General features: G+C 41.2%; 1 long non-coding RNA gene across 2 annotated transcripts; it reads right to left on the bottom strand.

Annotated features, from left to right (window-relative positions):
• Positions 1-18372: 18372 nt before the first annotated feature.
• On the bottom strand, positions 18373-33204 carry LOC147444745 (uncharacterized). Of its 2 annotated transcripts, none has more exons than XR_015190065.1 (3): positions 32926-33204; positions 31925-32046; positions 18373-19015 (listed from the first exon to the last, which is right to left on the bottom strand). It is a non-coding gene; the product is annotated as an uncharacterized LOC147444745 (long non-coding RNA). The 2 variants fall into 2 exon arrangements; XR_015190064.1 differs by lacking the exon at positions 18373-19015 and adding an exon at positions 27936-28407.
• Between the last annotated feature and the right edge of the window lie 38885 nt (positions 33205-72089).

Genomic DNA, 72089 nt, shown 5'->3' with positions numbered 1-72089 from the left:
CCCCAACAAGCATGATCAACCATAGGCTGAATAGTTCTAATAGCAGTAGTCCTACCACCAAAACTTGTAGCATTTGTAGCATTGCCTGTATCCATAGAACCAAGATGTACATCAATGCCCTGTACAATATTCCAAATGCCCTTTGACACAAGGACATGTTGTATCATGTAAGCCCATATAAGGTAATTGTCCCCATCCAATCTATCCTCAACAGCATCAAATATCTTGAACACTTTTGTGTTGTTGTCAGCCATGGAAAATATCTGTATGTGATGTGAAAACTACCTGAAAAGAGGAGAAAATAAGCACAAAAAACACGTGCTCTATAGCACAAATTGTAGAAGACTATAAGGGACCTGTTATGCAAAAAACAACACTGACAAAAATTTTGCACAAAATGATGAAATTGCCTGCACATCACTGCCTGTAGTGAAATCAAACATTAAAATGAGCTTGAAGTATTTGTCGACTTGCTAATGCTTACCAAAGTTGACTAAAATTTGAGAAAGTGAGCATGTGTGTGCTAGCAATGCTAGAAACTATGCTTGGGAGGATGCAAGTTGCTCTGATACCAATTGTTGGAAATAGGGTAGAGGGAAGTGCACACGGCTTGGAGAAGACAAAAAAAGCTCAAGACACACAACAACATAGAGTGTTTACTTAGTGTGCAATGGAGAGATTAAATAGCCCAAGAGTGATGGGTGTATATACAATGCACGGGGGTAAAACCTCCTAGTGAGGGAAAAAATGCCCCGGCGGTCCTAAGTATGTTCACACACATCACTACCACATGTATATGGTATCAAGGATCATATTTTCCAATGTATGATGGGCACTAGACATAATTAATGATGCTCTATGTGTCAACAATACCTTTTGCACCAATGACAATGAAAATCGAGTTGACTTCTAGCTTTTGAGACTCAAAGGAGAAAAATAAAACAACAAGACCCTTGAGGGATTCCTGAGGAAACATAAATTTTCCAAATTCCTATTTGGTTGAGAGGTACTACTATGAGCTAGTGGAAGGTGTTTAGGAGGTCTATTACATATTTTGTAGTCAACCAAAAGTGCTTCTAGCATTACACTTAGTTAGATCGATTAAGACACCCTTGAAACCCTTAGAATGAGAGCCACATAAGTTCAAACTAGTTGCAAAGGTATACAAAAATGTGTACAATAGCATGCTAATAGTGATGTAGATTGTAGCCAATTCTTGTAGTTGAGGAAATTTTGTAGCCCAGTATACTTATCTTCTATGCTATATCTGACTAGTACTCCAGTTGTGTGTCTCCTCCAAAGGCACCATTTTTCACACTTGGACTGCATGACTACTCGAGTCACAAAACAATAGCATTTCAATGTTGGAACACAAAATGTTGCTAGCATTTTCAAAGGACGCACTTTTCTTTGATCAAACACAAAGACAATGTATCCAACAAAAAGGAATGTCTGCATGTAGTGAGAGGGAAAAAACATGACTCGGGCATACAACCCCATGATCACATTTCTCATGGGAATCTCTATCTCCAAATTCCAGCACAAGCCTTTGGTACCTTCCAAGAATACCTGCCATGGATGTTCCATTGCTTCCATATCTTCCAATGGGGTGATGCATGTGATTAGCATCTTGGCAATCTTCCTCAACATTTGGCATGTTGATCCGGAACACCATTCATTTGATTGATGAATCCTTGTAGAATGTTTACCGTTTATTTTTTTGATGGAGGGAAGTTACTTGCTGGCTTTATGAGAACTGGGTAGTTCAACACTATTGGTCTTTTGTTTTGCCAAGTATAGAAGTTATCCTAGGACCTCTATCTATTTATAGGGCAGAAGGTAAAGTCAATCCTGAGATGTTGTGGTGCATTTTTGTAGTGGGTTTCATCTGTTGGGTGCTTCTCAAACCACTTTTTTCTCCATAATGGTGGGTTCTAGAGAATTGTTAGGACTTGGTCAGTACTTATAGGTACATCTCTGTAATCCCCTCAGGCAACATCTTCTTCTTCCAAAGAAGGGCCTCTTGTCTCATCCATTGGTAGAGATATCATTTCATGTCCATGATCTTTTACTACTTCATGAGGGATGATCATTAGAAGTGCCACCGATTTAAGTACTTTGAGTTTATATTTCATGTATTCTTTGTGGGACAGGTCGCACGCTTCTGAGATCAATCTTTGCATCTCCTCCCTGGCATTTTTCATGTCTTTTGTGTCATCAAAGTCATGTAACCCTGCCTCTGTAGACGTGCTGGGAAGATCTACAAGGAAAACATCCATGCTCATAGACTCCTTTCTAGTTTCTTGTGTGATTTCCACTACTATTGGTTGAGCCCTTATGGCATTAGTGGCCATATCTTTCTATTGGAGTGCAAGGACATGTGCTGTATTTTGAGCTTCTAGCTCCTCTTGAGCTTTAGCCAAGTGCTCTTTTAGAAACTGGATCTCATCATCTTTTTGATACTGAATTGACTTGTGTCCAACAGTTATGAATTGGGGGTCTTATCTTTCTTGAGCTAAGGCATCCTTAAGATCCTTGAGCTCTTGTAAAGTTGAGGCCAAAGTTGATGAGGTAGAGGGAGGAACAGGGGTGTCTTGCATTGCCAAGAACTGTGTGAGTGTTGTCTTGACGACCCCATAAGACTCCTCTAGCTTGACATTCTTGTGCAGCTCTTTCTCAAGCTCTTCTTTTAGCCATTGTTTCTCAACTTGTAAGTTGCCGTTTGCCTCATTAAAATCTTCGGCTCATTTGTAATAATGAGGAGCATTTGCTTGCTCTCTTTGTAGATCAGCTTGGAACTCTATTCCCATCCTTTGTAGTTCTTCAATTTTGTTTTGTAGTTGTTGATTTGATTCAACTGCCTTTACAACTTTTACTTTGGTTTCTTTTAAATCCAATTCTTTGAGGTTGTTGAGAGCTCTTTAACATTGGAATTGTAATTTGATATGCTCAAGGTACTCATCAATATCAAATGAGTGCACCATTTCCCCCCCCTTTTATAACAATGCTTGAGAGTGGGGGGGGGGGGGGGGGGGGGGGGGGGGGGGGGGGGGGGGACAACGGTTCCTTATGTGATGTGTGTGGCCTAATGGAGGTGCCCGCTTCTTCCTTTTTGCTTTTTGTCTCAACCTTGATCTTTTCCTGTTCTTTTTCAACTTTTTTCGGTGGGGCCAACTTCTTTTCTTCGTAGTATTTTGTCCTTGTCGTATCTTCAACTTGTGGTAGAATCCCTAGCACTTGCTTCAATGTTTCCTCTGGCACTTGTTGCTTTTGCTTGTCGGTTTCTTGGTTTACCACTTTGTCTGTGAATTCTTTTTCCAGAGGAGGGGTAGCTGGTTGATTTGAGTTTGGTGGCATGTTATCTATATGGATTTCTAAGGGTTCCACACCGCCCTCCTCTCCGATCTTTTCCTCTTTCCTGTCGTCCTTGTGCTCTTGTTGAGATTGTTCCTTTTTAGCCTTGTCTTTCTCTTGAGAATGGATTGATTCATCTGATGATTTGAGGTCATTGGTTTTTTGCCTTTGAGTATCTTGTTGTGCTCTTGTTTTGCTTTCCTCTTGAGCTCTTTTTGAATCCGTTGCCACATTTGGCAACAATTTCCAAGACATCTTTGGTAGATCTTATTTTATACTGCTTGATCTACACCAATTTCTCAGCCTTTTGTTGCTCTAATGGCTTGTATTCATCATCTTCCCCTTCATCATCTACCTCAACTCCACAAATCCTTTTTTCTTCAGCCTTTTTTCTACGGAGTTCCTCTCTCTGTGCTTGTGCATCTTCCATAGACCTTTGTGTTTGAGAGATAGGTATATGATCTTTATGCTCAGTGGATCTTTGTTTTAGGTGTACTCTATGGAGCATGTATTCTTATTTTTCCTCATCATCCTCTTCCTCTTTAGAATTTTGGTATTTGGAAGGGGTGTCCCTATTCTTTGGCTTGATTTGCTCGTGGAGCTTTATATTGGACTCCGCCTCCTTGCTATCAAATTTCTTCCTTTTGGAACTCTCATTAGGGCATTCTGGAGGTCATTTAGAGGGCCTTTTAAGAACATACAAATTTTTGCATTTTCTCTCTAGAAAATTGGTGTGGTAAAAGAAAAGGTGTCCTCATCAACTGTTCAAAAAGTGTACTTTGAAGTGATTCTTTTGACGGAGTCATAATGCCCATAATGATTGATGGAATGTCCCTTTTTAGTTTTTTTGAATGCACCTAGTAATATAAGAGGAGAGTTCTTCTCTGTAAGGTCTCCGACTTCGATCAAAAAGAGCACCATTGTACCATGAAATAAACATAATGGAAAAAGTTACTATTTTTAGCAGTTTTTAAAATTCTGTCAGTGCCATGATGTTTAGAATGTTTTAAAGCTTCAAAATGTGAATTCAAATAATTTTTGTAAAAAATTCCAAAAATAGTAAGTTTTTGGTCACCCGACCCATCCAGTTTTGATCGTCTCGAAAAACTGCACCAGTACCCCGAATTTGAAAAAAATACATTTTCGGGCCCCAAGGGCTGCTAAATATGACAGGTACTCGGACCAGGACGCCTTAGTTAGGGCTTGGTATAGCAATTTTCGGCATCAAATTCCGACTCATATGACCCGTTTTAGACTAAAACCAAATTTCCCAAAAATTGTCCAGGGAGGCACCGGGGCTCGAGGCTATGTGGGAGCAGGTTCCAGGCCACTCTGAGCCAGCTTTAGCAGCTAGGGGGCGCCCTCTTGCCTTGTGGGAGTTGTAGGAAAGTTTCCAAGCTAGAGAGTGGGTGTGAGAGCCAATTAAACTGACCAACTTGACACTTGGTGGATAGGCAACTAGACTTGCCAATGCATTAACTGAGTGCTCACTCAGATGCTTATAGCAACCCATATCGATTTTCAACCTTGAGGAGCCTATTTAAAGGTGTGCTCACACACACACACACACATGCTCACACACACACCCAATATACACACACACACCGACACACACCTTGGGGAGGTGCTGCCGACACACACACAGTTTTTGAAGGAGAAGCAAGGAGGGAGGTGCTGCCGAAATTCTCATCTCGAGGATTCATTGGATCAGAAAAATCAAGAGGATTCTCAGCCCTTAATCACGGTAATCATGGTTTAATTCTTGCTCTTCTTAATTCTCATCATTATTCTCCAAATTCCTCGTCTACTATACTTAATCTTAGCTATAATTCCCAATAGCTGCTCTCTAAGTTTACATAGCTATACTCCATTACATATTCATCATTCAATTAGCTAATTTATGCAGCCATTCATCATTCTTAATCAATGATTAATACATGATTAGGAGAGATTTCTCTCTCTAGGCAGCATAGTTAATAAATTGTCAGCTGGTAATAATGTAGATTTGATAAAATTCACCCTTTTACCATTCAATAGTAATGTAATTAATTAGATTCAAAATTTCTCTCACATTAAGATGTGATTAAGGCCAAAATTAATCCATCATTAGGCCAATAAGAAGAGAATTTTCTATCACATATGCATGCGGTAATTCTGCATTTTCAAATTGCACTAGGAAAGTGATTGAGCTTGCTTACTTCATCTCTCTTATAAATCAATTAGTAAAATTCTAAATTTCTTAATCATCTAAGACAAGTGATTAACTTTAGAGCCGGTTCCCATAGGGCAAGTAAAGAATTACCCAAAAAAATTGTTAGGTCTCGAAGGAAAAATCTAACTCTCTTGCATAAGGAGGATTCTTTAATGATTCTAATCTGCCATTTGGTTTGTTATGATGCTCTCGGACCTTAGCTCTTTTCTTCAAGTTATCATTTAAAGTAGTGAGTGTAAAATGGCCCCGGTTAAGAGAACTCGCTTCGGTGGTGCCCACGACCGCGAGGCGGGAACGAGCAATGTGAATGGAATGGGAAAAGCTCCCATGGACAAACAAGCACCGGCCATCTCACGGGCCATTGACGAAGAAATGGAAGAGGTAGGTCACAATTTCATTCAAGTTGTTTAAGTTAATATTGCACACGTTTAACTAGGAAAGAATATATCCCCAAACATGTTGGAGAAATCCGACGGAAACCTCGGCATTGAATTCATTTGTACATTAAAGTCTAAAGTAGAAAAGAAATGATTGATGGGTATGCTGTTTGCAATAGGAAAGAATGTCTGCTAGGAAAAATTTAGCTCGACATGTTCATTCTATTTTCAATGTTGAATCAATCCTGATCCCCCTACTGATCACAAGAGGCGGCTCCCGACGATTTCGCAGTAGCTAGAGTTACTAGCTTAGGGCCTTTATCCACGACTTGCTTTCTATGCGGTGGGAACCCACGTCTTGCTTCCTATGCGGTGGGAATGTCCATGTCGTGCTTTCTTTACGGTGGACATACCTAGTTGTATGGGCAGCTAGGTGACAACGGGAGAAGTAAACTCTCGCTGGAGGGGGGATGTTGTACCTCTAGAACATTGGAATTTTAATGAATAAGTTTGAGTAGAATTTTTACTAGAATATTGTCTTGGTGCCGCTTTGCAATACTGATTGAAGGGCTGTCTTAACGAACATTGTGATTCGAAATCTAATCAAGGAATGTTTATGTTGAAATCAATGTGGTAGTGATTAGGACACACAAGGAAGTGTGAGTGTGGGGGTGGAAAGTGGGGGCTTGGCTCCGGTTGCCAATGCCTATGAGAAGGGTGGTCCCGATTGGTCGGAAACTCTCTGTCCCCATAGTGTTTAAATCGACACTAGTAATACTCATTGCCCTAGAGCGGCGAAGTATCAAGTGTACGTGCCTCTGAAACATGGGAAAAAAGGCACTCGGACTTCTCCCCTCTTGGAAGGTGGGTCTTAGGATCGTTAGATAGGTTAAGTACGCTTCCCCTACGAGGTGGAGCTAGATCTCCTTGCTAGTAGGCTTGAACTCGACTCACTTTGTGATGAGAGATCGTCTGCTAGTTGAACCCTGAACCACTTTGTTTGCTTCTGCTATAGATCTAGTGGCCACCAGGTTCACCATCAGATCCGCCGTTTGATACGGTGGGGTGGGGACCTCACACCTGGTATCAGAGCCTAGGTTAGGCTGAGAAATAAAGTCGTATTGTTTGAATATTTAAAAAGGAACTGAAAGTATATAGGTAGCTGATCCGAATTCCTTGCATTGGTGGTGCAGGAAGACCCCGTGCTAGAATATCGGAAGTTCCAAGTGTTTGAGCTTATTTATGAGTAAGCTCGAAGATCCCCAGTTTACCAATGCAGGCGAGATGTCATGGAGATACTGATGAAGGCTCATACGCCACACTCCACTCGCATCGATAGAGGATGGGGACTTGATTGGACACTTGCAGGAGGGGTTTACTACATCAACGCTCGGAAGCTAGGATGCCTGGCTACCGATTTGAAGAAGATACGTTGGGGAGAAGAGTTGAGGGTGGTGGAGTTATTCTACTTGCTGCCTACCCGATTGGACCTGACTGTCTCAGCGACACCAATCAAACCATCAACGACTGGCTCTTGGAAAAGGTCACCGATATGATCCCATCGAATAGAGTCAGAACTTTTGGAGTACCAAAAGAAGAATCCCGGCTTGATATCTTAGTTTATTATCCACTCAAGGATGAGTACAGGAACTAACTTCACGAACAAAGTAGTGCATCATGTGAACACAATATCCTAGGCGTATCTTATACGCAATCCAAAAAGCCATGTAATAAGTTGATCATCAATTATCCTAAACCTTGAGGGGTTTCGATAAATTTTCATCAATAAAAAGTGCTTTTTGCCTCTGAATCTCTGTCTCTTGATAAAGTGGTATTTTGAATTTTATTTAAAGTCTCGTGTCTATTTTGAAAATCCAAGTAACGGTATCAAGAATCTCGTATAACCCATGTAGACACCGCCTGTTGCTCTATACTCGGCAGTGCAAGAGAAGAAGCTCCTCCTTAAGCAAGCCCAACCTCCACTCTTTAAGGGCGAGGGGGCAAATGTGGAGAGAGATGCGAAAGTGTGGATGGAAGCCATGGATGATTACTTTGAAGCTGCGGGAACCCAACCCGTGAATCAGACTATGCTTGCGATGTTCCGCTTATATGGTGATGCCAAGATATGGTGGAAGCAACATTGCAGGGACCTGGATATTAAGAGATCTTCCCAATCCTGGGAAGACATCAAAGCTGCGATAATGGAACGTTATTTACCACCTGCCTATAGAACCTTGAAGATGAATGAATTCTTTTCACTTCGGCAACTGACTTCATCTGTCGAAGAATATTATGCAAAGTTTGGCACTCTTCGGAGATATTCTCCTAAGATGATCTTGGAACAACAGGTGGCGAGGTTCTACCAAGGGCTAATCGACCCTTTGAATACTCGGTTGGAAGCTCTCAGGCCAACAACACTACAGGATGCCTTGTTGAGGGCCAAACCTCTAGCTCTTGAAGTACAAAAGGTTTATCAGAATAGGAGGAATCATTGGGCAAAGAGGGCAAGGACAACTGCTTGGAATAACAGACCAGCCAATCAAGCATATGACCAGCGTCCTATTGTGGCTACCACCACAACCATGGAGTTCCCAGATGTTCGATGCTATGGTTGCGGCGAATATGGACATTACAGATCCAAGTGCCCCAGGAACACTCAGGCAACCAACGCCAATGCCATACCCTTGAATACCCATGGGCGTGGCCAAGCTAATGGAAGAGGAGGACATGGAAGGACGAACAGAGGGCGAGGGCGTGGAGCTACGGCCAGAGTAAATGCAGCAGTGGTACAACCAACTATGGGTGATGAAGCAGTAGAGAGAGCAACCCTGCATGCTGCAATTGACAACCCCAATGGTTGCGAGCAATACGTAGTCATTCATACGCCAGGATCTCTCAGAGGTGAACAAGTTAACTTCCTTATAGATTGTGGTAGTACTCTTTCATTTCTTTCACCAAGATGCATGAGGAAGCTTAAGATAGATAAGTATCCAACAAGCAAGCTAGTGGTAGAGTTAGCAAACGGCAAGGAAGTAGTATCTCAACATTCTACAGGAAATATCCACTTTGATTTAGGGGGACACCCAACTTCTGTCCAATTTCGAACCCTACCCTTAGGATTCTTTGATGGGATACTAGGGATAGACTGGCTAAAGCAAAATAAGGCCCACATCCATTGTGCACAAGGGAACTTTACCTTTACAGATAACTTGGGTAATTCAAGCATTAATCTAGGGGGAAAATGGGAGACCTAGGGCTACTCTAGTTAAGGCCAGTAGACTCTTGAAGGGACTAAGAAAGGGGCAACAAATTTATGCGGTAAAGCTCAACAAGGTGGACCAATCAGATACCTCACTTTGACCAAACTGGTTGAGGGAGTATGATGATGTACTCCCTGAAGACCTTACGAATCTTCCGCCACATAGAGAGGTTAATCATGAGATTGAGACTATCCCTGGATGTGAACCTATCTCAAAAATACCTTATAAAATGTCACTTCCAGAGGCCATCGAACTCAAGGAACAACTTAGGCAACTCATTGAGCAAGCATTCATTCGACCCAATACTTCTCCTTGGGATGCACCAGTTCTTTTTCAGAAGAAGAAAGATGGAACCTTAAGGCTATGCATAGATTACCGTGGACTGAACCAGGTATCTGTCAAGAACAAGTATCCAATTCCAAGGATTGACAAACTCTTGGACAGACTTCACGGCGCCAAAATGTATACAAAGATTGATCTAAGGTCAGGAGATTATCAAATCAGGATCAAGGAATTAGATATTCCAAAGGCGGCTTTCAACACTAGGTATGGACACTACGAATTCACAGTAATGTCTTTTGGTCTAACAAATGCTCCTGCAAGCTTCAATCGACTTATGCAGGATATTTTCAGACCTTACCTGGATGATTTTGTCTTGGTTTTCTTTGATGACATTCTGATCTATTCTAAGAACAAGGCAGATCACCAAGAATATGTTCGCAAAGTAATTGATCTTCTTCGGGAACACCAACTTTACGCTAAAGAGAGCAAGTGCACCTTTTGCTCACCAAAGGTCAATTATCTTGGATTTGTCATATCGGCTGAAGGGATTTCAGTGGACCCAGACAAAGTCAAGGACATCGTTGATTGGCCTCAACCATCCACCGTCAGTGAAGTAAGAGGATTTCTTGGGATAACGGGATGGTACAGGATTTTTGTCAAGGATTATGCACGTATTGCTGCACCTTTGACGGAACTCCTAAAGAAAGGAATGAGGATCGAATGGAAGACCGAGCACGAGTCTGCACGAGTCTAGCTTTGCTAAGCTAAAAGAATTCTTGGTCTCAACTCCTATTTTAAAGCTTCCAGACTTCAATATAGAACTTGAAGTAGCAACCGATGCTAGCAAATTTTCTCTAGGCGGAGTTCTTACTCAAGAAGGAAGACCGGTGGCTTATACTTCACGAAAGCTGAGGAATCATGAGAAGAATTATCCTACTCATGATCTAGAACTTTTAGCGGTTATACATGCGCTGAAGTTATGGAGACATTATCTTCTTGGGCGCAAGTTTCAGCTAGTGATAGACCACAAGAGCTTAAAATGGACTTTTACTCAACCTATTCTCAATATGCGACAACGGCGATGGATAGAGCTTTTACAAGAATACGACCTTGACATAAAGTATAGACCAGGGAAGGAAAATGCAGTTGCAGATGGACTTAGCCGAAAATATTTTCTCGGAGCTATCTCTATTCCAAATAACCCTATCTGGGATAGAATCAAAGAAGCATCCTTGGTAGATCCAGAGTACCAACGTATAATATCATTAGTTCAGCAGAATAAGATGCCTGAAGCTAAAGATTACTCTCTTATGGGAGGATGTCTCTACTATAGATATAGACTCTGTGTTCCCAGAGACCCAGCTCTAAAGAAGGCTATTCTGTATGAAGCACACGATAGCCCTACATCTCGACATCCACGCTATGCTAAAACTCTTCATGCTGTCAGCAGGAGTTTTTTTGGTCTGGAATGAAAGGAGACATACTTCGCTACGTGAGGCAATGTCTTTCTTGTCAGCGGATAAAGGCCAAAAGAATCAAGCTACCAGGGCAACTTCAACCTCTTGACATACCCCAGATGAAATGGGAATGCATCAGTATGGACTTTGTTACAAGATTACCTTCTATAGGAGGTTATGATTCTGTTTTCATGGTTGTTGATATTCTCACAAAAGTGGCTCATCTAATACCTGTAAAGATAACCTTTACTACTTCAGATATTAGCCGGGTATTCATCAAGGAGATTTTCAGGCTACATGGTCTACCCAAGCGTATCGTCAGTGATAGAGACGCCAAGTTTACATCAAAATTTTGGACTTCTCTTTTCCAATCTATTGGGTCACAATTAGCTTTCAGTACAGCATACCATCTGCAGACAGATGGGCAAACTGAAAGGGTTAATCAAGTCATCGAGGACATTCTCAGAGCCTATTGTTCACATGAACCAAAGAAGTGGTTACAATATCTACCTTTGGTGGAGTATGCTTATAATTCTTCCGAAAACAGAAGCATTGGAATGTCACCCTTCAAAGCTCTTTATGGATAGGACTGTTTAGCACCATTGAACTTCTCAGATCCAACCATCAGGGTAGAAGCCTTTAGGAAGATGTTAGAAGATATGGAAGCTCAGACTAGAGCTATTCGCCAAGACATTCAGGCCGCTCAGGATAGACAGAAGCACTATGCAGATAAGAACCGTTCGGAACGAACTCTCAAAGAAGGGGATAAGGTTTTTCTGCGAGTCCGACCAAAGAAAAGCAATTTATCACTAGGCAGATATAAGAAGTTAAGCCCAAGGTATTGTGGACCATTCGAGATCGTTAAGGTTGTGAGTGACAGGCCTACAACCTAAAGTTACCTGCAAACTTGAAGGTTCATGATGTGTTCCACGTCAGCTTACTCAAACCCTATATTCCTAATCCTGATAAATTCTTGGACTCAGATCAGGTAGTCATGCCAGCACAAGGAGTTCTCGAGCTCCAAGCTGACTATGTACTTGAAACAAGGGAAAGGAAGTTACGCAACAGAACTATCATAGAGCATCTAGTAAAGTGGAAGGATTACCTTGAAGAAATGCAACTTGGGAGGACGAACCAACGCTCATAAAGGATTACCCAAACACATTCTTGAGATGAGGATATCTCAAATTTTTCACGTTGGGGAGGTTGTAAGATCTCCGACCGCGATAAAAAAGAGCACCATTGTACCATGAAATAAACATACTGAAAAAACTTACTATTTTTAGCAGTTTTCCAAATTCTGTCAGTGCCATGATGTTTAGAATGTTTTAAAGCTTCAAAATGTGAATTCAAATATTTTCCGTAAAAAAATTCCAAAAACAGTAAGCTTTTGGTCACCCGACCCGTCCAGTTTTAACCGTCTCGAAAAACTGCACCCATACCCCGAATTTGAAAAAAACGCATTTTTGGACCTCGGGGGCTGCTAAATATGGCAGGTACTCGGACCAATACGCCTTAGTTAGGGCTTGGTATAGCAATTTTCGGCATCAAATTCCGACTCGTATGACCCGTTTTAGCCTAAAACCAAATTTCCCAAAAATTGTCCAAGGAGGCACCGGGGCTCGAGGCTGTGTGGGAGCAGGTTCCAGGCCACTCTGAGCCAGCTTTAGCAGCTAGGGGGTGCCCTCTTGCCTTGTGGGAGTTGTAGGGAAGTTTCCAAGCTAGAGAGTGGGTGTGAGAGCCAGTTAAACTGACCAACTTGACACTTGGTGGGTAGGCAACTAGACTTGTCAATGCATTAACTGAGTGCTCACTCAGATGCTTATAGCAACCCATATCGATTTTCAGCCTTGAGGAGCCTATTTAAAGGTGGGCTCTAACACACACACACACACACACACACACACACACACACACACACACACACACACATGCTCACACACACACCCAGTATACACACACACACCTTGGGGAGGTGCTACCGACACACACACACACAGTTTTTGAAGGAGAAGCAAGGAGGGAGATGCTGCCGAAATTCTCATCTCGAGGATTCATTGGATCAGAAAAATCAAGAGGATTCTCAGCCCTTAATCACGGTAATCATGGTTTAATTCTTGCTCTTCTTAATTCTCATCATTATTCTCCAAATTCCTCGTCTACTATACTTAATCTTAGCTATAATTCCCAATAACTGCTCTCTAAGTTTACATAGCTATACTCCATTACATATTCATCATTCAATTAGCTAATTTATGCAGCCATGCATCATTCTTAATCAATGATTAATACATGATTAGGAGAGATTTCTCTCTCTAGGCAACATAGTTAATAAATTGTCAGCTGGTAATAATGTAGATTTGATGAAATTCACCCTTTTACCATTCAATAGTAATGTAATTAATTAGATTCAAAATTTCTCTCACATTAAGATGTGATTAAGGCCAAAATTAATCCATCATTAGGCCAATAAGAAGAGAATTTTCTATCACATATGCATGCGGTAATTCTGCATCTTCAAATTGCACTAGGAAAGTGATTGAGCTTGCTTACTTCATCTCTCTTATAAATCAATTAGTAAAATTATGAATTTCTTAATCATCTAAGACAAGTGATTAACTTTAGAGCCGGTTCCCATAGGGCAAGTAAAGAATTACCCAAAAAAATTGCTAGGTCTCGAAGGAAAAATCTAACCCTCTTGTATAAGGAGGATTCTATAATGATTCTAATCTGCCACTTGGTTTGTTATGATGCTCTCGGACCTTAGCTCTTTTCTTCAAGTTATCATTTAAAGTAGTGAGTGTAAAATGGCCCCGGTTAAGAGAACTCGCTTCGGTGGTGCCCACGACCGCGAGGCGGGAACGAGCAATGTGAATGGAATGGGAAAAGCTCCCATGGACGAACAAGCACCGGCCATCTCACGGGCCATTGACAAAGAAATGGAAGAGGTAGGTCACAATTTCATTCAAGTTGTTTAAGTTAATATTGCACACGTTTAACTAGGAAAGAATATATCCCCAAACATGTTGGAGAAATCCGACGGAAACCTCGACATTGAATTCATTTGTACATTAAAGTCTAAAGTAGAAAAGAAATGATTGATGGGTATGCTGTTTGCAATAGGAAAGAATGTCTACTAGGAAAAATTTAGCTCGACATGTTCATTCTATTTCCAATGTTGAATCAGTCATGATCCCCCTACTGATCACAGGGGGCGGCTGCCGACGATTTCGCAGTAGCTAGAGTTACTAGCTTAGGGCCTTTACCCACGACTTGCTTTCTATGCGTTAGGAACCCACGTCTTGCTTTCTATGCGGTGGGAATGTCCATGTTGTGCTTTCTATGCAGTGGACACACCTAGTTGTATGGGCAGCTAGGCGACAACGGGAGGAGTAAACTCTCGCTGGAGGGGGGATGTTGTACCTCCAGAACATTGGAATTTTAATGAATAAGTTTGAGTAGAATTTTTACTAGAATATTGTCTTGGTGCCGCTTTGCAATACTGATTGAAGGGTTGTCTTAACGAACATCGTGATGCAAAATTTAATCAAGGAATGTTTATGTTGAACAATTATTGTGGTAGTAATTAGGACACACAAGGAAGTGTGAATGTGGAAGTGGAAAGTGGGAGCTTGGCTCAGGTTGGCAATGCTTATGAGAAGGGTGGTCCCAATTGGTCGGGAACTCTCTGTCCCCATAGTGTTTAAATCGACACTAGTAATACTCATTGCCCTAGAGCGACGAAGTCTCAAGTGTACGTGCCTCTGAAACAAACACAAGTAACACCCATCGAGAAAGAAAGACTCAGAGTAGAGGGAGCAAAACACATAGATTACAAATGGCTCACTCTATCCTTTGAATCGTATGACCAATGCATCTCCTGCATTTACAAATCCCACTACTTTATTGACCTTTGTAGGTGACGGACATAATGGTTTACTTGGCTACCGCAAAGCTCTAACTGGAAAATCAAAAATTTAGAAAAGCATGGTTCACCATCAAGAAAATGAAATTCTACGACTTTCTAATTTACATTGTGAGGACCAAAAACCCCTTTTGCAGTGCACACAAGAAATACAGGTCTTGTAAGAAAAAGTGCGGAACTTACAAATGAAAGATACAACCTTAAGTGCTCGTGTGCAAAAGAAGAGACTACAGAATCTTGAAACCTTGAAGGTTGTCTCTGGTGGTCTCAAGAAAAGAATCCAAGCATTGAGGTCAGGATTGTGAATCTTATAGTTTATTTCACCTATATGTTTGTTATGTTTTTATGTAGACATACTATATATCTAGACAAAGAAAAATAGATCCAAAGGTCAATGTAGGAAAGTTGAAGCCTTTGGTAACAAGTGGTCTTGCAAAGGATATAACCCATGACAAAAAGTATACGGTTTTGCAGCGGGATGTTGTTGATCTCAGCTTTTCAATGGTCTATCTCATCCAATTTTGTGAAGAATGGAATAAAGTTTAAGCTTCTACCAACAACAAAAAGTTTTTGGAAAGAGAGACTTCAACTCAGTCATGCACAAACAAACATCATTGGATGTCCATTTCTTATTGATGGTATTTATAGATCTCAAGGAATGACTGCAACCTACCATGATACAACAATATCTTCATGGACCTCACTTTGTTGCAAACTAGAATGGTTGAGTTCTATGATGTAACATTTGAAGAGACAGATGGCGTTCTACATTTTGTTTTGAAGCTAGATGAGTGTGAGATTCTCAAAGACAAGAAGCTAGAATGAGTCACAATAACATTGATGAATGGGCTCTTTCGAAATGCCCCACTGATGATCCTTCATACTTCAATGTTCAATAAAAAAAAAACATATGTTGGCTTGGTGCTTTTCAGGTATTCCATTTCCATCTTCTCTTCAGCTCTGGTGAGCTCTCTTGTGATTTAATTTTAGATTTAGTTTCATGTCTCATAAGGATTTAATCTTGCAGGTAAAGAAATAAGACCACGGTATTTTATATTGGGTTTTCCATCAAATCCCTATCCCTAATATGATTGATAAACAAATGAATCAAGGAAAGGTGTTGGTTGTAATTAGGAGGGGAGACTTTCAAGTCCAATAGCATCTTACAGATGACCTTAAAACACTGAAGTGTATGTATAATTATGCTATGGTAAGTCTCCATGCTTGTATTGTATGGAGCCTGATGGACCCAAAATGGTGGAGAAAAGCTCCTACTTGCCACAATGAGGATCCTAATTTCCATCCAATTCTGGATATTCCACTTGTCAAGGTCCACATTTGTACAATGCATGCTCTTTGCAAAATTGTGGAGAAGTTGGTGTATCTATACATTGGGTGTGCTTGGAAAACCAAGAACTCAAAAGAATAGAAGGCCGCAATAGAGGCGCTTGATCTGGTTTTGTCAGAGATGGGTCTCCATGGGGGCAATGTGAAATCCAGTGGCACAAGAAAAGGTCAACCAATGATAAAGATGTGCCTTGCAAACCATCTATTTGTGGGGTCAAGGCATACCATTTTTTGGAAGGATATACTATGTCAACAAAATTGAGTTTCAACAATGGAAAAATTTACATATGGCAGTGAAGGACCAGGAACCCACAACTCGCAATGCCAAAAGTGAAGTGTGGCATTCCATCGATGTGTTATTTTAGATATTTGACAAAGATGAGTGGACATTAAATGATCTAAACAGGTTTAAAGAGAACCTTTATCCTACTAAAGAAAGCATTTAATATAGTGTGGACTGAAACTCAGATTACTCATTACATGGTATTCTTAAAACACCCTTTTAAATGAAAAGCACTAAAAGTATGTTAATTTTTTTTGACAATTGGTTTTATTTGTAGCATATTATTTTCAATCACTTACCATACTTCATTCAAAAGTATGGAAACCCAGACATACGGAACACCAAGGCTTGGAAAAGTCTCATTAGATGGCCAGGAATGCATATTTCAGACACACACAACATGATGGCTCTCAAGATAAGACAAACGATTTGAAAGAGTTGTTTCAGCGGTTTTATTGTAGAATCCTTCACCAGCCAACAAAAACATGTATTGGACTGTTCGGCAGTAGCACAAGCAATTAGGCATTTGCAACAAAAGAAAAGGAAACGAAGGTATTCAACAACTCCAGTGCTTGTGAAGGCCAAAGAAAGTGGAGAGAGAAAATGCAATATGTTAATCATAGGTGGATCAAGAGAATTTGATTTTAGGTCACAACATGTACAAGAGATACCTAATGATTTAATAGATTATGTACACTCACAAGTATCTCAACTTGATGACATGTAGTGGATATCTTTGGGCACATTAGCCTTGTATCGGATCTAAAATGTTTTCCTTAATCCAAGAGTTCATTTGGGTTTTGTTTCCCTAAAGTGAGTGCCATTGTTGTGTATCTGCAATAATGAGTTGCACGACCATCAGTGTACCTCGGACAATATCCAAAACATTTTGTTTTTTGTCACAAAAACTTTGTCGACGAGGATAATTTTGTTTGCATTTTGTGGTAGCATTGGTTCACTTAGGAAGCGTGAGAGCATCTTGAGGGAAAACTTTATAGTACTTCCCTCCTGGGACATTCCATTGTGAAAGACTAGTATGGGTGCCTCACAGAGTCTGGCAAGGTATTTTCCTAGTGTTGCATCCCTTCCATGATACTCTCTTGTTCGACGATGAAGGAAGTCATCCTTTTCAGTAATCCATGACTGTCCACAAAAGGATGAGTTAGAGAAAGACAATGACAATGAGTTCTTTTTTATTGGGGGGGGGGGGAGGGAGGGCTTACCACAAATCTCTCATGTTGTATATAAAAGTCATCCTTCCATAGGTCCACTGACCTCGTGGAACCTTGTGCAGGACGTGTAAACCAATCCTCTACTTCTTGATTACTGGTTGATGGCCTGAGGTTGTTTTTGATAGCTTGGATATCTGGGAGTGTCTCTCTATACTTTTCTACCTTGTCAAAGAGGAGTTTGAGGCATTCCAATGGGTTACTGGAGGTTTCCATCGTCGTCAGTGCTATCATTAGATATAAATCCACTCCTCCCCTCTTGAAATTTGGAGATCATGGCAAGTGAAAAGTCCTCCCTTAAAGAAGATATACTTTGAATGCCATGGAGGAGAATGTATGATCTCCCACCTAGTTTGAACTCTAGCAGTCTAGGTAGCATCAATGTGGATTGCTTCTCATTAAAGCCAGACACATCTAAAGGTAGTTTGATTTCAGATTTTTTAATTGAGAAAATTTTGCTTCCTTCCCCTCTTTAGTCTCCACCTCAAGATTAATATCCTCCTCAATCTTGTGCACTTCATTGGACTCCATGTCCTCATCATCTTGTTCATCGGGGTGTAGATCCTCTCCATTACCTTTGAAGGATCCTTCAAGAGACTAGCAAATACAGGATTTAAGAATAGAAGGAACCCAAAGGATTCTTTGATTAGCTTGCAATCTCATTCGTGCATATGACACCATGAGGGTTTATAAATGATAGGCAGTTGATGGTACTTCTTGTCTAACCGTCTTGTGGAATCACAATCTTTTAAGTACACCATCACCATGTCAACAAGAACCACCCTACCCCTTTGGACCTCAAGCTCAAACTTGTCTCTTTCAGACTTGAGGAAATCACTGTGTTGAGCTATAAGGTAATCAAGAATGAATGGGGCATTAAAGATAGAAGAGACCTTGTCAAACATTTCAGCAGGTCTTGCAGATATTACAAAATCAAGCAGTCTTTCATCCACACATGCAGGATCTTCAACACCATCTACCTCTTCCTCCTTATATTTTGTAGCTAGCTCACAGGCAGAAGAAAGATCAATGTATCTTTTTTTGGTGCGTAGTCACTTGTTGCTTTAGGATTACATGCACTTATTCATGTTCTCATGCTTCTGAGTCATTGGGTGGTTCCTCTGTCCCCATAACATCCTCTCCAATAAATATATCTTTGGCCTCCGCAATGTCCACATCTGTCTTTAAGGAGCCTCTCAGCAACTGAGGTGGTCTCCCTTTTGCTTCCTGTTCACTAAAGGCAATTTTTGGATCAAGCCTCCGCCTTTTCATTCTATGAGATCTTAATCCTAACAAAAACATAATACATGCAATTATAGATAAGTATTGGGACTAAGAAGCTTCATCAACATACCATAGACACACCATCATTTGACTTTTTTATTACATATTATAACACATTTCTCAAAAATTGCAAGTTGTTGGTCTCTTGTTTGGCTGGCTCTCTTTCTCTCTCTCTCTCTCTCTCTCTCTCTCTCTCTCTCTCTCTCTCTCTCTCTCTCTATGAAAGATTTGTCTTATAGGCCATGTTGGCATTTTAGAGAGGTTAATAGAGCATCTCATTTTATTTGAGTGCCTACTCCTCTCTCTCCCTGTTTTGCCACCCATTTTATGCTCTATGGCACATAGAAAACAATCGACTGACCGCATCCCGAATAATTCAACTACTACCTCAAACAAGCTCATATACAAAATGTAAGGTTTCACAATGGAGAAATGCAAACATGTCAACGGCTAAAGAGACTGGACAACAGATCGGAGCAGCCCAATCACAAAATTGGCAAATTGTCATGGCCATTGGGGGACTTCAAAACTCACCCAAAACCAAAAACCTTTCATTAATAGACCCCTAGTAGCTGGCAACATCAGGCAGGGCAAAACCAGCTGCAAAAGGTGGTGGAACATGGATTGGATCCATGTTCCTTAAAGCCTAAATTCAAAAAAATTTGTACAGAAGCATCCACAGGTGGCCAGGAACAACCTCCCCTAGTTGGAATTGCAAAAAGATTCCCAACATGGAGCACAATCCATGTACCTTTTTGGCAAAATCAGGGTAGGAGTGGTTCACTAGCTGGGGAATCCAAAAATATGATTGGTGCTGCAGAAATAATCACAAAAATTGCTCTTAAAATTATGAAATCCTCTTGGTTTGCTACCTTCAATTTGTGAACGATATTTTGGCCATTTTCAAAGAAAAAATGGTATGATTCCAGAAAAAATCTCATGGAGTAGGGCTAGGAGCAAAGTTCTTAAGGAGTTTTCATTTGCTGCTTTAGCTTCACACTCTCCTCAAAGCCTATTATCCAAGGAGATGTAACTTAAAGGTGTTTTTAGGATCAAAACGAAGCAAAAGATTACCTGCAAAGTGGTGCAATTTACTTGGATCAAATTTTCCCCTCAGATGGATTCAGATTCTAGTGGGTTTTGACAGGGAGCTAGGCAAAGCTGTGAGTTACATGCACAAATCATTGGGAATCGAGGAAATAATAGATATCAGGCAAAGGATGTGCCTAAAAGTGGTTCCAAAAAACAAATATGGTCAAGACAAAAAAAACATGTCCATAAACTGGGAAATGGGGTAAACTAAGGAAAAACATATCCAAATTTGAAAATACTTCACTAGTGTACTAGAAAGACCTATAGGAACATAGGTTCCAAGAAACTCTATCAAAATTCCTCCCAACATGGATCGGGATCCATGTACCTTTTTGCCCAACCAAAGAAAAATCCATACCATCTGGCCCACTATGTTCAAAAAAGCCAAGCCATGAAGTTTCAAAACATTTGAATTCCAAAATCCACTTCAAAATGCCAACTTTCTCTAAGTCTGCAGAAGATTTCTAAAACTTAGCCTAAGTACCAAACCAATGATCCAAATCCCAAAAATTTTGCACCAAGGCACCATCTAGATGAACCCTACCAAATGGTATCATCAGATTTTCAAAATGTTGTCCAATATGGATCGTGATCCATGCACCTCAAACCCTAAATCCAGAGAAATTTGCACAGTAGCATCTCCATATGCCCACAAACAACCTCCCCTAGTTGGATTTTCAAAATGCTTCCCAACATGGATCGCGATCCATGTACCTTTTTTCCAGAATTCATATGTTACACTATGCCTTTGTGCCTATAGTAATCCTAGATGCACTTGTGAAATTTGGTCAAATTTGGGGTAGTTTTGACAAAGTTATGCTCATTTTTCATTTTATGGTAAAAGTTTGCGTTTATTCAACTTTGCGACAATTTTGATCAATTGCTAAACCCTATTTCCAATGCTAAACTGACCCAAGATGCCTTGAAGGAAATCACAAAGGGAGTAGGAAGCTGCACCTTATGAGATAACAGATATCTCCTCAAATGAGAAGGCTCATATTACCGAACAGGTACTCAAAGCAATACCGGCTAACATATTCATCGGAAGATTTCAAGCCGCGGATGGAGAAATATAAAGACCACTATATACCCAAGGGAAATGTGGACACTGCACCAAAGCCATAAGTACAAGCAGGGGACAGGTGCCTACAATTGGACAGCTTCCTATGATTACCGCCCTGGGGAACGGACTTAGACGAGCTCATGAACTCATAAGCTCAATTCAGTGCAATGGGAAAGCCACCCTGACTGACAAAGATGGGGCAATAGTCAAGGTTAAGATCACAACAAAAATAATCAATGAAGCTCTCCATCTGCAGCAAGGGACACACAATCTATTGCAAAAGACAAAAGCAATAGACAACGACAACGCTTTCTTGAAGCAAAGAGGACACAAGTTGACATGTCAGGATTTGATCTACTCAGAAACCAAATTGCTGTTGCGCCTCATATTGCAACACTTCAAAGTACAAAAGCCACCAAGAACACTGAACCACTTTTGCACATGGTAGTAGTAATGGCTATGGGCTTAGCAGAGAGAAAAGTGGTCAACTGCGACTTTGAAAATTATCTCCTTGACAACATCGTCGGAGCAAATCTAAAAGGAAGCCAAAAGAGCAAGACGTACATGAACACGGGACCAATGCAAATTGCCTATCAAGCATTAGGGATACCACCCATAGAAGTGCAGATAGATTTGATTCACAAATCTAAAAGAGCAGTAAGATCGGTGGTTGGACCATCCACAAGGATGAAACCAAAGGCAAAACAAACAAGGAAAAGTGCAACCAGAAAGGACACTAACAGCGAAAAGACAGAGTCGGATGCTCCGAGTAGCCAGGAAATTGGTCTCAACAAAGAAATACCCCTTCGGAGTATTAGTCTTTGGAAGAGGAGCAATGACAGTCAGTTCTCCCTGGGATATACAAGATCGAAGAAGAGAACATCCCGCGTGGCAGAGGCCATCCAAATTACTCAAGCCAGGAGAACAACAGAAGAAGCGCAGGCGCTGAGGGAAAGGATCCACCAACAGAAGCATGGAGACAAAAGAAGTTAAGGAGCAAAAGCTGATGATGAGAAAGAAGAAGAAGAAGAAGACATTCTGCTACTATGCAGGCAGACAACAGCTCTGGAACAGATCAAGTAGCAGAAGGAGAGTCGAGATATTGCCAGCACCATGCGGCAACGGATCCAAAACGAGCTCAAATGAAAGATGGAGAGAGAAAGAAGAGGAAAAGAGACCACACGTCGATGATCTTGAATCATCTGACAAATCCACTAGGACCAAGGAAGAGAAAGATAACCCATCTTCGATTCGGCCAAGGAAGAAATTCAGGCCTGGATCTCAGAAGTCAAAGACCCCTCAAACAAAGAATATCTGGAGTATGAATTGAAAGTGCTGGAATCAGCTGCCCTACTCATGATTACTCCAGATGAGGTGGTAAAAAACCTCGGGCATGAGATGATCGCCCTGACACTGATGCGGCAGGAGGCTAGATTATGGCAGCAAAGAATGATACCTGACCTTGAACCAAATAGCCGAGGGGATTACAGGGATGTTCCTATCACCGCAATTCAAATTCATACCATTATTGACAATCAACGCCTCTAGTGAAAGTAGTGGTTTAAGCAACGACCAACAGACAAAACCTACTACAAGAACGCTCCACAGCACCTCAGGATTGACCCAGCTTATTGTCCCATCAACATACGACGGTCCTAGGACATCTTTTACTCTTGGCAAAGCAAAAGGACGGCGGCGTTGAACTACCCAGTTATAACAAAGCCAATCAATAACAGCCCCCCGTCAGAGAAGTATTCAGACACTCAAAGGGGTCATTAACATGATGAAGGAGATCTCGGATCTCTCATGCCAATTGCTCGTGAAAATTGCCAAGATGTGAATCACCTGCATAACGGCTTTCAATGATATAGAGGTAGCGGAGCATCCCTCAATTTTTTTTGTGGAAGGCACAAGAGGGCTCTGCTGGAATATGGAGACAGAAATCCCAAGCAAGAACGTCATCACGGGATTCTATGCAAGAGTCATGTTTTTGCCCTTCCACTACATGCAGACTTTTGAGGAGGCCTTCATGACCGGATTCTTAGAGGTATACTCATCGATATTCAATCCCATGACAAAAGATCTGCTAGTACGCCGTATAGCATATCAAAGTACTCTCAGCAATAACCCTTTCAGAGAGTTGGCAACAAAACTGGAGATCGAGGCAAGAGCATAGAAGTTCATGCACCTTACTGCAATGCTCGAGAAAAGACAATAGACTACACTCAGAGACAGATTGCACGAGGACGTGCAATGAATAGGAAGGGGGGCATGTTTGGTGGACACAACGGACTAACACATAACAGGCGAATGTACACCAAACCCTGTAATACTCGCTAATTTTTTCAAACAAAGCAGTGTAATCAACTAATGAAGATTTGCAGTTATGATATATTTTGGCACACCCTCTCAGCCTCTCTGAGTCTATAGCCCTTGTAATTGGCCGAATGGCCGTGGGAAAGTTCCCTTAGCCTTTAAGTCAAAACCCTTAGTTTTAGACTAAAGGATATCATTAGTTTGGAAGAGTTTTGAACGTTCATTGTGAGAAGCCTCTTGCTGCTACAAGTTGTAATCCACTTTTCTCCTGGACTGGTAAATCAGAATTCATTTCCAAATAGCACATTGTGTTCCTTGTCTCTTGCTCTACAATTTAAGTATAGCCATTCTCAATTCTGTTGTGGTTTACAATGCATTGTTTCTGAGCTAAATGCAATGATTTGAAGATTTAAATGGTTGTTTTTTGATGTTTTGACCATGGATAAGTGTTTTCTATGCGTAAAGGAGACCTTCCGTATCGTTCTATTTCAATTTTCTGCACATTTTTTTGTGATAGATTGTGATTTATGTACCTTCCCAGATGGTTGTAGAACTTGATAGGATTGTGCCCCTAGGTGTTCTAGTACCTCTCCTTAAGTTTTGTTGCATTCCAAATTTGTTTGGATGCTGAAAAGACGTGATGACCTAGAGCGGTGAGATTGAATGCATACTAATTCTTTGACTAGGAAGTGGTTGATTTGCTTTTGTCGTAGTATGAGTAGCCCTCTAAGTTCACTTTGGTGAGATTAACACTCTCATTAAGTCTCCGTGCCCCATCTTGAGTCGTTTCCTTGCATATTGACATTATGTTAGTACAAAAAAAGCTAGTTGTAGACGTCTCTCACGGTGACCCGCTAACATCTTGCTCCTCTGTTGAAATTTTGTCTCCTTGGGTGGGGACAGGTAATACATACTAATAGCCGGTTTTCAAAAATCAAGAAAAAAGAGAAAAGTTTCTCTTTCCTCTGCCCGATGTACGGTGACATCTAGCCTGTCACACCCCGGCTTTCGGAGCCTGGCCGTGAGAACCAAGCCCAACCGGGGGGAGCATAATACAAAAAATGATAAAAAAAACCTTTTTTTTTAGCCTGCACCACCACCCGTTCCATGCGCCCACAACGGGCCGCCTCTCAACTTGCCCACACTCGCTCCATCCCTCCTCTATTATCACCAAAGGATAGCTTCTCTCTCTCTTGCTTGGCTCCGCCAACCCACCTCCCTCTCGCTCTCCCTTATTTCTGTGTCACCAAGCCCATAGGGTGCATGAAATAAATTTTCTCCCTCTCAGGGGCCACCATGCGGCATGGGACAAGAGTCTCCCTCTCTCTCTTTCATTATTTACACACACACACACACACACTCACACCTTCCTCCCTCATCTCTCCCCTCTCGTACATACTCCCTCGTCCTCAGCAAAAAATAACTCTCTCTCTCTCTCTCTCTCTCTCTCTCTCTCTCTCGTTTGTCAACCAAGGTGGGCCGCTTAGCTTCACCCTCTCTCCCTCACTCATTCCCCCTCTCTCCCTGGCCCGCTACAACCCCTCATTCCCCCCTCGTCCATACTCTCCCTCTCTCTCTCTCCATCGTTCAGCCCCCCTCTCCCTCCCTCTTTCACTCCATAGTTGACCCTCTCTCTAACTCTCTCTCTCATCTCTTCCTCGTCAACCATGAGGCCAACGCAAGCATGAGATATATCTCTCTCCCTCGTTCCCACCCACACACCCCTCACCCCTTCAGTCTCTCCATGGCCCACTCTAGCTCAACCTCTCTCTCCCCACCGTTGACTCTCTCTGCCTCTCATGTTCTCTGTTGGAAACCGCCATGCATGGGTGCAAGCAACATAATCTCTCTCTCTCTCTCTCTCTCTCTCTCTCTCTCTCTCACCCATACACCCACACACACACACACACATACACACCCCATCTCTCCCCCCTCACCCCTTAGCTCTCACTCCTGCCCTCTCTTTCTCTCCCCCTTGTTCAGCCCGAAGGCGCAACAGAGTAGATTTCTCCCTCTCTTAACACTCCTACACACACACACACACACACACACTCCCCAACCCCTCTCATACCCTCACTCACGCTCTCTGTGTAGCAGCACGTAAAACATAAATAAAATAAAATAAAATATCTCTCCCTTGTTCCCACACACACACGCTCTCACACACTACCTCTACACACACACATGCGCGCGCGCACACACACACACACACACACACACACACACACACACCCTCACTCACGCCTATCTCACCCATCTCTCGCCCTCTTTCCGTACACACGTGCACACACACACATATTTTCCCTTGCTTTTGCTTTTGCTCGGTGGTCTACTTTTTTGAAAGATAGTAGCCTTGAAATGTAAATTCCAAAACTTGTCCACATATTTAAGGATAGACTCATGGAGGAGAAGCTTCAAACTCCACCATTCGGTAAGCACTTTGTCCTTTGCATCGCTTGCAAGGAATTGCTTCATGATGGAAACTCGTAGAGTTTTCCATGTCTTTGGGGCTTCGTCGTTGCCACGAAGGCTAGCCCACCATTGACGAGCAAAATTCTGGAAGTGCATAGGTACATGGCGTAGCTTGGAGGACTCCGTGAAGACCTCGTCTCCACAGGCTGCATCATAATGTTGGATGAAGTTCCTATAAGCTAATTGTCTCCTGTTATAGAGTGATTATCAAAAATTGTTCTCTTTTAACATCGTCTGCTTTAGAAGCTATTGGCATTTTTTTGTACTGTGTCAAAAGGCAAGGTCGTGTGGTGCGAAGGTTACCGTCAGCATTTGGGTTATAGTACTTGGCAAAAATCCTCGATAAATTCTCGGAGAAATTCTCGCAAAACTCCTACCTCTCAACCCAATATCATGTAAAATTTCAATGGCATTCTTGAATTGATCATTATCTAAAGTGACCCAGTCTCTTGCACGTCTCTCCATAGCTATAGAAGAAGCAGAACCATCTACCGACATATACTAGACCTGAAACATAATCATGTATATAAACATAAAAATCTATCTAAACTTAAAGCTTCAACCATTTACTTAGATAATAGATCAGTTGCATCTATCTCTACAGATAATCAAATGCATTTCATAAAGCTCACTGAGAATGTAGAGCATGATAAAGTTGAAGCCATTAAAAAGGGCTATCACTTTGTTCATCTTGGTTGTGCACAAACAAGAGTAAACCCTCTGTTCAGAGTAGGTTTAGTAGTATCTTGTTTAGTCATGATTCTAGATACCAGACATCAAAATTTGCAAGACCATTTCCTTGGAGGAATTGAAAGCAACTTAGCAGACGGGGACCAATTTATCTTCTGCAAGTTTGCCCGAATTATAATGTGTCATTAGATGACCCCTATTTTGGCAAAGCTTTAACTCTTACAATTAAAATAGTTGGTTTTGATCTAAAGCACATGACCCCCAATGTAGAAATTGGTTTTTCTTATTTAGGAAGAGCAGTAATCTCAGGAATTCCTGCAATATATGAAGGGAAATTAACAACAAAGGAGAAAAAAGATCATAAAGAGCAAAACATCATCATGCCCTTTGATGATCATTCTCAAATGCTGCGATGTGATAAAATTACATGGACCAAATTAAAATTACCTGAGAATTGGGCGGTAGACATCCAACCTACCTTAAAGTCAAAAACAGTAAATAGAAATATATATTCATCTAATTATGTTATTAGATCTCAAAAACCTATTTCTTCTCTTGTTGTGCATAAAGCCCCTACCAAGTCTAGAGCAATGAAAATAGAGTATTGTTAACATATAGAACTTTTGAAAATGAAGACAAAACCTTTTGTAGACACTGCGTAAAACTAATGAGACAAACTACCTCATCATCCTCTCCATTCTCAATACAATTTTGTATGATCGAGGATAAAGATTAACAGGTTGTTTAACTGTTTTTCACGCCCTTTTGGCCACCTCCTTGTTTGCATCTTTTGGGCTTGTATACACCCCTAGACACTAAAAAAACACAAAATTTGCTTGATATATTTCATGCACTCTATCAGCTTTGGCTCTAGAAGTGCTAGGGAGAGGTGGTGAAGTAATTCATGGACACCTAAATTTTAGATGGAGTTGAGCTTTTCCAATGTCTTGGGGTGCACACAAGGCTAGTACAAGCAAAAAAACGGATTGACACAAGGGCGCACAAAACAACCAAACATGACTCCCAGTTTGGTTGTTCAATGCGTCCTTGTGACCACTCCCCTTTTTGCTTACCCTTGACTTGTGTGCACCCCAGGACACACTGGAAAAGCTGAAATCCAATTGGAATTTAGGTGTCCACGCATCCATTCTTTCCCTACCCCCCAAGTGTGGCACCAATTACAATGAGTAGTTTGGTAGATCAAAAGAGACACCCCTTAGCAATTGAAAACACAAATTTAAGATCTTGTAAAAACTTTGAAATGTAATTGAAAAGAATGAACAAGATAGAGAGGCAACTGTATATATTTCGTTGGTACTTTGAAACAAGGATGTTACATCATTTACTTGAAGATCCCATAATTTGCTTGGCCTTTTCTTGGCGTCTCTCTTGTGCATAAGGCAACTTTCTGGCCAAGAGGGAGTGCGCTATTTCCTCATGGTCAAATGAGCCAATAAAGACATGTATCTCTATCTGGTTAAGCACTTTGCTATGGAAGCCAATGCCAAATGAGTTGCATGCTAGGGATCTTTGCACTAGGAAGAGAAGATGAGAAGTTTGGGCAATGGTGCTCAGGCACAAATCTTTTCTCAAGGCTTTCAAAGACCTAGTCATGAAATGACCTTGGGAAGTGAACTCATTATGTACCATGGAAACATCACCAAGGGGAACTTTTCCTATGTAATAAGCAAGGGAGGAATGTGGTCCAAAGGCCATCCGCTTGCCGCTCGTCCGTGTTGCAATCTCATCAATCTCCAAGACATCCTACCATAAACCAATCAAGGGTGAAAAAAGAGAATTAAGGTGAGAACAGACAACTTTGGAAGTAAGATAAAATTTACCTTCTACTCCTTGTCCTTATCCTCTCTATTGCCCTTAGCATCCAAGTCGATGCACAACTTCATTGCATCCATAAACTTCAACTCATCAGAGAGGGAATTCTACACTAGAATAGATGTCCTTGCAACAACAACAACCTTGGCTTGCGTGGCTTGGAAATCTTCCTCTACCACGTGCAATTTCTCTGCTACCAGAACCTCCACACACACAAGTGCAATAGTGTGACAGATTCACCGAGTGGTAAGAGCTTGCTTTCAAGGGCATTTGGTGTGGAGTCTATGAGGAACTACGCACTAGTGCATAGCACACTCGGACACTCATCCATGTGTAGGCGGAATGATTTCTCCAAGTCATTCAAAGAAAGAAACTCCTCCCCATCCACCAGCATCGATGACAAGCAGTTAATCCATACTTTTAGGATCACTTCATCCGTCAATGGAGTATCATCTAGTGTGACACTAGTGGTAGCTAGAATAATGGGGTTTTTAACCACTTCCTCAAGCCCCCTAGGATACTCAAGCTGCAGTGCTTCGCCCTCAACCAAAGGGTTCATGGGGACACCGTGCTGCTCCTTGGAATCTTTGACGATGGAGCAAACCTGAAGATGTGGTAGTCATACCTCCTCCAAATTGGGTTCCTTGCTAACGAGGAAGATGAAAGTAGCCAAGCAAGATAGATACTCCACCCCAAACTTGCACTTCTTCAATGCTGGCACCCCTAGGACGTACTCATCTAAGAAATGGTCTACATCATTGATAATTTATTGAAACCATATCAATTTCTTAGAGACATGCAATCTTCTTTGGATGTAGCACAAGAGATTGCAAGGCACCCAAATCCATGCATCATGTGGGGAGATAGTCATGCCATATTTGATGATGTGCTCCACCATCAATGCTAAAATCTTGGCCAATGCGTCCATGTGAAGGGTAACTGTGGTGTTAAGATTGGGGAGACAAGTAAATAAGGTGTGAAGATCCAACTTTCCCTTGTAGTTGGTTCCCTCAAGGAAGAGGATGAAGCGTGACAAAAGGGTGGATGTAGTTGTAGATGTAGAGACTATGGAGGCATACATATCTAGATCATTGTGTCGACAAAAAGTGGAAGAGCTCAAAGGTCACAAAAGGGAAAAGTTAAGAATGAGTTATCGAGCCCCTCCTTTTATAATGGAAATAAATCACTTTTTTTAAAAGAAAAGTCACTTTTTCCAAAAATGGATATTTATCTCATTGTGACGCGTAGAATGCAATAATAAGTAGTAATGGCACTTAGACAAGTTGTACACCAAAAAGATTCACTATTAGTAATGGGGAGATATCCCTACATGCATCAAAATTAGAGAAACCCCCCTATATACCGTATCTTACATGCTAACCTACCCCCCTACATACGTACAAGATACAGATGTTCTTGCAATGAGACATCCCCCCTTATACGGATTCGTACGGAATGTAATGACCCACTATTTTATTATACTAGTAACATAACAATTTTATAAGCACATGCTTTTGCAAAAATACATGTTGAACTACAAATGAACAAAAGTGTACATTGTAATGTGTTTTCATTTGCAATAGATGTTCACATAAAAAAACATGAAAAGCAACAAATATAATGAATACTAAATTAAAATAAACCAATCACTCCAATGTAATTTGTCAAAAATCGAATAACATTTGCCTGGTAAACTGATACAAATCTCAATCTCAAAACATATGATACTAGCCACCTACTTAGTAGGCTTCCGACATGGGATTTAAGACACACATATGAAATGAATTATTCTCTAAATAACAAATAATGCATACTCTTAAACAACCATGAGACTATATTTATAATTATATACAAAATTATGACATTGTGTATGTGTGACACACAAACCCAAGGTATACTAGACATGTCTTGGCAAGAAACTATAGCTCAAGATCAACACACCCAATCAAGCTATATGACCATGTGAGAAATTGAGACTATAGAATTTGTAACTACAAAGAAAAGAAACTAACAATCTCAAAATCTATAACACTTTATATTGTGAAAAGAGGCACAACTTAACACTTGGTAAGAATAGATAACTCAAGAGACCCGGTCAAGCTTTATGGATAGCTAGAAGAACTGAAGGATAGTTCAAGATGACACACCTGGTCGAGCCATATGACCATGTGACAAATTGAGACTATATTTGCAATTATATACAAAATAAAGACACTGTCTATGTGTGACACACAGACCCAAGTTATACTAGACATGGCTTGGCAGGTTAGCTCAAGATGGCACACCGGATCAAGCCACATGACAATGTGACAAATTAAGACACAACCAATCAAACCATATGACCATGCAATGAATTGAGATTATTTTAATTGTAAATCCATTCCAATTTTGGGTTGTCCAATAATCTACATGTACATTTTTAATAGGTAATTGTCGCTAATAGCTAAGGCAACTCTTTACAAGAAGAAACTCTTTAGACTTTAATACATTTTGGTCTACACACAGAATGGCTGCTTCTGCTACTTCAAGAAAACTTGAAAAGACAAGATCTTTGAATCTTTGAAAAAAAACATACGATGTCACACACCTAGCTTGAACATACAATGTTTGATTCCTTTTTTTGTTGAACACCTAGTCCTACATAATATAAACTCTATACTTAGCTAGATAAATATTGAATCTTTCACTAAGAGTCAAGAGTCTTTCACTATGATAGATGAAGTCGTTATTTAACAAAAAATCAACATACATTATATGTACATAGTCCACATTTTTATGGAGAGTTGAACTCTTTAATGGACATTAACAATTGAAATAATGCATTCTAATTTCTATAGATTATCACTGACTTGCAAAATCTCGGCTAGGTTTTGAGCTTGCCATGATAAAAATTGACAAAATCTAGCAAGGTTTAGTGTAATTACCAATAGATACTTCAAACTACGATCTAAAAATGGGAATAGTTTTGAGTTTATTATTTGTCTCTATTTTCTTCGAATAGAAAAAATGATTATGGCAAGCTCTGCAATGTGCACCGACCCTTAAGGGTGATTCAACTTTGACATGACTACAGTTTTACTCTTAACTTACCAATGTTAGAAAATATTCGGGACTCAGTGTATTTTAACCGACTGATATCGTGAAATCTCGGTTAGATTTTGAGCTTGCCTTGAAGAGAACCAAGAGATTTACACAAGTTTTAATGTATATATCGGATAAAGCGATCTAAAAATGGGAATAGTTTTGAGTTTATTATTTGTCTCTATTTTCTTCGGTTGGAAAAATACAAAGAGTCCCAATCCCAATTTTCCACAGCCTACAGGGCCACAAGGGGCCACAAACTAACTATGGTCTTCACAGTCAATCACAATGCACATCGCACAATAAAGTTTAAACTTTAGAGAAGCTAAAAATAGAGGGCAAATGAATTAAACAACAAGCAAATTACCTCACGAGTAGAAAGACTCCTTAGACTTGGAAGTTGGACGAGTTTCATTTTTGGCTGCAGACGTGCAGGCAGCAGAAGCTCCAAAGACGCAGCAGCAATGGCTCTTGCATATTCCCTTAAGTCTGAGATTAACATGAGCACACATTCATGCTTTGATAGGTTAGGTGTCAAAATCCTTGCATATTATACCAATCATGGCACAAGATTTTTGGTCACAAATTTAGCAGAAACTCTTCAAGTTGTATAGCAATTGTGGGCTCTCTGGTGCAGTGGGTCTCTCTATGCGATATGCAGAAGCCTTGCTAAATTGAAGACAATGTGAACATGAACAATAATAGCAATGAACTGGAATAGCACTAAACTGCAAGACGATACAAGGTAGCACACAATTATGATTTAGATGGGAGCAGTAAGCGAATCGTAATCCGCAGAATTTGGTACAACAATGAACTCACTATTAGCACAACCTGCTCCAGACAAAGGGCTAGTGAGTCCAAAACAAAAAGGATGTCGACCCTCAGCTAACACTGTTCATCAAGATGGTGCATTGCAAACTGTGTTGACGAGGACTTTGCTAGACTGACATAAGGTCATAACATATGCTATGAGATATCTCAACCCATGCCATACACCATTACTAAATTGGAAAATAACGAATGCAAGTGGCACCCAAGCCCTTGGAGGGAAAAGGACTGCCAAAACCAATCTGCTGAAAGTAAATAGCAACCCAACTGATGAAGAGACTCTGAAGCAAACAAAACTGATGAAGGGAGACACTATCAGACAGAGCACCAGGCGGCAACAAGTCTCGTACAGCCAGCCTTCACTCAAATGCTGAGAAAAAACTAGAGCTAGACTTCAAGAGCAATTTCAACGCAGTGAAACGCACATCGAAATCTGAATGTACTGTACTAACGCAAGAGCTAATCAGATTGCAGGGATGGAAAGAACAAGAGACGAGAGTACTCTACAGGTAACATCCACCAAATATTTATACGCACGGAGAAGTTTGCAGCATTTGGTCTCCTCAAGGTCGCCAAAGTTTCACATGGTTTGCCCCTCCTTCCGGAGCTATTTGTAGCGAAACCGCTTCTCAACCAGGTCGCATTGAGCAGCTGTGTCGAAACCGCTACTCAACCAAGCGACTCGCGCCTTGGACTCAACAGCGAGCAGGTCAGAGACTCAGAGTCCGGGCTTGTCACTCCATAGCTAAGCTTAGAGCAGGCGAAGGTGAAGAGGAAGGCACTCGGGAGTCGGGAGCATGTAAAAGGTTGCTAAGATGAAATGTTGGACCTTTGAAAATTAGGGGTTGTAATTTCTATATACTTTCAAACCTTACACGGCCATGGACATTGGACAAACCCAAGGGCCAACACCGGTCACCTAGACTTCAAGCTTCATAAGTTGATCCTCCTTAAGCAAAATATCCCTCAAATTTCAAAAATTAGCAAAATATTCCCAATATTTTTTAGTTCATTTGATGCCGGTTTTTGAAGGGCAATTGGATGGCTAGCCCTTCTAATGACGGATCAGACAAATTACCTTCCTTCCGAGTTGAAGGGAAACTTCAATTTGATCCCTTCAACTGCAGGGTTTTTCCAGACGACCCTTCCTACGCAAGGTTGACAGCCGTTTGAACGGCAGAAGGGTGTCAAAAACTATCGTTGTGGCTAATGCCCACTCATGCGGACCCACTCTCTCTCTCTCTCTCTCTCTCTCTCTCTCTCTCTCTCTCTCTCTCACCTGTTGCAAGTGCTTGCGAGCATGTCTCTGGTGCAAGTGCTTGTCTAGGCTATGTGTGATGTTGCGCTCTCTCTAGTGCCCACTTCACTAACGGCCCAATAACAGCTTGTGACACTGTGTGCGTGTGTAAATAATGCTCTCTACTCGTACAAAGCCTCTTCACTGTCTGCAACAAAGGAGCAACATTTGGAAATGCTCAAAAGTTGGAAAAAAAAATCATTGTTGAGTCAAATTTACATGAAGATTTCTAGACGTATGCTGGATTCACATGATGCACAAAAGAAGAGGGCTAGAGGTGACTTCGACCTTCTCTACGTTCACATCGTGCATTTGAGAGATGCTTGGATTAATCTTGTGCTGCCCCCATAATCAAACGGAGGTGATAGAAAATATTGATCTCGTGCATCCCCTATGTTCAAATAGTGCAGGTAGACGATGCTTGAACACCATCATGCTGCCATGAAAGGTGCTGAATCAAATATAGAGTGAAAATCTATGTTCTCACGATGTGTCATTTCTACATTTGAACTAGCATAATAAATACCAGGTTTAACATTCTCCATCCCCCCCCCCCCCCCCCCCCCCTCTCTCTCTCTCTCTCTCTCTCTCTCTCTCTCTCTCTCTCTCTCTCTCTAGCCAATGTGTGGCAGGACACAGAAGAATTAGTATGTATTCTTGTTCTTCAATGATTGACATTTTGTTGATGACTACACTTATGTGTTTTCTTTGTGGACATAATCGCCTGTTTTGTGAGGTAATATATGACAAATTACATGCTAGCCGCTAAAAAATGTATCTCAATTGTCAAAAAGGAATAAAAATTAAAAAAGCTTGATCAATCCGCCCAAAATAGATACATGGGTACTTTGGGAATTTTAAAGATTTGAAGGGTATTTTGGGAATTTGGACAAATTAGAGGGTTTTGAGCTTGGCTTCAAGAAAACGAGGAAATTTGCATAAGTTCTAGTGTAATTACTGACAAAAGCTTCTAATTTTGACCAAAAAAATGAGAGAATTTCAAGTTTGCCCTTACTTTCACCACTCCATGAAAGTATTCATCGATGCAAAAAGAGAGAGAGAGAGAGAGAGAGAGAGAGAGAGAGAGAGAGAGAGAGAGATAAGCTTACTAATTTATTTAAGGTGGCTTAGGTGGTTGAATGTAGCCTCAATGTAACCACCACCTCCCCCCCGCCTTATGTGTACGGTATGAGTATGAAATAATGAGGGGCTACCCCTATTGTATACGCTTATGTACAAAATCCAAGTCCCCCCATTGTACACTCATGTGGTACCGTACGGAAAAACACGGTGAATCCCCTGGGATTGTACACAAGACCACTATTCTAGAATGAAAAACTATATTCAAAATCCAAAATTTATCAAAACTAAGAAAATTGATTACAGAGGGAATTGTTTTCAAAAATGTAAGAGTTACTTGAAGCTATAACAGTGATAGCCTAGTTCCATACATGCCCCAATCATCGTGGACCTTCATTTTGTCTTTCAATCTCTTTCCAATCTACACACATTCAATAATAAGTAGGCAATGATCATCAAAATTTGATGGACTGAAAATTTGGTGGAAGGGTCTCACCTTGTGACCTTGGAGACGAAGTTGAGCTTGTTGAGTGAATCCCTGAGGCTCAAATGCAACACAAAAAATTGGATGATAAGGTTTTCAAATGTATTTTTGTTGATTATAGTGCTGAAAGAAAATCATCTGTAAAAAAAAGTGTATCTTGGTCTCACGGCATGTTGCTTTTGTGGAAAATTCTATTCAACTCTTGCCATCATGTACAAGAGATAGTAATGTAAGCTCACATGACATTCATGACAGTTTGTTGTCTCTTTGTAGTGGTGGAAGTTTGAATGTAAATTCCAATGAGGCAAATGTACAGCCTATGGGGATTTCTAAAAACGTTATAGATAAGCCTATTACTGATGCAGATGTACATGATGTACTTGATGAGGAAAGGGCTGAGAATGAGCAGGCTAGAGGTATTCCTAAATGGTTGGTGTATACTTTGTGTGATAGTAAATTGGATGCACCTTTTTCTAGTCGTACTCGTTCAGGTTCTTGCCAGACATCTTATGCATCATATTGTTATGCTTTGTCTCTAGCTTATCTGACGTTGAGGAACCTCTATCTTTTGATGAACACTACAAGAGGTTGTGTGCTCTTGTGACACTGTTAGCGACGGAAATACACTGGGTTTTTATAACCCCCGGCGTCGCTAAAACCGTCGCTACGAGCGTCGCTACGAGAGCGTCACTACAAGCGTCGCTATATAGAGACGCTCATAGCGACGCTCATAGCGACGTTTACACAGAAGACTATAGCGACGCTCATAGCGATGCTACAGAGCCATAAATAGCGACGGTTATAGCGACGCCCAAGAGAATTTTTTTTTGGTGACAGGGCATTGAATGCCCTGCCACCCATCAACCATATTGTACTTGATTCACTTTTTAAAAAAAGTGCAAGGGTAGATAATAGACCCAAAATAGTCACCCACAAGACGCATTGTTTGCAAAATTGACAAGCGTAAAATTGACAATTGTACACATCATAGGCAAAATGAATTGATTGGCAAATGTAATAATGACAATTGTACAACATCATAGGCATAAAGAATTGATTGGCAAAAGGAACTGCGGTGACAAATGTAATAATATACATGGTTCAAAAAGACGTATAAAATCCGTCTCATGATACATAAGCTATGGGAAACCCTAAACTAATGCTATCTAGCTACGGCTAAACTGACGTCGTCTAGTCAGACGTCTCATCGCGTCCAAGCGGCGTATCTGTCGGATTCTGCAAAAAAAGACAATAAGACAGCTTTCAGTAAGTATAAACATATAACGACATTTATAAAACAATACAAAAAATAGAAAAGAGTAAACCCTAATACTAACCATGCCGCCGCGAGAACTGAGAATGTCCATCAGGGCGTTTAAGCCCTTCCCGCCTGCGTACTCGCGCTCGTACGGTGTGGGATCACGTCCTGTCATCGACCACTGTCAAAACATACAAAGATTTCATTATGTTAGAATTAAAAAACTCATAAACCCTAAACTATCGAACATAAAGAGCAATGCGAAAACACTTACAAAATCGGCCTCAAATGATGTCCATCCACCGCTCCCCAAGTGGTGCGAGCTCCCTGCCTCTACTCGCGCTCTGGCTGCATCCTTTTGTTGCTTCCACTTGTCGGGATTCTCGCGCGCTGCTTTCTTCGCATTCTTCCAATCTTCTTTGGCCAGCCAATCTGGCCTGTTCCACCCATTCTTGATTGCTTTTTGCACTTCGGAACGCTTGTGTTTGCAGTATTCGCGCATTCGAATCTTCATCAGGTCTTCATTGAAGCGCTGATCCCGTGTTGGAACGGGAAACTCATCATGAAGTATGCTGATGACTCTGTTTTTTAAATCACTTGGTACTTCACTCCATTTGTTTAGTATGTAGTGTCTAAACAGCTGAGAGCAAAGACCACGCATGCGCAAGATCACCTTCTTGCCGTCATCATCCATGATGATGCCGCCGCTGAAGTTGACAGAGTAAGGCAAGCCCTCTGGCCGGTGACGCGTGAACCTGGGTGTCCCGGCAGGGGTCTCTAGCGGCGTGTCGATGGGGGTACGGACGTCAGGTGTCTCCACCGGCGTCTAGGCCCCGAAGCGAGGAGTGTCGAGTGGGGTGGCTCCTGGCGGAGTAGGTAGAGGTGTGTAGCTGCTAGGAACAGTCAGCTGCGCAAAACCTGGCGTAGATGGCGATGTTGTGGCTGGTGTGGGGACGGGCAAAGAAGGGGAGGGTAAAGAGCCTCGTCGAACACGAGGCGGTGTGGAGGCATCGGCGGCGGAATTCCCACAACAACCGCCACCGCCACCACTAGAGCGCCAGTGTCTAGACGAGTGTGAAGATCGTCTCGTCGACGCCGAAGCTTCGGAGCGCGCCGAATGCTCGGAAAGAGAGGGAGATGCGGATGGAGTAGGAACGCGCGATGATGCGCCAGAGCGATGACGCTCCACGTACCACTGTCTCTGCTGCGGTGACAAAGAAGAAAGAAACTCCTCATCATCTATACCTGCATTAAACACACGAATATTTAAACTTAATATTGAATGAATAGAGTAGACAATGACTCAAAGACCATTAAATACAATGACGTAATGACGCATATAAATACAATGACGCAATGAATTGAGTGATAGAAGAGGCAAGTCGAAAACTTAGAATTTTCAATCAAAAGATGTGAGCGCGAGTAGAAAAGAGCGTTATACACCATGGAAGGTACTTAGAGAGCCAGAGCTTTTACAACACGGAGCAAAATTGTTCAAATACAATATTTGTGGCTTTAAGAGATCTCTCTCTCATCCTCGCATAACTCAGCATAACTTCCTATATCTATATAAAGCTCTCCGTTTAAACACATATCCTCTGTTTCATTTTGTAGCTCCTCTGCATGCACCCCATATAGAGTAGTAGCATCTTGATGCTCGTCTGGCACCACCGCAGCGGCTTCTGATTGAGCATCTTCTCTGATCTCCTCCATTGATGCCGTTGTGATTGGCACATGGTAGCCTTCATACGTCCTTGCACTACGAGGGGCTACCTCTATGACGTACCACCAGTTTCATGTAGACTTCGTAGGATGAAATATTACCTGCCAGAGCCACATAACTTACATGAGAGCTTTCAAGCACATAACTTGTAAAAGGGGGATGTTAACTATTTACATACTTACTTGTTCACAATGCTCTGGTAGTACGAAAGTGTCTCTTAGGTCAGTCCATTTCTTAGTAGAATCCACCTCAAGAAAACCAGACTCTCCTCTACGCACAGTAGCGTTGCGACCCTCCATGATTATCTTGAACCATTGCACGTCGAACAAGTCGACAAAAAATCCTCTGTAATCGATCCTCAAAATCTCTTGCAATGTGCCGAAGTAAGTGAGTTCCGCCACCACAGGATCTGCATCAGAGGAACGTCGTCGACTAGACTGTTCAAATTTTGCCATGATTCCACAATCTTGAGTAAAACGCTTTTTGTCGATCCGTTCCACCCTAAAATGTCGACCTTTACACCATGCTGTTGTGTATGACTTATACTACAACGAACAAAGATTATGAGTGGCCGTTCAAACGTTTAGAAATAAAGTCACTAGCATGTCGTACATTGCAAACTTACCTTGGTCGCGCAACCCCGAGAGTACTCCCACTCTTCCTCAGTCACTTTGTCACCGCATTGTTGTGCGCTTTTCAATTGGTTGTGCAACCATCTTAAGCTCATGAAGGTTGGTAGGCTCTCCAGACCCGTCGGATAGTGCATCGGTGGTCGTCTTCCCCGTCTCCACTCGATTCGTGCCCTTTGTCGCTCTTGCTTTGCATCCTCATATTGTGAAATCCACTTTTGCATCACTGGATTGTGAAGCATGCAAAATCGGTTGATTTTAGCCTCTAGATCTTCCGTCATCTTCTTCTCAACACCGAGATTGCACATGACAATCCCAGATATGCGCTCATCATCTATGGTTCGCCATAGCGTGTCCCGGGCTTTATCAAATCCGTCTAGCCACTCTCCAATGTACACTAGGGACTCTGATACCAACCAACCTTCTGCCATGCTACCCTCCGGACGTGCCTTTTGACGCACATATCCCTTAAGCGTTTTCATGAAACGTTCTAAGAAGAACATCCATCTGGAATGAACTGTGCCAGCTATTTCCACCTCATCAACTATGTGAACAAGAAGATGCACCTGAATGGTTAGAATGGTAGTAGGAAAATGTTTCTCAAACATGCACACAAGCTCCGCAGCATTTAGTTTGGCGAATAGTATGGAGTCTACGTTGATCTCCTTTTGTGAGATCCATTGCACCAGCTTTGCAAGTTTGTAGATTGTGTTACGGATGTCGAGAGACAAACATCCCTCAATGGCAACCGGTAAAATAAACTGTAAAGTATGTGCAGCAATGATATTAAAGTCCACATTTTATGCAATGATATTAAAGTCCACTATGAACGTACCTGACACATTTTATGCCAATCGTGTGACTTCAAACCGGTAAGCTTTTCGTCTTTAGTAAAACACGTTCGGAGCGAGTGCATTACGCCAGTGGGGGTCCGCAAAGATCGAATGGTCTCTTTTACTTTGCGTTCTTGGGCTCCTGTGAAAATCCATGGTGCTTTAGGGAGTTTTATCGATCCATCAGACGCTTTTTGCGGCCAATATTGCTCCATACGATCCACATTTCTAAGGTCAACTCTGGCTCCCAAAGTATCTTTCTTGCCGGTCAGATGGTCCCATAGTAGATTACCCACATTCTTGAATATGTGCATTGGATCGAGCAAGTGATTGATCATGAGTCGGGGCCAGTATGGTAACTCGTACCATAGAGATAGTCTCTTCATCCTTGGAGGCAATCCGTCATCGCACATCTCCTTCTGCTCTAACCATGCTTGTGCGGACATCCTTGGTGGCTCTCTTCCCAAAAAGCCGTCGCGTAACACATGATTCTCTGGAAGATACGCTTGATGACCTTCGTAGATTTGCTTCTTCAGTGAGGGCGCCCTACGTGCATTCAGTCTAGGTCCACATGTGACACATGCTCTGTATCCGCTTGTTTGAAGCCCTGCATGTATACACATGATAATAGATCAACTATGGGAAAAAACAAGATTTACAGTGTCTGAGTGAGGAGTGTCAATAGATCACCTGAGCATTCTGTTAGCCCGGGATAGTCATGCATGGTCCACATTAGAATGCCTCTGATCAAAGCATTCCGTCGTCCTGTGTGTCGGCACACCCACCACCTCTATGCCAATCCACAATTGTTGTAGCTCTTCCAATAGTGGACGAAGATACACATCCATATTCTCCACTTTATATCGCCCTGGCACAATCAAGCTTAGCCATAGGTGCCCCTTCTTCGTAGTCAACCACGGGGGAATGTTGTAGTTGACGATGACAACGGGCCATACACTGTAAGATGTTGATCTTTGACCAAATGGATTTACGCCATCCATAGCCAGGCCTAAGCGCAAATTTCGAGCTTCCCTGGCAAAATCCGACCATGTTCCATCTATATGTTTCCAGGCTGCGCAATCTGCAGGAATTCGTAGCACACCATCCGAAGATTTATTCTCCTCATGCCACGATGCTAGGGCGGCCATGGACTTACATTCGAAGAAATGCTTGATGCAAGGAAGCAGAGGAAAATGTCGCAAAACCTTTTGTGGAATTTTTGTCCCGTGGAGATCTACTCGATATCTTTCGGAATCACATTTCGGACACTTCTCCATGTCTATGTATTCCCCTCTGAAAAGAATGCAGTCATTAGGACAAGCGTGGATAGAATTGTAATCCATCCCCAAGTTTCGCAAAATCTTTCTTGCTTCATCTCGGGAATCTGGCATCACATTGTCAGCTGGTAGTATGTGCTCTTTAAGCAATCCACACAACATAAAAATACGATACAGTCGTGTAAAAATCTATCAGATCATTATACATTTAGAGTTTTATTAAAGTAAACTAATTGTAATAGATCACCTGAAAAGCGCTGTGACGCTAGTGTCACTCCATCCAAACTTTGCTTGCATGTTGAGAAGAACCAGGAGTGCTTTCAATCTAGACATACGTGCTCCATTATACAATGGCGTATCGGCTTCACTTTTCATATCATCATAGATAAGCCTTTCTGAATCCATGATCGTCTCGATCATTTCATCAATCTCGGGCTCAAACATTGCCTCGTTGGGAATGTGCTCTGCATGATCATCCCCCGAGCTGTCAGAGGCTACATCTTGTGGCCTCACATATGCTGCTTGACCAAAGCGCCTGCGAACACGTCTATTGGGTTGCAAGATTGCTGCTTGTTGGCCAGCGTCAGAGTCCGACGAGTTATAATTGGCAACAACTCGATCTATAATAGATGGATCGAACTCGCCAAATTTGCGAACGTGCTGCAAAGAAACACGTCTTGTCCGTCGCACAGCATGCTTGCATTGATTACAAGGACATAAGACCCCCGTTGAGAGATAGGTGTTTCGGTTGGACGGTCCCACATCCTCGTCACTACTCATAATGAGGATAAAAATCTTATAACCTGGACAACAAATTTAATATTCTATTGGCATTCTTCGTCTTATCTCTCTCTCTCTCTCTCTCTCTCTCTCTCTCTCTCTCTCTCTCTCTCTCTCTCTCTCTCTCTCTCTTTACCTCACATTCTCTAGTCATGTCCAATCCCCGCACACCTCGGTCTAGAGGTGCACGGAGATCAGAACCACCGGGTTATAATCTCGTCTTTATTGGTCAATACCTATATTTGTGGGTACAAGAAATCTATAGACCCACGTCTACATGATACTGCATGTAGTGGACAAAACCCCTTTGCCTCTTCTCTAGCTGTAGCACTTCACAGCATCTTAACATCTTTTCACAGTAGATCTTTTCACTGTTCGTCTAACTCTAAACCCTAAACCGTAAGTAATTCTTGCGTGGACTCGATCTAACGTAAATAAGCGTAAATCTAAATAAACGTAAATCTAACTAAAAATAAACCTAAATCTAATTTAACGTAAGTCTACATCTAACCTAATCTTTAACGTCTTTTGGGATAGTTTCCTACGACGTTAAAACTCTCTTCTTCTTGTGTGTGTGTGTGTGTGTGTGTGTGTGTGTGTGGGTAAACCTATATAAACCTAAGTCTAATCTAATATAACATAAATCTAAATCTAACGTAAATTATGTTATATTAAAAACAAAGAACTAAACTAACGGGGATTATAAGAACCTTAAAACTGATTTAACACATAATTTTTCACATAACTCGGCAAGAGTTGACATTCTGATCACTAAAGATGTGAGAGTTAACTTCCGGCGGTGACGCTGCCTCATCTCCATCCACATCTGACGACAACAATTGGCCCTTTAGACCGTTCTTGCTCTTGTTACTAACTTTGAAGTTGCTGTTGAATGACTAGAGGTTGTCTAGATGGTCATTGTGTCGGGGATGTCGTGACTCTTGCCGCCCTGAAGATCCACCTTCTTCCCTATCTTCTGAAGACATTTCACCAGTACTTTTGGATCGACGGAGCCCACCATGAGTGAAGGCAGCAATACCCTATATTCCATTGAGGGCTTTCTTCACCCGCTTCATGCAGGCATCGCAGTCTATGGAGACCTAAATCTAATCTAATATAACGTAAATCTAAATCTAGCGTAAATAAACGTAAATCTAATTAAAAATAAACCTAAATCTAATTTAATTTAACTTAAATAAACCTAAATCTAATTTAACGTAAGTCTACATCTAACCTAATCTTTAACGTCTTTTAGGATAATTTCCTACGACGTTATAACTCTCTTCTTCTTGTGTGTGTGCGCGTGTGTGGATGTGTGTGCCAATAAAAAGAGATAAATGGTATAACCTTTCTATCACCCATGCCAAGTATGATAGATTGGTTATGCCATTTCCCTCTTGAATAATAGGTCTTGAGTTCAACTCCTCGTCGGCTAGATCTTTAGGTCTTTTAATTTTAATTAGTTTCCTACGACGTTAAATTAGTTTCTCTCTCTTTCTCTCTCAATGTGTGTGCGTTTTTTTGGATCGTATACATGTTTTCTCTCTCTTTTCATCTCTCAATGTGTGCGTTTTTTGTTTATGCATGTTCTCTCTCTCTTTTCCTCTCTCAATGCGTGCGTTTTTTGTTTATGCATGCTCTCTCTCTCTTTTCCTCTCTCAATGCGTGCGTTTTTTGTTTATGCATGCTCTCTCTCTCTTTTCCTCTCTCAATGTGTGTGTGCATTCTTTGTTTATGTATGTGTGTGTGCGTTTTTGTTTATGTTTGTACTCTCTCTCTCTCTCTCTCTCTCTCTCAAAAACACTATGTGTGTGTGTGTGTATGTGTGTGTGTGAGAGAGAGAGAGAGGGAGAGAGAAAGAGGGGAAGGGAACATGAGAGTGAGGAGAGGGAAGGAGCATACCTGGCTCTCCTTCCTCTCCTCGTGTGTGTGTGTGTGTGTGTGTGTGTGTGTTTGTGTGTGTGTGTGTGTGTGTGTGTGTGTGTGTGGAGAAGAAAAAGAGAGAGAGAGAGAGAGAGAGAGAGAGGGAGAGCGTTACCTGCTCCTTGCTTGAGGGCGCTGAAAAACTCAGATCTGAGATCTGAGTTTTTGGGCGCGCTCTGTTATTTTTTTAGCCCAGCCGGCGTCGCTATGAGCGTCGCAAATTTACAAAGAAATTTGCGACGCTCATAGCGACGCCGGGATTTTTTTTTTGAGCGTCGCTGTGTGAGCGTCGCTAATATGAATAGCCTCTTGTAGTGGAAGCACAAAATTAAAATAGCTAGATGGCTTCCATGCAAGCTGGATACGATGCACTAATAACAAATGACACATAGACTTTATGTGATTTGACTCATGGCAAGAAGGCCATTGGTACAAAGTGGGTTCACAAGCTGAAATACAAGCCGAATGGTGAGATTGATCGGTATAAGGCTTGACTTGTTGCAAAGGATTATGCACAAAAAAAAGTCAAATATTATGAAGAGACTTTTTGTTGGGGATACCATCATTGCATAGCTCTAATGACCAACAAACTTATCAATCCGGAGGGATGAGCTACCCGGCTTGGGCATGGAAAAACTCACACAATTAGTAAGTTAATCATGGCAACATGAATGGTCTCTATGAGGTGAGATTCTCGAGGAGCTAAGCCACAACGATTGGCTATCTCCACATCCACTTCCCTTCACCTTCAATCAACCCAATCACACACCCTAACGATTGCAAGACGCACACAACACTAATCGTATCATGCAACACACTAATCACAAGCACACATACATAGATCTATTGAGCACCACACTGCAATCAAACCTACATGCACACACAAGAAAAAGAGGGCAATCACACAAGATTAGAGAGGGGTTAACCACTAATTAGTTACGATCTAGCTAATCAAAGCATAGTTAGCAATCACAAGAAGTATGAGCGAAGCATAGTGAAAGATAATTAAGCATTGATTAGTGCTAGTCAAGTCACATGAGCAATGAGAAGCTCAAGGACTCCATAGCCACACACCTCAAGAGGTCTCACCAAAGAGTGCTCTTAACAAATGAGTTTGAGAACCCTAATTTCTTTTACACTCTGCCTTATATACCTAGGGTAAAAATATGCAATGTCCGGGTGCCCAAGGCCTTTAGGGCTTCACCACTTATTAAATCTGCAACCTAGGCACGCTAACTGACCTGTTCTTTATAGCTTGGAACTCCCATTGAGGGCGTAACACAAAAAAGATACTTCAATGGCTTGAAATAAATCAGGAATTTACAATACATGACCATTTTGAGAAAATGTGAAAAATGGGAAAAATGTGTAACTCCAATATTTATTGCTTCTTCATGTTGATCTTTGATGTGCATCCATAAGGCTCATCCTTTAACAACTTTTGTTAACTGATGTTGACTCAGTTAACGTTTCTCCCTTTCAATTGTAGTGCCCTTCCTCAAGTACTGTTGAAAAGTGTCTATGGAGGCTGTGGAAGGTTTTTGATTGGTCGTTGATGGGCTGATCATCTTCATTTGTTGTTAAATTTGTTGATGAGGTTCATTTTGTCGCAGCATCTTCATTGGTCCAAAGTTGTTTCTGATGTGAAAGATGATGTCGCATTTGTTTGTTGTAATAGCATAATGATGAGGCTGCTGTTTATTTATGAAAAGTATGTACAAGGGAAGTAGAATGATGAGGTTCTAAATTAGTTTCTAATACCTGGATGATCAAAGGAAAAAAACCCAGTGGGAAAAAATGCCTCTGGGATACGCACATTATTGGAGTACTTATTATCATGGGAAATATTAATAAAGTACTCAAGGGATTATTTGTTAGAATTAAAAAGGCAGCAAATATGAGAGGGTAGCATGATGGAACATTGGTTTGCATGATGTAGTCCACTCAAGGTGCATAGGTGGAAGCAAAAAAGAGTGTCTAACACATACGTCCAATGGTGGGGCATCCTATTTATGCATACACAAAAATGCATGGAAACCAATATGTTATGCAACAAGATTTTGAGTGGTTCTTCATAAAGATGGTGTAGCTGGCACCCCTTTAAGAATGGTTTTTGTTGATGAGGATATGTGCTCTCATCTTACTGTGCATTGTGCGTGAGTGTTGGACTCTACGACACTCCACCAATTGGAAGTTAATATAGACTTTGACTCTTATGCTCATCTCATTCAGCATGAGCAACACGACTTAGATATGCTCAACTCTTCCAGCTTGAGCATAAGCCTAATAACTACAACTCTTAGCATAGAGTTTATTATGACTTGAAGCTTTGGGACTAATGCTTTGCTCGTTTTATGGCTCAGCAGCCTGACTCTGACAATGCCAAAGAATGTTTTCTACACCCTGGCGACTTGACTTTTTACATTCTTGTGCTTACTACAAACATTTCTTCAGTTAAAAGTAAGCTTCAATCTTCAAAAAGAGGATTAGTGAAGAACCAAGTTGGCATGAAAGGTTTTGTTTTGCCATACAATTTTTATCTTCTTAAAATCTGCATTTGCGTGTGTTGGGTTGTCCTTCTTTGACTATGAAGACTCCTTTATCTATTTGATTCTCCAATTGGGCCTATTGATAGGAATCTTTGATGTTGTTGTAGGCCTTTGTTCACTGTCGGAATTTGGGTTTTGACTAGGAGCATTGGAAGACTTAGGTATCCAAATCTCTTGATGACCTTTGTATCTCCTTTGTTGACTTTGCTTTATTCTAGGTCGGTTGAGTTCTTGAGATGTTCATGCCAGTCTGGTGTATTTGTAGTTGGCTTGTGGTTGAATGGTAGCCAAATCTTTGTATAATCTGTGTAGAATCCTTGTCCAAGAGGAAGATTCTTTGAGATCCATCTTTGTTCTATATCCTCTTGAGATTTGTGGTAGACTTTAGCATCTTTCGATGTTGTTATGTTGTATACCTGCTTCTTAGGTATCCTAGGATATTTTTGAGGTTGATACCCTGTGGACCTTCTTTCTTGCAAGGGACTTGATGTTACTTCATATGCTCTAACCTACAGTTTTGGTACCCATATCTGTCTGTTACCTCCATAGTATTCCTATTCTTTTAAGCTCCATTGTGATGCTATCCATCCCATGTGTTTGTTTTTCTGTGTTGATTTCCCGTCCTTAATCCAAACCGGATCACTAACTTTGACTAAACTGCTCAAAACAAACACTTGCTTGACTATCTTTTGCTTTCTTGAGTACTTTGGTTGAAATATCTTTGCTTTCCTAGGTGCCTCCTTAGAGGTTTCAGTTGGGTCATCAATTGACTTGAAGTTTTGAAAGCATGACATGCTTGAAGAAGGTGATCCATGAGGGTTCTTTGATGTAGAGGCATATGCTGTCATACCTTCTTTGCTAGTCAGTGAAAGTTCCACTTTAGATTTACCTTTGTCTGCAAGATTTATCTTTGATTCTTGTGTCTTTTGCAACTCTGAATATGGCATTAACGGTACATGTAAATGTTGTTGTCTATCTCTTGGAAAAGAGAGTATTAGCATTGTATCTTCTTTGTAGGCCTTGTGTTGGTCTAACCATTGATGTCCAAGGACGATATGTGCATGCATGTCTTTTGAAGGCTTCACCTGAAACTTTACTTGCTCTTCATGTTGTTGGATGCTAAAAGTAGCAACCATTTCCTTTTGACTTGTAGCTTTACCCATGATTTCTCTATTACCTAGCTTGTCTAGAGTAATCTCTAGAATTCTATGGATGTTGTCTACAACCATATTGCCCTTTGCTTCTTTGTCTAGTAGAGCATTGCATCTGACACTTGTTCCAATTGTATTACTAAGAACTATAGCTATTCTCATTGTTGGCTCTATTGAAGATCTCTATTCTACTTTTGCCATGGTCTCATCTTGATTTAGATGTGTCTTTATGGAGGGTGGCTTGAGACTCTGTTTTTCAATCTGACTTTCATCAACTGATTTAGCTGGCAATGAGTGAGTGATTTTTGGACTTCCTATTGCTTCTTGGTTGTTTGCAATCCCGTTCTTCTAAACTTCTGGCTTTGGTGGCATTCTCTGCTCTCAATAGCTTTCGTGGTTGCCCTTTGCTATATTTGATCTGCACTTGCTATTGCCTGATTTTCTTTAAGCTCTTTTAAAGTTCTCTTTGATGGAGATGATATTAGTCTCCATTTTGATTGTCCTCGAGGACTTTGTGCTATCGTCCGCGGGTGACCATTGTTGATCTTCATTCTTGGTTGTCTCTGAAGACTGCATCTTGTTTGCATTATGTATCTCTAAAAACTTCTAGGCCATTGGAATTCCCACTATGATGTTATATGGTACATCTTTTGCTGTTACCACATGAGATTGGGCGACGATGATATGTGAACCTACTTAAATGGTGGTGGAGATAAGTCCCTAGCATTCTGCTCGTTTGTTTCCAAATATGTTCACAAATTCAGGAGCATCTTCTAGCTGTGATTGGCCACATTTTTCCCAAGTGCAAAAGGACATGAGGTTCTTGTCTAACTAAAAATCTAGCTTTACTTTACTTGAGAGTTTTTCTTCGTTCTCACCAACAATGTTGCACTTGATCATCTCAGGGTTTGTGTCCGAATTGAGTGCTTTTGATGTGGCAGTGTCCTTTGGTTGAGTTTTATCTGCATTTCCTTTGCTTTGACCACTATTTCAATCGATGTTGACTCCATTGGCTATAATATAGCACTTTTTGCTTGCAATTGTTGAGCATTGTCTACCTGCATTTGAGTAACCTTTGATCTTAGAAGATCCATTGTATTGTCTGGTAGAATTTGTCTCTTTGAAGGAGATTTTGGTGGTGACCTTTGTGTATCTTTTTAGACTTTAGCTTTCATTGATTTTGACTTTTTTGTCACCTGCTTTGGCAACTTGAGGCTTTGCATCATCTTCAAATAGTCTTTGACTTCAGTCTTACCATCCATAGAGGTTTGTACAAGGTCATGAACCTGTTGGTATTCATTGTCATTTGCATCTCGATATGAATATGTGAGCTTGGTTACATGTAACCGTTTGAACACTATTGGATTTGTTGGCTTTTCAGTCTGACTTGTGGAGATCAACTGAAACTTTTATCCTTGATGATCTTCATAGAGGCATTTATCTGTAGGCTCTGATGAAATCTGGTTCAATTGAAAACTTCCAACAACCATATGATCTTTAAATGGTTTTTGCTTTGAAGGGGTCTGTTGGCTAGCAGTTCTAGGATTTCTAATTGACATTGTGATTCCTGGTACATGAGCTAAGCTTGATGAATTCACAGCTCCCCCCTTCCTAGGGTGATCACTATAGCCTACTTCTTTATGAGACTTCAAATTTTTTTGGCTCTAGTTTAGTCTCACCTTTTGGGATTGTGAAGGCGCATTTAGGGTAGCATTGTTGATGTTTGGCATCTGTAAACCTTTTGCATAGTTTCCTATGTATCTCCGTGAAACATGACAAGCTATTTCCCAAGTCATGTTGTAGATAGCATTATCTTTGCCCTGATATTGTCTATCCCATGGGTCTCCTATGATATGAGCTTCTGTGGTTTCAGGACCCAAGGCATCATAGATCTTAGACTCTCGTCTATATCTATGACTGTTTTGATCAAAGTATAAGCTCGTTTGGTTACAATGTTGAAGCTTGATTTCCGATGGAGGAGAGTTTGGCTTTGAACACATTTTTGGGTTCACTTGGGTAATATCCTTCATCTCTAGAGAGGATGGGTTATAATAGTTTCTATCCTCTAAAATGAACCATGCTTTATTATCTGTTGCTGGACACACTTCTATGAGCTGGTATGTGGGTTGTTCAAACATGGTTGATCCTTTTGGTACAGTTGCCCTTTTTGGTCCACATAGTGTGCATATAAATTATGTGTGCCATACAAAGCTAACATCATTCACTTTGATGTGTCCCTTATACTCGTGAATGATTGTACACTTGTGGCAGTGGATGCAGAATCATTTGCAAACCTAACAGTCTTTTCAACATTTGGTGATATCTAGACACCTTGACCAAATTCATGCAGAAATTTGTTGTTCAAAGAATCAATTTTAAGCTTTTCAGGTGCATTTGCATCTTAATGCTGATTTTGAACTTGCAGTGCTTTTACTGGTGCTTCTAACAATAATGCAAAAACATCTGATTGCATTAAATGTGACAAGTTAGATGCACTTACATAAAGATTTGCATTTCCAAGTTTCTATGTACATTGCTTGGCAGTTGATATGTCCCTGTTGTCTGGATTTCTTGGACAATCTTCAAAAAAATGTCTTTTGTCCACAATTTGAGCAATACGCCATGACTGGTGGTATTTCATTTGGTTCTGTCATGTCAAGCTCTAGCTGAGAAGTTTCTGCTTCTATGTTGACCAAGTTGTTAGCATCTTCTTTTAGAACACTAAGCATGAAGCTGTAGACTGCTCCATCTTGAGTTTTGTACCGTCTTTGTCTTGGTTCTCCAATTAGACTGGCTTCTATTGGTGGTTGATCTATTGAATCTTGCAATTTTGGCTCTCGACTATAGATATGACCATTGTAATCCATGTACAATGACCCTAATTGCATATGCACCAACTGTATGTTTTGTTGGCTTGTGCAAATTTTTGGATAAACACTTGGGTTGACTTTCTGCACTTCATGAATGTCTGTCTTCACTGAAATCTGTGCACATCTGGGAATTCTCTGAATCTGGCTTCACTCTGATCAATAGGATCTTCGCTCATGTATTTCTTTTGTTGCTCATAAGATATCTAAGGCCTTTTGAATCTGCATATAATAATTATCTCCATTGTAGCCATATAACTGTAAAATCTGCTCCGTTGCACTTGTAGCTGTGTTGCCACTGCTACTAGCTTGCTTTGTTGTACTTGAACTTTCAACTTGATTTCAGTCCATGTCGGTGGTTTCTATAAAAAATGTCTCCATTAGCAAAATTTCTCATGCTTGGGTTTTATAAGACTGCTTTAGCCAAATCACTTTTGCAGTTGACTGCTCTTAGACTCACAAGAGTAGATTAACTCTACCTCGAAAGTGTCAAAATTGATTGCAACCTTTTGAAATGATGAAAATCTGGGCTGTGAATAGCCTAATCTACAATCCACCGTGATTTTTGTCCTTGTTGTTCCAATTGGAAGCTCAATTTGTAGTGCAATTACTTGCACTAGCCAATTTCTAGCGTTCATGACCACTTCTACCTTCTTGGCGTTCTTTGTCTGAATTGTGGGAACACTATCCACAATTGGGCTAAAACAATGATGTTCCTCGCCAAAAAGCTTAAGTCCAATTCCCAAGGATTTTCCCAAAATCTAGGTCAAAATTCTGAGCTTCGATGGGTTTTACTACTCTTTTTCTGCTTGATTTTGGCAAATTTTAAAATTTATCTTCCGCTCACGGCCTTGAGTTGGTCTATTTTCTTGCCTTTTTTTATCGTTCTTCTGCTGATCTGATTCCCTTCTTCTCAATTTATTTATTTTTTGGTTGCTCTACTCGACTTGCTCGATTTGCGATGTGTAACTCTCCCAGCTTTGCTTTTTGCTTTTTATTTTTGTTTTTTCCCCCTTTTCTTTTCTTTTTCCCGACTCCTCTCTTTTCATTTGTATTATTTTTTATGAAATTTTATATTTTTTAAATTTTTTGGTGATTTTTTATATATAAAAATTAAGAAAGTTTTGATTTTTATATTTTTTTGTGAATTTTGTAAACTTTATGGAATTTTTTGATGGTTTTATGAAAAAACAAATTGATTATCTGATCAATTTTTTTTAATGGATTTACTATATTTTTTGTGAATTATTTGTGTAATTTTTTATTTTTATATGAATTTTCTACGAGGTTTTTATTTTCTATAAGTTTTTTGGTGAAATTTTTAATTTTTTGTAATTTTCTAAACCATTTTTGTTCACTGGATTTTTGGATTTTTTATTGTTTTTAATGTTTTTTTCTTATTTTTCATGTGTATTGTTTTTTAAATTCTCTTTTATTTATTTTCCTTTTTTGTGGATTTTTCATTTAATTTTAAATTTTTTAATTGTTTTGAGTTTTATTTAATAGAACTAACTCTATGCCTTACCTGTTGTTGTGTTGGCCGGTGATGGCAGGCTAACAGCAATGGCGACGCAGGCAATGAGGGGATCTGCAGGACGTCGAGCGCGCGAAACAGAGGAAGAGAGAGCAGCAGCCAGTGCAGGGCGCGAGAAGCAAGGAAAGTAGAGGTGGTGATTGTGCATGTCAGCGGCAGAGGGAGGATAGTGTTGACGTGGCATCTACAAGCGATGCGAGGCACGCAATCACGGGGCAGAGGAGATGAGAGAGAAAAAGGGAGCGTGTGTGAGTACACGACAGGTGATGAGGGGAGAGAAGAAGAAGAGGAGTATTTTAAAGTCGTAGGAAACTATCTTAAGAGACCTTAAAAATATATCCGCGACAAGGAGAGTTGAGAGAGAGAAAGAGGGAGAAAGTTAGAGAGAGAGTGTTAATAATCGGATAGAGAGGAGAGAGAAATGAACAGTGGATAGAGTAGAGAGAGAGTGGGGAGGGGAGAGAGAGAGAGAGAGAGAGAGATAATAGTCGCTCTTTTGGGAGGGGGAGGGATTTTTATCTTTTATTTATTTTTGATAAATTTGAACCTTAGCACCGCAAGGAGTCGTTCCTACCGCAAGCCCGCAAAATTTCTTTTTTTTCGTCAAAATAAAAAATCACCGTCAAGTTTGCTACGAACGTCGATGTCATATCGGACTGCAAGCTAAGGTCTAAAAAATCCTGTCGGTCTGCACTGAAGCTCAAAAATCATTTTTTATTATTTTCGAACGTCCAAAAATACAAAAATTAGGCCGAAAATCACCCGGGAACACAAAGTTTATCCAAAAATTCCAAAATTGCCAAAACTTTTCCAAAAATTCTCTATAAATCTCTACAAATCATCAGCAATCAAACACTATCGGCATGCATAAGCACACCAAAAATAGCAGTTTTATCAAGAATGCCATTTAGACAAAATCAACAACACGACCCCTGAAAATAGCAAAACTCTCAAAACTCGACCAAGGAGGACACAAATACGTTCAAAATGATGTCGTAAATACAAAACAGCTCGTAAAGATCACATGATATCAATTTTTTACGGAATTAAGCAAAAATTAGTAATTGCCAAAAATTTACAAGCATTATCCAAAAAACTATGAAAATTCTCCACACATAGGGGATTAGTGTAGCCAAATCAAATCACATCAATTCAATTGTCAAATAGTTTCACCAATAGAATCCAAACTAGGAAATTAAATCGGCAAAATTAGGTCAAAATTTGATGCATTTAGAGTGCATAAATCCTCATTTTGAACTAAAAACGCAACAATTAATAATTATACACATCAAATATGCAATCAAACATTGAATTAATTATACACATTAAGCACTTTTTAGTCACACACACACACACACACACACACACACACACACACACACACTAATAATTGGCAGTTTTTACCAATCTTTAGGTGCGCACACAAAAAGGTTAATCTTGTCGAAATTGCAATGTGATTTCACAAATCTCTAGTTGGGCATGACCATAACACAAGTCAATCATCACAATTGAAATATCATTAAGCGCACATTGATTTTTAGGTGCACAATCAAGGGCAAAGTAGTGCACACACAACTAAAATTAGGCATACACATACTCAACTAGAATGCACACACACTTGCAATCGACCATCCAAGCATGCAATTAATTCAATTAGGCACACAATTAACAATATACATTCACCAATTAGCAATTGACTTATCAATTCCATACGCCACCAAATCTAAAAAGAATTGGCATTACGACGGCATGAAAATGAAATATTAAAAAAAAATCATAGCATAACATAGCATCTACATAGCATTGACATTGCATCATTATGGAATCTCTACATATCTCTACACATGTTTTAGATATTAGGGAGGTTGAGAATACCACCTTGATTACCTTTCCAATGAAGATGGATTGAACGGTTGAAAGCTCAAATCCTTAGTAGCAAATTAGTGTGTAAGTTAGCAAAATTAGTAAAATTAGCAAGGGGTTAGTGTAAAATTAGAGTGTGTAAACACACAATTAGTGGGAAATGAACACATTGCTTCATGCACACACATCCAAAATCCACAAAACCATAAACACACAAGTGAAATTAGTGAGGAAACACATCTACTTATGCCACAATTACACTAACGTAGGCCATCGTCCCCGAGAACGGCGCCAAATGTTGGGGGTACCATCATTACATAGATCCAATGACCAACAAAATTATCAATCCGGAGGGATGAGCTACCCGGTTAGGGCATGGAAACACTCACATGATTAGTGAGCTAATCATGGCAACACGAATGGTGACTCTATGAGGTGACCTTCTCAGCCTATGGGGGAGCTAAGCCACGACGATTGGAAATCTCCACATCTACTTTCCTTCACCTCCAATCAACCCAATCACACACATTAATTAATGATTGCAAGATGCACACAACACTAATCCTTCATGCAACACACTAATTACAAGCACACACAGATAGATCTATTGAGCACCACGCTCCAATAAACCTACATGCACACAGAAGCAAAAGAGGGAAATCACACAAGATTAGAGAGGTATAAACCACTAATTGGTTACAATCTAGCTAATCAAAGCATCATTAGCAATCATAAGAAGTTTGAGAGAAGCATAGTGAAAGATAATTAAGCATTGATTAGTGTTAATCAAGTCACGTGAGCAAGGAGAAGCTCAAGGACTCCATAGCCACACACCTCAAGAGGTCTCACCAAAGAGTGCTCTCAATAAATGAGTTTGAGAACCCTAATTTCTTTTACAGACTGCCCTATATACCTAGGGTAAAAATATGCAATGTCCGAGCACCGAAGGCCTTTAGGGTTTCACCACTTACTGAATCTGCAACCTAGGCACACTAATGGACCTATTCTTTACAGCTTGGAACTCCCATTGAGCCCATAACACATTAAAAATGCTACAATGGCTTGAAATAAATTGGGAATTTACAATACATGACCATTTTGGAAAAATGTGAAAAATGTATAACTCCCATCTTTATCGCTTCTTCATGTTGATCTTTGATGTGCATCCGTAAGGCTCATCCTTTAGCAGCTTTTGTTAACTGACATTGACTCAATTAACACTTTTTCTCCCACTTGTTGTATGACTATTGTGAGTTTTCTATGTGCATTGGAAGCTCATCTTGGTTGGGATGTACATCAGTCAGACATTGTTACTGCTTTCTTGAATGGTGACATATTTGAGGAAGTTTATGTAACCCAGCCACGAGGTTTTGTCATTAAAGGGCAGGAAGATAATGTGCAAATGTAAGAAATCTTTGTATGGGTTGAAGCAATCTCCGCATGCTTGGTATGCGAAGACTGACACTCATTTGGTCAAATGAGGCTTTCGTAATAACAGTCCAACAGAAAGCACATTGTATGGAAAGCATGAGGGTGATGTACTTCTTATTATTGTTCTCTATCTGGATGATTTTTTGATCACTGCATCAAATGAGAGACATATTGCTGAATTTAAGGCTGATTCAAATGCTAATTTCAAGATCAAAGATTTCAGGTTGTTGCATCATTACTTGGGTATACAATTTATGCAATGTGATGGTGGTATTGCCTTGTGTTAGACAAGTTAGATAGAGACATTGCTATGTAAATTTGGACTCGAGGATTTCAAACCTATTGCCACTCCCATGGAAACAGGTTTGAAATTGTGTCTTCATGATCCTTGTGATCCTACCAATGTCACTCTTTACCAAACTACTATTGGCTACCTTATTTATGTATGAAACACAAGGCCCGATATTCAATTTGCAATCTCACAAGTTAGCAGATTTATGTATAACAAGTTGTCAAGAGGATTTTTGGCTACTTGAGTGGCACTCTACGTCTTGGCTTGTTTTATCCCAAGGGGGGATCATTGCCACTAGATTTACATAATTTTTTCGGACTCAGATTGGGCTGATCGCTTTGACGCGCGAGTACAAGTGTTTTTTATTTCATGCTCGATATTTCACGTGTCTCATGGTTGAGCAAGAAGAAACCTACAGTGGCCACTTCTAGTTGTGAGGCTAAGTACAAGGTAGTCTTCACAGCTACACTTGAGTGTGTATGTCTCATACGCCTTATGAAACTGATTTGGGTGTTGGACAGGACACTGCCAACACTATCTACACTGACAGTCAGAGTGCATTGGCAATTGTGAGGAACCGACTTTTTCAGGCTCGCACAAAGCACATTGAGGTACATTACCACTATGTCAGGGAGAGGCTCTCAACAGGACAACTTGGCTTATGTGCCAATAGAGGACAACCTTGCAGATCTTTTTACAAAGGCATTGTCTTGTGAGAAATTTGAATCTTTTCAAAAGTTTTTGGGCTTACTCCCTTTTGTGGACTGATTATGTCCTTAGAGGGCATGACACTTCCCTATACTCTATGTGCTAGGTCTCATCCACCACATCACTCCTAAGGGGGGGGTCTGTTACTATATACATGTGTTAGTGATGTGTATGAACACACTTAGGACCGTTGGGGCATTATTTCCCTCACTAGGAGGCTTTTCCCCCATGCATTGTATGTATGACCATCACTCTAGGGCTCTCTTATCTTTCCATTGCACACTAAGTAATACACTCTCTATTGTGTGCCTTGAACTTCCTTCATCTTCTCCAAGTTGTATGTGTTTTCTTGCAACCCTAATTTCAACACTAATTGAAGAATGCTATCACACCAACACACAAATGCATACCAATAAACCTAGCTAGAAAATCATGACTCTAATACCACTTGATGGGATTGGGATCATGCTAGCTAAGGGGGGTGAGAGAAAAACATCATGCACACAAGTGAGTGTGTCTAGATTAGATTTTTACTCAAGAAAATTAGGTTCCAAGATAAACTAGCTTGGACTCATAAACACGATCTTGAGTAGTTGGCTAGCGCATCACAAGATCATCAAGACAAGAGACATGTAATTCAAACTTGGAATGGTTGTTTATTCATGAAAGGAGCTTTAAGTAGCTCTATAGATTTACACCATTACATGTGGGATAATTTTACCTCTTCTCTCATTCACTCACACTCTAGTGACTCTAGGACAAAGCCCAACCTTACATCCACTACAAGCAATATTGTCCAAGCAGTTTTGTTATTTTGTGTACAATTTTTATTAGTGTCATTTTCTACATAATAGGTCCCTTTTAATCTTCTTTGTGTTGTGTTACATGTTGTTCTTGCTTAATTTCTGCTCTGTTTGGGTAGTTTTCACATTAGGTGCAAGCACTCATCATGGCTAACAACAACACAGATGTGTTCAAGATGGTTTGCAACTCATGAAAAATTGGATGGGGAAAATTACTCAATGTGGGATTACATTATGCAACATATTCTTGTGTAAAAGGGCATTTGGACTGTTGTGCAGGGCATTAATGTATCTCTTGGTTTTGTGGATATAGGCAATGTTGAGTATGTTGCAGGTTTTGGTGGCAGGGTTGTTGCTGGCTATTTTGCCTAGTGTTGAGAAATCTTGTTAGGCTGTTAGAGATGCGGATCCTCATGCATTGATTTCATTATCTATGAAGTGCACTTTTACTTCTCACATTTGTTCAGTTAAATTTGCAAAATAGGCTTGAAATATTTTGCCTAGTCTTTATGCAAGTCACAATGAGGCTAAAAGTGCATTGTAAAGAGATGGAGTCAAAGATTATTCATGAGAATGATTGTTGGTGGACCGTCACGATCGGTCGAAGTAGCCTAGTGAGAATTCAAAACAACATAAAATTTGTCAATCCGAGGATGTAGCTAACCCGACTTGTTTATGGAGACGTCGAATGCAATGTCCTAACAACAATGCATTAAGGGAAAGGTGTCACTCTCAAGTCAAGAAGCAACTAAGGAGAAAACACCTAAGTCGCCCATGTGGTCTATCTCTCACTCTAATGGTCATTACGGTGTCAAATAAACTTCAAATGACATGAAAAATGAGATTAGGGTTCTCTAGACCATAGGCAACAGGTTCCCAACAACAAAACATGTAAAAGTTGTCTTCGGGTAGGTGAGAAATTGTGACCTTTTCCTACTCTTACCTTCACCAAGAAAGACAAATGAGGGGTCATTTGGATTCTCCTAAGGCCTACTTACCTATCTCAATGCTTAGTTTCACTTCAAACACCACTAACAACTCACAAAGAACAATAAAAACAGAAGGTGACCTAGAGCTAAAATCGCTCATTGCATCGCGCGCGCGTACACACACACACACGCACACGCACATTCAAACACAACACATTAGACATTTACCCAATGCTACAAGTGAGAAGAAGCAACACAAGGCATTTTATTAGCAGTGCTTACACATGCAAGGAGTAGTGAACGTGTAAGAGTAGGCTTGCTCTTCACTATGTAAGCTCAGTAGTTATTCGATTCCCCAATAATTACAAAGTTTTGGCTTATATACACAGGGTTAAAATTGGGTATTTTGGCTAGAAAGAGATAATTATTACAAAAATGTGGTGGACTTAGGAGATTCTAGTCTCATCGAGTACAAAGCAATCCCGATAAAATCAGGTTTTGTCCGCCTTACATTGCCAGCTTAGGCATAAAATTGAATGACAGTAAATGAGTTGACCCATTGTCGTGTTGTGGCACGTACATAGTGTGAAATAAAAACATTGACCTCACATTTGTCACTTTCTGATGCATGGAAAGAAAAGCAATAATGTACATATTGTGAAATATGCTAAAGCGGCTACTATGGTTGCTATCTTGTACATACCTATCCGGGGAATCGTGTCCCTATACGTGGCACCTTTTGCGTGCTTTCCCACTTTATAAGATGATTAATTTGGTTTGAAAATATTCATACTCCATGCATTTTTTAGTGGCACACTCATCTCGCCTATAAAGACTGATGCAGGTAAAACTGCCAAAAATAACAGCTATCATGCATCGCTGCAGAATTACATGGAAAGTGTTTTTATGCTTATGAGAGTGTTACCTTAAATTTAGGGATTTTTATAACTTAATTTGGGATTTTGGAATTACATGGAAAGTGTTTTTATGCTTATGAGAGTGTTACCTTAAATTTAGGGATTTTTATAACTTCATTTGGGATTTTTCACATAAAAACTGATATTTTTTGGGTTAAAAATGAACTGAAAATGACCTAGTTTTGGTCCGAACTGGAAAAATGGCCCAAAAATTGACACATCGGTTCATATTTCCATGGGGAAGAGAGAGAGGGATTATTTTCAAAGAGAAAACCTCCAATTTTCTTCTAATGTTCAGTAGATTCCATGGTTACCCAATCTCTCTGTGTTGCAGTCCCGCCTCTTCGTAATCTTGCATCTGAGCTTGTGAGGGAGTGAATTAGGGTTTCCCCTAAAAATGGTGTGTGGGCTTCAACTTGGAAGCCCACAACTTGACTTGTAAGGGAGTCAATTAGAGGTTTTCCCTAATCAAAATCGTGTGTGGGCTTCAACTTAGAAGTTCTTGAATCTTTGAAAAAGCAGAAAATCATCGCCGTAGATGTGGAGGCTCGGGCATTCCTTTCAATTGTTTGATGTTACGACTATGTAATTGGAGGCGTGGCTACATGATACCTTGAAAGGAATGTAAAATCCCAAAGCAAAGAAGTATTTGTGCACATATGAATATGGTGTGATAGCACAGACCATGGCAGAAGAGTTTGTGATAGCTTCAGTGATGCCTTGAAAAGAGATCTTATGTTTTTTAAGGATGGCAAGATCCATTTGCAAGAGACAAGTATTCCATTAGGAACTAACTTTGGAAAAGGAGGCATGTGGAAGTTACTAGAGGATATGGCCACCAGTCATGTTATTTCTACATTGGAGGCTGCTACCTATGGGGAAAAGATAGAGCTAATTCCAAAGCATTAGGAAAAATATGAACCCTCTAGGGGCCCTTTGGGATTAAGGTTAATTAGAGGCCAATCAATGAGAAGAGGGTGGTGGACACACTCTATGCCCTCAAAAATGTAGGGGGACAAAGTAGTCTTACACTTCTTAATGGACTCTTACCTAGTTCTCATGAAAAGGGGGGGGGGGGGTTGGACCATATGGAACCTCCAACTTCCTTCCTTTTTTATCCGATTTTGAAAAAATTCGCAAAATTTTGAAATTTTACAAAATTTTAAAACCTCAAATCTTATCTTCTCAAAACCCCCCTAAATCTTTTTATGGTCAAAAAAGCATTTTTTTGACCTCAAAAAGTCAAAACGTGCACACAAAAACCCTAAAATTCAAATTTTTTAAAGAATTTTTGAAAAATCTTTTTTTACTATCAAGAACCCCCCAAAAGTAGTCCTTAGGAAAAAAGGTGATTTTCTCTCTTTAGAACCCCTTTTCCAACCCCTCCTTGGTTGCAACCATCACACTCATCCTCTACTCCAACACTCTCTCTCTACATCGTCTCCATTGCTGCAGCAAGGAAGCTCTTCTCTTCTCCCTATCACCTTCCATTGCCACACCAAGCAAGGGTTATCCACCTTCTCCTCCCATTGCCGCCCCAAGCAAGGGTTAACCACCTTCTCCTATCACTTGATCCCACCTACATTGTAGCAACAAGCAAGGTCCTGCTCCTCCTCCTAATTTTCTTTGCTCAATCATGGACAACTCTACTTTGCAAAGGCAGCCAAAGGATGAGGTCACAGCACTTGCATGCCACAACACTAGAGGTATAGATGATGAGTGGGTGCCACAAGAGTTTACCAAAGGTGCTTGGGTATACATGCAACCATCTGCTATTGGCCCTCATCGTGTGCGGAATTGTGAAAACTTGGATCATCATTGGAAAGGAAAGCTCCTTGGCTTCAAGAACCGCAAAGACAAGGGGACCGTAGCCATTGTGCAACATGTTTTCTCAATGTCAAGCATGCAATTGCAACAACCACCTTGATTTCCAACACATTGTAAGTACATATTACAAAGCTAGGTGTGAAATCACAGTGTAATGTTATTATGGATTCATACTTAAGATTTGCCATGCATTTATTGTCATATTTCCATCCACGTTGGTGGAGGAGCAGCCACTACATAGTCTCTCCGGCACATTCAATGCTACACATGCGGATATTGGAGCAACAATGTTCGCACATCTTTGCCCAACCAAACTGGTGCAAAGAAGGATTTTCTTCTATTCTCACTCCTATACTGTGCCTACTTCTACACAAGAGTTTGGAACGCTTGAACCCATCAAAGTAACTTCCTTATTAAGTATGGAGTGGCCGGTGCCAGATTTGTGGTCGATAGCATCTTTCAAGCAAAAGATGATAATAGATGTCCAAAACTCTTTGAAATACTCTAAAGCTTCTAGGTCTGTGGGCTTGAGTTGGTGTTTGCCTATTCATTGTTTTGTGCACATTTTTAAAGAGTTTAGATTTGTGGAGACTACCACAATGCTTGTATGTAAAGATGTGCATTATGAGGAATTAGGAAGGCTTTTATAAGAGGACTGGGGTTTTGTGGAGGGCATGCACAGTGGGGACCGACACCGTTGTAAGGTTGGAGCTTCACGTATTGGAATGCGCTATTTGAAATCTCGCACCTCCTTGTACATACAATTTCACTATGATCGTTGGATGTGCAAGCTTGGAGTGTGGACTCCCTTACAGAGTGTAGACGGCACTATTGCAAGCTTTGACATTGCAGTGAAGATGCCCAACAATGCTTTGGAGGCAGTCCAAGTGAACAAGTATTGGACTCTCAGTAATGTGCGAGAACATTTGGTTATTATAAGTTTTGAGGCCCTTCAACAAGCACGATTTCATTTACAAGGTCACAAGGTGAGAATCCTTCCACCACATTTTCAATACATCAAGTTTGTCGATCATTGGATGCTTACTGTAATGAATGTCTGCAGATTGGGAAGAGAATGGAAGACAAATTGAAGGTCGAGGAGGACTGGGGAATGGACGGAACTATGCTATCGCTCTTATAACTTTGTAACTCTTGCAATTTTGAAAAAGATCCCCGATGTAATCAACATGATTTGCTTCTGCAAATCATGTCTTTGAATATACTTTTTCACATTGAGATGAGAGATCATTTTTCGGTGAAAGTGCATCTTTTTTTTAATGTCTTTAAAAAAGGGACCATTATAAAAGGGGGGCCGCATAATCATTCACTATTTTCACTTTTGCAACTCTTGAGCTCCTCCACTCTCTATCTACACCCCAGGCTAGACATGGACGCTTCCACAGCCTCTGCATCTGCACCCACATCCACCCCTTTGTCACGCTTCATCCTCTTCCTCGAGGACACCAAATACAAAGGGAAGTTGGACCTCCACACCTTTTTTACTCGTCTCCCTGACCTTGCACCACAATTGCCCTTCACATGGATGCATTTGCGGAGATTTTTGCGTTCATGGAGGAGCACATCATAAAATAATCCGTATATCTGGGTGCCTTGCGATCTTTTGTGCTACATACACAAAGGTGATCGCCTATTCTCCAAGTGGTTGTGACGATTCCAAGAAATTGCCACTGACGCATGTCATTTCTTGGACGAGCAATCCCCGGGGGTGTCAGCGCTCAAGAAGCGCAAGTTGGGGGTGGAGTACCTTTCTCGGCTAGCAACATTTATCTTCTTGGTGAGCGAGGAACCTGATTTAGAGGAGCTCTGCTTACCACACCTTCAGGTTGGGTCCTTTATCAAGGACACCAAGGAGCAGGAGGTTATCCCCATGAATCTTGCAGCAGAAGGAAAGACACTTCGGCTTGAGTACCCAGGGGGCTCGAGGAAGTGGTTGAGAAATCCATCGTTGTGGCTGGCCCTAGTGACACTCCAGTGCCACTACCATTAATGGATGTGGCTATCCCAGAGGTAGAAATCAGACGCTTCTCCTCAGTGGTAGTGGACGGGGAGGAGTATGTGTTTATGCATGATTTGGAGAAAGCATTTGGCCTGCGCATGGATGAATGCTTGAGCGTGCTATGCAATAGCACCAAATGTCCCTTAGACAATACGCCAGATACCCTAGAAAGCAAGCTCTTGCCATTTGGGGACTTTGTTGCTGACACTATTGTAGTTGTATGTGTGGAGGTCCTGGCAGTAGAGCAGTTGCATGTGACTGAGGAAGAATTCCAAGCCATGCAAGCCAAGGTTGAGGCCGCTAGGATGCCTATGCCATTATGAAACCTCCCATCTGATGATCAAAAGCTCGTAGTTGCGGTGCATGGGAGCATTGACTTGGATGCAAAGGGCAACAGGGAGGAGGACGACAAGGAGGAGGAGGTAAACTCTATCCTAATTTTCATGTTATTATTTTATCCTTCATTGTCTTTTTTCTCAACCTTCATTGGTTTATGACAGGACGTCGTGGAGGTTGATGATTTTGCTGCAAGGACGAGTGGCAAGCGGACGGGCTTTGGACCTCAGTCTTCCCTTGCGCATTACCTAGGACAACTCCCCCCTGGTGATGTGGCCATTATCCATAATGAATTTACTCCCCAAGCCCATTTTATGACTTGGTCGTTGAAAGCTTTGAGCAAGTTTTTGTGTTTGAGCAACATTGCTCAAACTGCGCTTCTTGTGTTCCTAGTGCGTAGATCCCTTGTATGCATAGTGTTAGGCACTGGCTTCCATGGTAAAGTGCTTGCCTAGATAGGGATACATGCTTCCATTGGCTCAACTGATCCAAAGGCCATAGCGCAGTCCCACTTGACTAGGGAGTTGCCTTATGCGCAAGATAGGCGCCAGAAAATGGTCAAGAAAATTATGAACTCCTCAGATACATGATGTAAACTCACCTTTTGGAAGTAATAAAAAATATTCGAAATTGTCTCTCTATCTTGTAAATTCTTCTAAATGTGATTCGTCAATCTTGAAAATTGTTGTAATTGGTGATATGTTTCAATAAGCTGTGTCTTTTTGCTTGAAGTAACAACACAACGAAAGTTGGATGCACATGATACTGGGGAAAGTATGAAACACATTTGAGTAAGAAGAAGTGGTTTCTCTAAAGTAATGATGCAAAACCAATTTCTTTCAGTTAATTTATGTTTTTTAAGTATCCTTGGGGGTAGAGAAGCCTACCAGGTGCCAAAAAAATGGTGGCCACAGGGCGTGCAAATGGCCCATCCATCAGTTTTGGATGGCACATTTGTGCGCCCTTGTGGCCACCCTTTTTTTGGCACCTAGTAGGCTTCTCTACCCCCTAGGATACTTAAAAAACATAAATTAACTCAAAGGAATTGGTTTTGCATCATTATCTTAGATGGAGCCTTGTGGCCACCCTTTTTTTGGCATATGGAGCATATGTTTGCACTCAAGGAGACTAGAAAAGGTGAATCAACTCTGAATTTAAGTTTTCAAGCACACTATCACCTGCTTTAGCTCTACCTAATACACCCCTGCACCAAAAGGCCCAATTACATTGGACATTTGAAAAATCTAAATTTTAATGTTGCATAGACACTTGGTTTCACAATATGTTAACTTTTTTGATATCCTATGGGGTAGTCAAAGCTTGAAATTGCCAAAAAAAGGGAGGCCACAAGGCTCCATCTAAAGTAATGATGCAAAACCAATTGCTTTTAGTAAATTTATGTTTTTTAAGTATCCTAGGGGGGTAGAGAAGCCTACCAGGTGCCAAAAAAAGGGTGGCCACAAGGGCGGGCAAATGGGCCATCCAAAACTGATGGATGGGCCATTTACGTACCCTTGTGGCCACCATTTTTTTTGGCACCTGGTAGGCTTCTCTACCCCCCAGGATACCTTAAAAACATAAATTTACTGAAAGAAATTCATTAATTCAGAGAAAACACTTCTTTTCACTACCTAGTACATCCCTGCACCAAAAGGCCCAATAACATTGGACATTTGAAAACCTAATTTAATGTTGCATAGACACCTGGTTTCACAATATGTTAACTTTTTTTATATCCTATGGGTAAACAGAACTTGAAATTGCAAAAAAAAGGGTGGCCACAAGGGTCACACATGGATAATAGACACAGTAGACACAACTATTGATCATATTGTCATTGCAAAGTCATCTCATTACAAAGATAAGGGTGTGCAATACAAAAAGAGGGGTAACTTCGGCTAATGCTCGAAGTCTCGTCGCAATCGACGTGCAATCTACATATCTTTTGGCTGTATTGTCACTCGCTTTGCATGAATGGCACATAGGTTGGTATCTTCCAACACCGAAATGATGTGGGCCTCTACAGCTTCTTGAATAGCCTCTAGCGCTATTGCTTGCATTCTATATTAATTTCCATAGCTTTGAAGCACCTCCTTCATTGTGCGAGCAAAGGGGGCGCGTCGAAATAAAAGCTCTGTAGTCTTCTGGTAGTGGCGGATTTCTGCAAATGCCCTTGCTATTTTTCGGCGTCGCTGCGGTTGTCTTGGGAGCACTTGCACATTTGCTGGCTGGTGGTGTTTAGGCTTCTTGAAAAACTTTGACATGCACCTGTTTACATGCTTAGGGGTTGGATCTGCAGCCTCTTCCCTTGGCTCTCGATCTTGTGCTATGGGAAGAGCTCCCTGGCCTCGAGGCAATGTCTTCCCTCCAATGGGCACCCGTTGTGTGTGCGGTATATCAGCTCGCAGCCATGGTGGCTCACTCTCTGATTCAGTGTTTGTATGGACCACCCGAGTCCTGGATGGTCCTGCTTGTGATTGGTGGCGTGAGGGCTTCTCCCTATCAAACTCTGTTGTTTGATGGGCCTTTTCTTCTCTCCAGCGCTGGGCACATTGCTTCATTCTTTTTCTAGGTGTTTGTTCTTGTGGACGTGGAGATTCAACAACCCTTGATGACTCTGGTGCCCTACTACCATGCCCACTGCCAGAAGAGTTCCTGGAATGGCAGGTGTCCGTGGCCGTTTTCTTGTGCCTTTAAGCCATGCCGGCTTCTCACATCCTTGAGGGTGTTTTTGTTTGCAGGCGGATGCTCTTTCACGGTTTGTTTGGTGCGCGCCATTTCGTGTGGTAAGAGCTCACCTGTTCTTAAGAAATGAGTGGTTTATGAGAGCATGCAATATTTATAAGGGCCCATTTAAAAAGGGCCCTGTTCACACTAATTTAAAAAAAAAAACCATTATTTTTTAAATGAACATGTCGTAAAGAGTTGGACCCTACGTTCATGTGTAGTGACTCGCGTAGAATCCACTTTGATCCTTGTGATACTCTGCATCGCCTCCATGCAGCATGCTTGGCGGGACCTTGCGACATTTTCCACTTGTTGCTATGCTCTTGACGACTCCATTTCCACACTTCAATAGCAATCTTGAATTGTCGCGCACGCTCCATTGTGAGCTTACGAGAAAATGTTGTGCGAAAAAACCAGTTGAACATCTTCTCCAAATAATTGGCTTCCACCATTCCACCACCATGTCGAGTATTTTTGAAGTACACTCCCCTTGCTGGGACTTCTCCATGCCTTGAGTGCTAAAAATTTCAAGCGATCCATACTTGTGCATAAAAAATGCACCAGGCGCAAACAAGATATGTTGTTCACATGAGTAAACGATCCACATTATTTAATAAAAACAATCCCTTGTAATAAATTCACCACGTAACATGGCTTACCATGTAATGTGTGATGTTATTTTCACCCCAAGCAAGGGTGAAGACCTTGGTAAAATCTGCCAAGGCTTCTTGAAATGATTGGCGTTGTTCTTCTGTTGTGCTGTTAAGGCCCATAAGGTAGACCATTTTATCAAAATGTGCCCAAACTTGCTTGCGCTTGTTTGCAAGCTCGCCATTTGAATCATTGTCAGTAGTAGCTTTGCATAACTCCTTTCAAAGCTCCCAAAACTTACCTGCCTGTTGATTGGAGCTGTTTTGAGCAGCATATCGACTTGGCTTTCCTTGGGAAACTTTCTTCAAAAAGTGTCTAGCTTTTTGTCCACTCATTGACACTTGTTGAGCAATTTCATGGGCCTCCCCTGTGTTCTTTGCATCAATGATAGACACATTTCCGCCGTGATAGCCAATGGAATTCAAGAGTACCTCCACTCTTTTGATCGCTTCGTGGGACTTTTCCAATGGTTTCATTGTGAAAGCATAGTCAATGTGGAGCTTCAATAGCCTATCAAAAATGCGCATGAATGCGTGTAATGTACAAAAATGTACATTCGATAGAGGAAATGAAAAGATTGGATTCCAAGCGTGGTCCTTTTGATCACGGTCTGGGGCATTGAGCATGGGACATCTCAGAATAGACGCTTCCCATTCTCTACCTTCATCTCTGACATTACGACAATCTAACCCTTGTTCTCCATGCCCTTGCCATGGAAGCATGGAACCGACCTTTGTAGTGCTCTTATGTGATTTTTGTCCATTAGGTTTGTACCCTCGAGTGCAAAATGGACAAGGCATGAGAGAAGAAGCCCCTTGTTTGTAGCCAACAAACACTTTATGGTCTTCAAGTCCCCACCTAAGTGCCACTCCACATCATAACTACCAAAATCCTCAACCTCCAACTTCTGACCTGCAATTTGGGAGTGTATTACTTCTGTGATCCATGGAGTTCTCTCAAAGATCCATGAAAGTACTCCATTGGTCTCTTTGGGCACCTCAATAGCACCCAACCACCAAATGTCTTTCTTTAATTGCACGCTAAAAGACGGGGTGGGAGATGGCTCGACTGAATCCCTTAGCTTGGTTTGCAAAAGGGCCTTGTTCATTAGAGTGACACTTAACCTCTCTAACCTTCGGCCTTTCACTATTTGACACTCATCGAGTTTCAGCACAAAAGCGACCTTTGTGCCAAGCACTACAAAATAAATAGTGCCAACACCTTAAACTTCAAAGTCTATGTTAAGAAAAATACCAGAGAAAAAAGTAAAGTGTGTCACCTTCTTCAGGTAACTCGTAACTTATTGAAGTCTTATAAGGTCCACAAAAATATTGTTCCACATTGTGTAAGGGAAGCCCTTCTCTGAAGGTCTTATGTGTAAAGAATGAGGATGCAAGAGAGCTACACAAGACAAGCACAAAGCACACAGAGATGGAAAGCTTCTTCTTCTTCTTCACAGAAAAGAGAGTACAAAATGACTAAGTGCTAAAGCTGAAAAGTAGCACATATGTACATGCGGTCACTAAGTGTGAACTCGCTAGAAGCGTACTAGGCTGGCACTATAAGTGTAGTCCAACTGTAGAATCACTGGCAGTGATCCTCCGTGTCGGTCACCTAACGTGCCAGTGAGTAAATGCCGTAAGCGGCCAAGACCCGTAGTGGATGCCAGCTCAAGGTGTAGAGCTCGACATCTCAACACTCCCCCTCGAGCTCTGCATGTCGCAGAGTCCAAGCATAGTCCGGAAACGTCGAAGCTTCTCAGCTCCGAGGGCCTTGGTAAAGATATCCGCTATCTGCTCCTCTGTGCTGACGTAGACCAAGTCGATGTCGCCCGCCAACACTCGCTCTCGAACGTAGTGGTAATGGACCTCTATGTGTTTGGTCCTAGCATGGAACACTGGGTTCCTAGCCAACTGCATGCTGCTGAGGTTGTCACAATGGATGAAAATCTGTTGGTCCACCTGCACTCCCAAGTCCTCAAGTAATGTGCGTAGCCAAGCTACCTCGCACGCCGCAACTGCTGCACCTCTGTACTCGGCCTCTGTGCTCGATAAAGCAACCGTAGGCTGCTTTTTGCTGCTCCAAGTAACAGCAGCACTCCCAAAAGAGAACATGAAGCCACTCGTAGATCTCCTATCAACAATGCTACCTGCCCAATCTGCATCTGTATACCCATACAATGCTAATGGTGCATCTGCTGCATAGAACAATGCGTAGTCAAGAGTACCTTGCACATACCTAAGTGTGCGTCGTACTCCATCCAAATGTGGCTTCCTCGGAAGCTGCATGAACTGACTCTCCAAGCCTACTGTGTAGCTCAAGTCTGGCCTTGTGATAGTCAAGTAGATTAGACTACCCACAATCTTCCTGTACATGTTGACATCCTCAACAACATCACCCTTCTCTGCACTTAGCTTTGCATTCACATCCAAGGGAATAGAAATTGGCTTACAATCAGCCATACCATACTTTGACAACATGTCCAAAGCATACTGTCTCTGTGATAGCCATACACCCTCTGAAGTCCTGATCACCTCAATGCCAAGAAAGTAGCGCAACTCGCCTAAATCTTTCATTTCAAACTCCTGTCTGAGAAGACCCTTCACATGGTCAATCTCCATAGCATTGTCACCAACAATAATAAGGTCATCTACATATATGGTAATGACCACAATCCCCACATCACTCTCACGTACATAGAGTGAATGATCAGCATGAGCTCTCCTAAAACCAATACTGACAAGATACTTGGCAATCCTGTCATACCATGCTCTAGAGCCCTGCTTCAAACCATACAAAGCTTTGAGAAGTCTGCATACATAATCTGGGTAACCTGGATCGACATAACCAGGTGGCTGATCCATATACACTTCCTCTTGCAACTCACCATTCAAGAAGGCATTCTTTACATCCATTTGATGCATAATCCATCCTCTAGATGCAGCCACTGCTATGACAGCTCTCACAGTCGTCATCTTTGCCACTGGAGCAAAGGTCTCCTCATAGTCTATGCCATACGTCTGTGCATAACCCTTTGCGACCAGCCTTGCCTTGTGACGCTCAATGTTACCATCAGCCTTATGCTTGGTTTTATACACCCATTTGCAGCCAATAGCTTTCTTGCCACTTGGCAATGGCACCAACTCCCACGTGTTGTTTGCTTCCAATGCAGCCATCTCTTCATTCATTGCATCATCCCAATGCACATTTCCAACTGCATCCTCAAAACATGTGGGCTCCACATCCTGTATCACCTTAGCCATGTAGGCTTGGTGATGCGCTAGATACCCATCATAAGTCAATTTCTGAACTGGATTTCTGACTCTATTAGATCTGCGCGGTCCTGGGTCACTCCTTTGCCCTCTAGCATCTTCTTGTACTTTCCTTACACCAGGTGTCCTGACAGCCGGAATTCCAAATTCCTCATCAAGACTTTGTTCAGAACCATCTGAATCCATGTCTACATGTGAAAAACCTGATGATGCATTAGCCATAAAGGGAGGTTCATCAACCTTTTCCTTTCCTTTTCGTGATACATTCCCTGTACCTGTTGGTGGAGTAACCTGCGTACGTAGTCTACCATTCCATGGTTTCTCAACAGAGCCACGAGAAGAGGACTCTTGTGGTCCACTCAAAACCTGTGACTGTGGCCTCACATTTTGTACAACCACATCATCTTTTACATCAGCCCCAATAGTGCCATGTGCATTACTGTACCAGCTGCTCATCTCATCAAAGACTACATCTCTGCTCACTCGTAACTCTCGTGTAGTAGGATTGTAGCACCTGTACCCCTTTTGTTGAAGGGAATATCCCACAAGAATACATTTCTCTGCTTTAGGATCCAATTTCCTACGCAACTCATCTGGTACATGCACGTAAGTTATGTAGCCAAACACTTTCAAGTGTGCCAAATCAGGCTTTGTACCTGTAAACTTTTCCTCAGGTGTTACATCATGCACCGCAGCTGTAGGTGTCCTGTTCATAATGTACACAGCTGTATTTACAGCTTCAGCCCAGAAATGATGAGGCATGTTCTTCTCATTCATCAATGCACGTGCAACCTCTGCAATGTGCCTGTTTTTCCTTTCTGCGACCCCATTCTGCTGTGGAGTATATCTGCATGTAAACTGCCTGTGTATACCATGCATTCGCAGAAAATTTGAAAAATCATTGGAGAAGTAATCTCCCCCTCCATCTGACCTCAATGTCTTGATTTGCATATCTGTCTCCTTCTCAATCATGACTTTGAAGTCTTGAAAGTGACCAAACACTTCACTTTTGTTACGCATGAAGTAGACCCATACTTTCCTTGTATGGTCATCAATGAAAGAGACATAATACCTGCAACCATGTATACTTGCAGTATCGGTTGGACCCCAAACATCTGTGTGCACCACCTCAAGTGGCTTTTTACATACATTGCGCTCATGTGGAAATGAGCCCTTTGACTGTTTTCCAAACTGGCATGCTGCACACACTTTATGCATACCATCCACCTTGAATTTGGGCAAACCTTTTACAATCTGTTTTGATTGCATGATGCGCAATCTCTGCTCATTGACATGGCCAATGCGTTTGTGCCAAATGTCAACATCATCCACAACACCTGTGCCCTGTGCAAATAATGCAGCTTTTACCTCAGGCATGTCTACATTCAGCGTAAACATTCTGCCCACACATTTGCCCTCTGTGATCAGCTTACAGCCATTCTGGAAATCTTCTACATAACAGCCATTTGGATTGAAGCGAACCTTCAAACCCTGCTCAACCATTTGTCCAACAGAAACAAGATTCTTTGTAATGTTTGGGACATGAAGTACATCTGCTAAGTACTTTGATTTCCCACTCTTCGTATTTAGAGGTATGTCCCCTACATGAGCAATGGGGTGAGCTGTGTCATCTCCTGTCTGCACATAGCCTGACACATCTGGTTTGCGCATATCTCTAAACCACTCTCCACGAGACGTCATGTGATTAGAGGCACCTGAATCCACATACCAAACATCATCTTGGGTGGAATTCTCTGCAGTCATTGTATTCATTACATGCTGCATAACAAACATGCGCTCGTTTTTGCTGTCATCTGCATCTCTCCTAGTAGATGCATAGTTGCCCTGTTCTCTCTTTCTACTTGCTTTTCCCTTTGGACAGTCACGTGACATGTGACCTCTTTCACCACAAGTCCAACATTCTCTACTATCTGGAGTATGTTGCTGCCTGCTTGATCCTGCACCACGACCTCTTTGACTCCCCCTGCCTTGAGACTGGTTTCCCCTGCCACCTGTATTGTTTTGATTTGATTGACCTTCCAGAAATTGGCCCCTGCAACCCCTTGGGCCTCGACCACGACCTCTACCTCTACCTTTGTTGGAGTTAGAATAGAAGGCCTGTTCAAAATTATTTCTGCCATGAGAAGAAGATGTGTCAAGGTTCTTCTCCTCAAGAATAAGCATAGAAATCAAATCTTGGAACACGGGGATGTCGTCTCTTGTATTCATGGAAGACCTAAAATGTACATACTCATCTCCTAGACCATCCAAACATGCACGGACAATGTCATCGTCTTCCACTGAGACTTTAATAGATCCAAGAGCCTCAATGATACTCTTGATCTTCAAAACATAATCATTGATGGAGAAGTTGTTCCTCTTAACCTGATTTAGCTCCGACTTTAGTTGAAGCTTCCTGGCCTTGGTGTTCACCTCGAACACTCTGCCTAAGTTTCTCCATGCAATGGCGGGGGTTTCAGCATCCTGTAGATAGCCCATCATGCCATCTGTGATGCTCATAGACAGCCAATACATCACTTTGC

Source organism: Adiantum capillus-veneris, chromosome 13 (genome assembly GCF_014529385.1).
Source record: "Adiantum capillus-veneris isolate H3 chromosome 13, ASM1452938v2, whole genome shotgun sequence".
NCBI classification, from domain to species: Eukaryota; Viridiplantae; Streptophyta; class Polypodiopsida; order Polypodiales; family Pteridaceae; genus Adiantum; species Adiantum capillus-veneris.
This window is presented reverse-complemented; position numbering and strand designations above follow the sequence as displayed.